The 72,089-nt window shown below is 40.7% G+C and overlaps 1 protein-coding gene and 2 pseudogenes across 1 annotated transcript; 2 read left to right on the forward strand and 1 right to left on the reverse strand.

Annotated features, from left to right (window-relative positions):
• Window positions 1-2,762: 2,762 nt before the first annotated feature.
• Window positions 2,763-4,982, forward strand: LOC114458577 (sperm-associated antigen 6 pseudogene; annotated as a pseudogene).
• Window positions 4,983-6,057: 1,075 nt separating this feature from the next.
• On the reverse strand, window positions 6,058-11,690 carry LOC114458578 (uncharacterized). Its single transcript, XM_028440991.1, has 6 exons — window positions 11,575-11,690; window positions 11,407-11,471; window positions 11,221-11,312; window positions 10,969-11,078; window positions 9,117-9,354; window positions 6,058-6,080 (listed from the first exon to the last, which is right to left on the reverse strand). Exons 1-6 carry the CDS (start codon window positions 11,647-11,649, stop codon window positions 6,058-6,060), a joined length of 603 nt encoding a protein of 200 aa, XP_028296792.1. The 5' UTR covers window positions 11,650-11,690.
• Window positions 11,691-60,181: 48,491 nt separating this feature from the next.
• LOC114458579 (sperm-associated antigen 6 pseudogene) lies at window positions 60,182-62,728 on the forward strand (annotated as a pseudogene).
• The last annotated feature ends 9,361 nt before the right edge of the window (window positions 62,729-72,089 follow it).

Genomic DNA, 72,089 nt, shown 5'->3' on the forward strand with positions numbered 1-72,089 from the left:
TACAGTTTTAGAGCCTGTGTTCCTCCATCTTGAAATCACATGATTGATGATGTCACATGGCCCCACTGCCTGTGAACATCTCATTGTTTTCTATTGGAGTAAAACATTCAGCCTGATTTTTAGATCATTTAACAGCTTTTTAGATCATTTAACAGCTTTTTAGGTCAAAATGACAACTTGTGCTGCATTTGGTTGCTCTAAAATACAAGGAAAAGTTAAAGATGTTGATTAAAGATGTTGATTTGAACCTCTTTTGTTTGAAGGATGACACTTTGTTAGTGGAAATTTCATCAAATTGAGGAAACGCTACAAATATGTAGAAACATTTGCACACATTATGTTTTCAAAAGCTCCAGAATTAATCTCAACCCAGCAGCAGTGATCATGCTCATACTGCAGCTAATAACCAACTAACCAACCAACCAACTAACCAACCAACCAAGGGACGGAGTGTGATTGGCTCAGAGGCTGCAGTACTCGCTCCAGTTCATGTCGTCTGTCTCTAGATTGTCCATTCACCGAGACAGGAAAGAGGAATATGATCAATCAGTGAGTCACAGATTAAGTTTGTGATCTAATCCACATGTTTGTTCTCCTGTTTTACAAACAAAAATCAATAAAGAACTGAATTGTTAAGCAGAATCGGAATTGTAAAAATCATATAATTTCCCATTTCTAGGCCATACTATTTAAAAAACTTCCAGACGGGGGAAGGCAACGTCATGCTTAAATAACACTAGAATACTTTTTCCGGTGAAAAACATAATGAAAATGCATAATATTGTATGAAAACATGTTGGTGATGGTTTTAGTCCATGTCATATGGAGCTGAAGTCCAGCATTTTCTAAGATTTGGCCCCAGATTTGACATTTATGTCTCTTTCTTATGCATTCCAACCAAACCACCCGTTTAGGTAAAAAATAACGTATCAATGGAATATTCTGTCATATTGCCCTTTCTGCCTGATTAGTCTCTTCAGTTGCGTTCAGTGTGAACACACCTTTAGAGTGATTGACGTCTGTAAACCATAGGTTGCAGTGTCTGAAATGTTGGCCATAGAAAGCTGATTACAGAGAGGCAGGTTTCTGACCTTCCTATGATTGTTTATGAATTTATTAATTGTTTATGAAGTTTTGTGAAAAAAACATCTCATGTTCACAAGTTGGTGGCGCTGTGTCTACAGTCAGTTATTGTTATTGGTATGTGTTAGTTGTCGTACAGTGATAATTTGTGTGAAGTTTCAGATCGATAAGATTTACTGTTTTAAGGGTTAAAATGGTGATCTTGACCAGAGTTGAAGGCTTGCCATGCCCACACTGTATGAGATATGGAAATTTGAGTTTTTAGTACCATTAACATACATCAAGGGTAGTGTCACTTGCAAAAAGTGAGGAAACCCGACTCTCCAGAGATGCCACGCCAAAAAGAGCCTGAGGAGAACCAAGAGGCCAGTCAGCAATGTCTCCATCCAGGAGGTCAGTGTGGACATTGTGGAGGAGTACAAATACCTGGGAGTGGTGATTGACAATAAACTGGACTGGAGGAGGAACACTGACTCCCTCTACAGAAGGGGCCAAAGCCGTCTCTATTTTCTTAGACGGCTGAGGTCCTTCAACATCTTCAGAAAAATGCTGAGGATGTTTTATTAGTCAGTGGTGGTGAGTGCGATCCTCTACGCTGTTGTTTGCTGGGGGAGCAGACTGAGGGTCACAGACACCAACAGACTCATCCACAAGGTCAGTGACGTTGTGGGGATTAAACTGGACTCTCTGACAGTGGTGACAGAGAGGAGGAGCCTGTCCAAGGATGAAGGCCATCTTGGTCAATAAGTCCCACCCACTCCATGATGTGCTGGTCAGTCACAGAAGCACCATCAGCACCTTTAGGACCTTTAGAACCTTCAGCACCAGGCTGATCCAACCACGGTGCTCCACACAACGCCACAGGAAATTATTCCTGCCTGTGGAGATCAAACTGTATAATTCATCACTGTAACCTCACAGCTTGATTGTTGTAAATATCTGTATCATATCATTTTCTACTATTGTAATGTGTGTGTATCTGATCCCTATTTTTTAACAGTGTTTTACTTAATTATACAATTATTTAAAGTTTATTCTTTCTTTTATCTTTGTTAAATGTTTTATTATTTTATTTGTGATTTTTTTTCTGTGGCTGTAACATAAGTAATTTCCATCTGGGATTAATAAAGGAATTCTGATTCTGAAAAAGCAGCATCTCCCACACCTGAGCACTCCAGGGAGCACAAACGCACACAGCCGCCACCTCATCCTGAGGGCCCCCGTGAGCACACACCCGCCCACGCCCAACGCCCTGGGTTTGGGTCCAGGGAACCCCCCCACCCGAGACCCCAGCAGATGGGCAGAGACCAAGGGGCAGCCAGCATCATCCTCGTGCGAACTAACGTATCTTATTCAGCAGCCAATCAGGAGTCAGCATTTTCCTCTGCTCTTGATGATGTCACAACTTGTCTTCTGCAGTCAATCAGGAGTCAGCATGTTTCTTTGCTGTTGATGATGTCACAGGTTCACTCAAAATCAAAGAAAGCTCCTTTTTCATAGGTTCCTTTAATGTCACAGGATCCTTTCGAGTAGCCACTCATCATCACACCAATAACAACGAAAGAAGAAAAAGTTCATTACTTCAACAAGGAATTACAGGAACAAATTTTGAGACAAAATGGAGAGGCACTCTCTTCAACCAAACACTTTATATGGAGTCATCTTCTGACAAACCCACCATGATTCAGCAACAGATGATTGAAGCCTATGATCAGTCCCAGACATTAAGGATGGAATTTAAGCAGATCGTTGCTGATTTGTCAATCAACTCTGACAACATGAAGGTCCACCAAAAGGAAAAAATGATTTCCCAGTTGCGTCTTTTCATGTTGGATGAGGATCCCAGCATCCAGCACAATGCAGTTTTGGCTCTGGGCCGTCTGGTACAACACAGTGAAGAGCTGGCTAGGATTGTGGTGAAGAAAGACATCCTGCATCAGTTGATCTGGTCTATTCCTTCACAGCCTCATCATTATAAGAAGGCTACAGTGTTTGTGCTGCATGCTGTGGCCAAACACTCCCCTGAGCTCTCCCAGGCTGTGGTTGACAGTGGTGGGTTGGATATTTTGGTCTCCTGTTTGGGAGCTGTTGACCCTGAGGTAAAAGAGGCTGCCGCCTGGGCCCTGGCCTACATCGCACAACAAAATACAATGCTTTCTCAGGCTGTGGTGGATGCAGGTGCAGCCTCTCTGCTGTTGTCCCTGCACACAAATGACCTGGATCGGGAGGAGGTCAACACTGGCACCATCGCACTCCTGAAACAGATGATCCGCAGCCCAGATGTCAAACTGAAAAGGCAGGTGCTGTTCACTCTCATTCAGATCAGTAAACACTCAGTAGAACTGGCTGAGATGGTGATCGCGGCGTACATTTTCCCAGATGTCATGATCTGCCTCCAGGACCCGGATGAATATGTAAAGAAAGATGTCATCACCTTGATGTGGGAGGTGGTCAAACACAGTGCACAGTTATCTCAGGTGATTGTGAACTGTGATGGTTTAGTGGAGGTGGTGGACTACCTGGATAAAAGCCGTGGAAGCATGAGACTTCCCGGGATCATGATGCTGGGATACATCGCTTCTCATAGTGAAAATCTCGCTATGGCCGTCATCCTCTCCAAGGGGTTGCAACAGCTGGCCATCTGTCTGTCCGAGGAGGATGATGATCACATAAAGGAGGCCACCGTATGGTCCATTGGTCAGATCGGACATCACACACCAGAGCACGCCAACGCTGTAGCCACTGCAGGCCTACTGCCTAAATTACTGCAGTTTTACACGGGAGCAAGCAGTTTGGAGGACCTGCGGCTCAAAAGTAAGAAGGCTCTGAAGAACATCCTGCTGAAGTGCACTCACCTGCCCAGTTTAGAGCCTCTCCTCAGCAATGCTCCCAGCAACATCTTAAATCATGTGCTTGGCCAGTTCAGCAAGGTTATGCATCATGACAGTGAAGCTTGCCAAGAGTTTGTGATGAGTGGTGGGTTAAGTAAAATACAGGAGATGGATGCTGAGCCTGGTTCAGCTCAGAGGAAACTGATCAATTCCATAAAAAGCTGCATCCAAGAGGCTTCAGCCAACCGCCTCAGAACGGCCAAGACCCAACACACCCCGCTGCCTCCCCGAACACCCGCCACTAGAACCCCTGCTTGCACCCAACTTCCCAAACCTTTTCATGACCCAACACCCAACCCCCGGGGAGGGACCAGCAGAAGAGCCAAAACCCAACACACCCCGCTGCCGCCCCGAACACCCGCTACGAAGAACCCTGTTAGCACCCGCCCTCTCAAACCTATTCATGCCCCAACATCCAACCCCCAGGGAGGGCCGAGGGAGCCCCCCATTCGAGACTCCAGCAGAAGGACCAAGACCCAACACACCCCGCTGCCGCCCCGAACACCCGCTACGAGAACCCCTGCTTGCAGCCAACCTTCCAAACCTATCCTTGCCCCAACACCCAACCCCCGAAGAGGGCCCAGGGAGCCCTCCATCCAAGGCCCCAGCAGAAGGGCCAAGATCCACGCCCAGGGAAAAACCAGCGAGCACCCTCCAGTGGCCAGGTCCAGAGCCAGCAGACGCAAGACCCTAGGCCCAGAAGCAACTGATCCCAAGGCAGCACCGGTGGCAAGCTCCCTCACCGGCACCCACGAATCCTGGCCAATCACTCCAGAAGCAACTGATCCTGAGGAAGCATTGGTGGCAAACCCCCCCACCGGCACCCAAGAACCTCGTCCAATCACCCCAGAAGCAACTGATCTTGAGGCAACACCGGTGGCAAGCCCCTCCACCGGTACCCAAGAACCCTGGCCAATCACTCCAGAAGCAACTGATCCTGAGGTAGCATTGGTGGCAACCCCCTTACCGGCACCCAAGAACCTCGTCCAATCACCCAGAAGCAACTGATGTTGAGGCAACACCGGTGGCAAGCCCCTCCACCGGTACCCAAGAACCCTGGCTAATCACTCCAGAAGCAACTGACCCTGAGGCAGCATTGATGGCAAGCCCCCCAACGGAACCCAAGACCCCCGTCCAATCACCCCAGATAGCACTAACCTAGGTTTAGAGTAATGAAAAAGAAAGATTTTTTTCGGTGCCTCGGAGAACTTAAAAGAGAGAACTGAAAGAGAGAACAGAATTTGAAATAATATGGATTATTGAGCCTATTGACATCTAACTTGTCAAAATTGTCTAAAAACTCTACTTGACAATAAAACTGATTTTGAATATTAAAACATACTGGTCCTTTGTGTAAACTTTCCAGCGTACAGTATTTTTAATTGGAAGAGTTGAAGAATTTCCATGCAGGACCTGAACATAACATTTATTGTCAGTGTGAGTGTGTGGGTGCGTGGCCCTTTAACTGCAAATGAATGCGCTGGTCGCTCGACCAGTGTGCAGAGTGAGGGAGTGTGTGTGACCTGAACAGAATAATTATAAGCTGTATGCCATTTTTGAGTGATTGGTCAAATAAACGTTGCAGCTTGTTGAATTAAACTGGAGTCCCATGTCATACTCAACGACTGCTGTGAAGCAACTACAAGACAGTTGAAGATGAAGCTGCAGAGGCAGACCACACTGGAACTACGTGAAGCCTCCATCAGCATGAGCGGAGCAAAGACATATTTCCTGACTGTGGCATTGCAAAACCTGCTGTTGCTTATAGCACAGGGTTTAAAGTTTTCCGCCCCTACGACGGATTTCCGTCAACACATCACCCTTCTCTGCAACACAATGTGTGCTCTGCGGGTGATTCACAGTTCCGGAGTGTTCAGCTCAGCCACAGTTAATTGTTTCACGCTCCCGGACAGAGAAAAGATTGAGCAAATTTGGCCAAATACGCTCCAAAGCAGCTCCTCTTCCTCATCGTCAGTATAGGACGCCATGACTAAAACAGTGCGCAAAGGATTGTGGGAACTGTAGGATTGTGGGGAAAGTGTCTGGGAAATGTAGGATTTTAAAGAAATTTCACAGGCAACCACTATGTGACGTTCCGCTCCAAGTCTGCTCGAGTATTTGAGGTCAGATGAGAGTCCGTTGAGCGCGGAGTCCGCCTGAGTATGTTTGAGCCTTAAGACAGAGGACTAAATAGTGGGTGCCTCATGTATGGAGCTTTTGAAGAGGATAATGAGAAAAGAAAGACAGAGGGAAGAGTGAAAGGAGCGGCCGGGAAGAAGCTGGTGGAGTAATTTCAATTCAATTCAACTTTATTTGTATAGCGCAATTTACAACAAAGTCATCTCAATGCGCTTATCAAAATATAAAATTCATAATAAGAAAGTAAAAACCCAACAAGATCCACATGAACAAGTATTTAGTGACAGTGGGAAGAAACAACTCCCTTTTAACAGGAAGAAATCTCCGTTAGAACCAGGTTCAGAGGTGGCAGCCATCTGCGTGGACTGGTTGAGGTTAGTGGACAGAAGGACCAACAGAACAGGATAAAGAGATAGAACATCAGAGTGTCTCAGACTAGTTGAGCCGTGAACCACAGATCAGGAACTGCTATCATCAGCTTCACAACACCTGTAACAGAGCAGAGAGAGAAGGACGAGGAGAAGACACTGACTGCAGAAAAACATGATACATTAATATCAAGTCAGCCTATCTTGGCCTTGGGCCTCACTCCTAGTGGCCTAGTCAGCACTTATTATAAAGGTAAGCTAACAACGACTCCAAGGTCTGTAAATGCGACTGTTTACAGACGAACCCATGTCTGCTCTAGCGATTAGATTATATTATGATTCAGTCCTGTTTATACGGACTGTAAATAACATAACCAGCTACATCAGAATTTTAATCTCTTCCTGTTTATTTGAAATCTAACAGCGACTCCAAGGACTGTAAAATGCAACGAGCCCATGTCCGCTCTATTGGTTAAGTTAATGCTATTATACGGTATACGCTTCAGCATATAAGTAGGTTTTGAGTTCAGCCTTAAAGGTGGAGAGAGTAGCAGCCTCCCGTACTAAGACTGGAAGCTGGGTCCAAAGGCGAGGAGCCTGGTAGCTGAATGCTCTGCCTCCTGTTCTACTTCTTGACACGTTAGGAACTTCCAGAAGACCAGCAAACTGAGAGCGGAGTGATCTGCCCGGACAATAGGGCACTAACAGGTCTCTATAGATATAGATATACAGGAGCTAGATCATGTAGAGCTTTGTATGCTAACAGGAGGATTTTAAACTCTATTCTAGATTTTACAGGAAGCCAATGAAGGGAAGCCAATACTGTAGAAATATGCTGTCTCCTGTTAGTACCTGTTAGTATTCTAGCTGCAGCATTCTGAATTAACTGGAGACTTTTTAGTGAGTTACTAGGACATCCTGACAGTAGAGAGTTACAATAATTTAGTCTAGATGTAACACATACATGCATAGTTTTTCAGCATCACTCTGGGCCAAGATATTCCTGATTTTAGAGATATTACGGAGGTGGAAGAAGGTTGTCCTTGAGATCTGTTTAAAGGTATGCTATTTAACACTGAACTAAACACAATGGATTTATATGATAAATAATATAACACCTTTATGCTTTAACAGTGTCAGCAGCTTCTTGTCTGGGTTTTTTCATTCCTGCCTTTTCTGTAACAACAGTGTTGTTTTTGTTCTGAATTATGGATTTTAATTATTCATAGTTTTAAACTTCAGCAACACTTAACCTGGTCAGGACCAAGTTATGAAGTGGATCAGATCTGAGGGAGTATAAAAGCTCCGCCTCCTGGTGCGTTCCACTGTTTAAATGCATTATATTTGTTTAAGATTATAAGCTGTTCCTCCACTGTAAAAAAGGTTGCTCTGCCAATTTTGGACTAATGTGTTCTGACCTCTTTGTTCTGGTTCAGACCTGAGCTGCAGCGTTCTGAACCAGCTGTAGATGTTTGATGAAGACCATTACAATAGTCCAGTCTGCTGGAGATAAAAGCATGGACCAGTTTCTCCTGATCTTTGAGTCATTAAACCTTTCACTCTGGAGATGTTCTTTAGGTGGTAGAAGATGTTTTGTGATAGATTTGATCTGATGCTGAATGTCAGATCTGAGTCAATCAGAACAGAGGTTTCAGACATAGCATAGCAGATGGTTTGATCCTTAAGACTCTTCAAGCTGCTCCTTTATGTGTCACCACTTTCACACCCAGATGTTTTTGAGCACATTACACACATCTGTTTGTCCCTCTTTGCCAGTTTAATGAAATCACACTTTGTCCTCCAATCTGTGAGATCAGCAGGTAAAAAAACTAATATATCGTTCATGTTGGATCAAATGTATCTGTGCAGGATGTGATGAACTACTCATTAATCACTGATGTTACACTGCGCAAAAAGCCCAAGAATCAAACCCCGAATATTCCAAGATATGAGTCAAATACGGTGATATCCACCTGGGATACTCTCCGAACAGCAGTTGAAGTCGATGTCATGTTCGGAGCATGTCAAACTCCGGATATGGGAACACTTTTATACTTGCCATATCCCGGAGTTCAATACTGCACCGATACTCTCCCCGGTCATATCTGAAGTCCGAACACCACTAGTATTTTGATTCCGAATACTGCACCGATACTCTCCCCGGTCATATCTGAAGTCCACAAATTATTTCAGCAGTCTGCATAATTCAGTATACAATTCATGGCCCATAGGGTGACTCACCATACCCAGGACAGTTAAGTGCAGTGTCCCTAACTATACTTGGTTCACTTGATCCTTTTTCTCTCTACACCAATTGTCTCATCATAAATGGCTGATCTACTTTGAAGATAGAGACTATCAAGATAAATATTAAAAACAAAAATCACTTAGTGCACATAACTTTTTATTCTATCAAAAAAATAAATTAGAAAGAGTTAGGAACAGTTTAAATAGGTCTCTAGAACAAAGTAAGAAAAGAAAAGAAGAAAAAACACACACACACCACACCACACAGAAACAATAAAAGTGTTAAACATCTCCATCTCAGTCTTCTTCCTCCTCACTCACATGCAGATAGATAGATTTTTGATCTGAAGTGGGGGGGGCCTTTTTGAAAAGTGTCCAGTGTCTTTACGTGTGCGATTGGATCTTGGCTCGATAGCCTTTTTTCTATTACTGTCCAGTGCTTTCTGGCAGGTTTTCATTATTCCTGAGAGCCGTGCTGCTCGCCACTTTGGTGAGGCAAATTTGTAACTAGTTTTGTCCTCGTCACTGTCCTCGTCGCTGATGAAGTTGGCATCGGCCCCACAGAGATACACCCAGTCCTCTGGAGAAAGGATCCTCTGCCCCACTTTGACCCGTTTCTTGAAGAGCTGTGTGACAGATTGGAAGAGGTTAGACTTTCAAAGCAATCAACAAAACATGTTGTATATGTCACCCTTTCTCCCTGAGTAGTCAGAGAACATCTAATTCTATATCCTTCCGTTCTCACAGAAGTACAAAATAGTCAAAATCTACAAAAGGTAGGGTTTAATTAACTTAGATTCTTAAAGGAGATTGGCAGGGACAACTCTGCATAGAGTGAAAATACACACGTGAGTGCACAGACACGCAAACTGAGATCTGATACTTTCAGTATTCGGTCCGTGCGTGTAAATGGGTTGATTTATACTAACTCCCCACAACAAACAGCATCTGTTCATGTAGATAAACAGGACTACTGAATAACAAGTGTCTGGAAGTCTACTTCAGATATTTATTTAATATTAAAGAAGATTTTTTTTAAATCAAAACCATATACAGTATGTAGCATTATTATCCGTGTACCCTTCGTTCTTTGGTTATTCCATTTTAAAACCAAATCAAAACAAGAAAACCATGTTGTTATTTTTGTTTCATATGCCCCTTAAAATTCATTTTTATACTTAGTTTTTTATACAGTGTGCTATCATTAACATGTCAATGTTAAAATGATAATATAATTAATAATAATGCCAGTGACACTTTTTCCCCATCTGGTTACAGTTTGTTACAGTGATCAACTGCCATATTTTTGTAATATTAAAAACGTATTGCACCGTAGTAATTTAAATAAAACTACTAGATACTTTTTACACACAATTCAAAGTCTAACACTAAACATTTTTTCATGGATTCCCTCAATCGTTAGTTAGAGGGTGATTTGCTCTTTTCTTACTGCAGGGCGAGCCCAAACACCTCGCTCCAATTTGATGATGCGTTCCTACTTTGATGACGAATTTAACGCAGCACTGAGCTGAAAATGCCGTGCCTCCAAGAAGCTCTCTGCTGTGATTGACATGTAAACAGACACGCCCACGAAGGTGAGCATTTCACCTATATATGTATTTTCTACAGTCTATGTATGTACCGGCGGACGCCGGTACATACATAGAATAAAATGGTCAAATCATATTTCAGTTGTTTTTTGGGAGTTGATATACATGTAAATGATTGTGTGAGATGGGCATATGATTTCACATATCGATCGCAGGCTTGTGAATCAAATCGAATCGTATCGTGGCAGACTCTGTGCTATCGACAAACATCGTATCCAAACATATCGACATCGCATTGTAATTTAATTTAATTTACGAAAGTAAAACACACATGAGCCGAAATTAAGAAATATTTTTTCCCCCAGAAAATATTAGTTTTAACTCCTGTGAGGAAACAAAATAAATACTTATCAATAAAAATAAAAAAAACCTAAATAAACAAAAATGTATGTCAAAAATAAAATAAGATACAATTAAAAGGAAGATATAAGTTGTACTGTGAGGAAACAAAATACATACTAATAAAACAGAAATCTATAATTAAACAAAAATGTATGTCAAAAAAAAAATTGTAATTTAAAATAATGAGTAAGATACAATTAAAAAGTAAATATAAGTTGACTAATCACTACATGTGCCTTGGTCGACCAACCATTTCCTTGGTTGACTACAGCCCTAGCAATAACTCACTCGATCTCTCCTGCTCGTAAGAGTCTTCCTCCTCTTTATATCCTCCTTTGTCCCCTTCAGGTCCTGCTTGTTGCTGGCCTTGTAGGACTCAAAAACTCTGTTGCAGGCTCCTAGTGAATGAAAATTACAACACAAATACTATGTCATGAACTCTAAATGTATTATTTTAAGGCATCTCAAAAGGATAGTGATCACTCGAACATTAGCAGACAAGTGCCAATTAGGTCCCCAGATTAACTAGATCAGACTTACTTCTAACTTGGCTTATGCCCCAGTGTGGCTCAGCATCTTTAATGGCCCCTATCACAGCCTGGGTAACCTTTTCATTTTGATTAGAACGGAATCTGTTGGGGAGGGGGGGGGGGTATTAATTAATTCAGCTAATTTTCACAAACAGTGGCAATTTCTGAGGAAAAGAGACAAAAACACAAAACATACTTGTTCTCTGGCTGGAACTGCCATTGCAGGTCTGTGAGGCTTCGATATGTATGACGGACCAATGCCTGTCGGGATATAAATACAGTGAAAATGAGCAAATTATAGGCCAGTCTCCATTGATGAAATCAATGGAAGTATTAGTATAATTGATGATAGAAAACTACATACCGTCAACCCTGGTGGGATTTTTGTTGTGGTGGTGGATGAGGTAGGATTAGCCTCCATTCTTTCCAGCCTCTCCATCACGTCATCAAACTTATTATTTATGTTGTCGACACTCTTCTGCAGTTGTACGATTGCGCTAAAAATGTGAGGGGGAAAAAAAAGTAAACATTCCACTGTGATGTAGGCTGGGGCAAACACAGATGTTCAAACATGTCACAAGACAGAATGATACATTGCTTCATAATGTCGACAAAAAATGGACAACTGTTCATTTTAAGTGTGAAGCTTACTGTTGGTTTTACATAATTCCATAATAAAAATACACCCTATTGGTATGTTGGCATTGGTGGATAAAGTTTTTTTTTTTTTTTACATTGCTAAACCAATAATGTGATGATAAATGGTAAATGGACTTGGTTTATATAGTTCATTATCCCTACACTGAAGTAGTCCGTAGGCGCTTTACATATCAGCTCATTCACACTCACATTCACACACCAATGGGACTGAGAGTCATATTTGCCTCCAGTGTTTCCCTATGGAGACAGAAAGGACTTTGGCCCACGTTTACATGGGACCTTTATTTCCCCTTTCATTCAGAATAAAAGTTAATTCCTCTTAAAAACTGAAAGTTATTACTATTTTATTACTTAACGTAATGCTAAAAAATCACTAAAATTACATTTTATACACGTTTTCCAAAGCCATGTGTTGTAGTTTGTATAGCATAGACATGTTATATGTTTTTTTTTTTTTTACTAACACACATACACACGTTTGTTTGGAAACGCACAACGCGTTGCTGTAGCAACAAGCCACGCTAGCGAGAGTTCGTCGCCAGTCAAAATGGTCGGCACTTAAACTACAACACCGGCCATGTAGGTACACAATATAGCAGAATGATACAGCGTCCACACACACATACTCATCATGACGAAAACACATTTCAGACAATAAAGCAAGGAATCACACTAAATATATTTACCTCCATATGTCATTCCGGGTTATCAATTCCAAGTGTCGGCGTGCTGGTGTCCCGTTCGAAGTCCCATTCAGTGTTCCATTTGGCGTCCGGAAAGACAATGTTTCTCCCCCGCCAGACGGAGGAGTCCTCCCCGGTCGTGAAAAGCTAGGAGGAGAACACGACCCAGACCTCGACCGAGACCTCGATCTGGAACGAGTCCGAGTCCTAGGCCTAGAACACTTCTTTGTTGTCTTGTGGCCCATATTTCCCTCCATGGTATCCATGCTTTTAAAATGCGAATGCAATTCCGACGATACGCGGGCTGTATTTTTTCACATTTGGCGCTTGTAATCTCAAGAGCCAATCACTGCCACCGATGTAGAACACACGGCCAATCACATTTAAACTTTGGACCGTTAAAGACCTGCAATGCATTGTGGGTCTTCCAGGTTGAAGTCACGCTTATCTACTGGGATAATGTATAGGTGACGCTCTCCATAGCAACCCACCATAGACTGTTAATGCTGTTTCTGTGAAACACCGAGAAAACGAAATGGATCAACGGAGGAAAAGAACCTGGGGGCTTCTGTTTTGCGACCACTGTGAAGAATACGTCTCCAAGTCAACGTTTTATCGTCATCGAGAAATGGTAAGATGATCAAACTTAGTGCACTTCGTATATGTTGTAATTAAAATCAGCTTTATTGGCCAGGTATGTTTAACACACAAGGGATTTGACTTTGGTTGACTGTGCTTTCACTGTACAGTTTAAACATTAATAACAGTCAACTAAAAATGAACAAGTCATTTAAAGACTAATATGTACAAGAAAAATTAAGATAATTTAATAGGATGATAGTAGATGATAATTTTAATAATGACTGTATGTGCATGAGTAAACTTTATTTGCGTGCTCATGACTAAATACTTTCTTTGTATTGTGACCTCTAGAATATGTGTGTGTGCGTGTGTGCGCGTGCGTGCGTGCGTGCGTGCGTGCGTGCGTGCGTGCGTGTGTGTGTGTGTGTGTGTGTGTGTGTGTGTGTGTGCAAAGATGACAGTAAAATACAAAAAAATAAAATAAACAAAAAAAACAGACCAAAATAATCAAAATCACTCCAAAAACACAGATGATGACAACAAAAAATAGAAACGATTAAGAAAAGCCATTAAGAAAAATTTTATTTAAAAAAAAATAATAATAATAATGTTGCCATTTATTTTGAAATGTGAGACTAATTACAATCATAAATGTATACTTATGTTAAAATGTAACACTTTTGAAACATTGATTTAAGACATTTTATTGACAATAAAGGGCTTATTTTTAGATTCATTAATTTAATGCCTTTTAAGACTTTTTATGGATTCGCGGGATTCACCCTGAAGATTATACATGTGTTTTCAACAGTTATTTTTGAAAAACTAAATTTGATTGGTTGAATTCAAAAAAAAAAAAAAAAAAAAAAAAAGTGGGTCGTGATTTGATGACAGTGGTAAAAAGTGGGTCCCAGGGTGAGACCAGTTGAGAACCCGTTTTTACAATTTAGGTGTTTAGAAAACACTCTTAATCCAGAATGATTTACGAATAGGGTAAGAATGCTAATCACAAGGAAATTCATGAAATGCACACAAGGAATTAGACTTTGGTAGACTGTGCTCTCTCTGTACAATGTAAACAATAATATTAACAGTACAGTCAACTAAAAATAAACAAGTCATTTAAAGACTAATATGTACAAGAAAAAACAAGATTATATATATATATATATACAATATTGCAGTGGTGAGTAGTGTGAAAGGATGATGAAGTGAACATGAGGTAGTTATATTTTCCAGTATTTATATTAAAGAGTGTGTAAAGATGATAATTTAAATTAAATAATATGTGTGTGTACATTCAATAATGACTGTATGTGCATGAGTAAACTGTATTTGCGTGCCAATGACTAAATATTATTTTCTTTGTATTGTGACCTCTAGAATATGAGCAGACCTTTTGCAAAACGATTTGTTGAGTCGTCATCAGAGGATGAACAACAGCATCAGCAACAGGTAACTGAAGGATTGTGTATGTCGGGGTTGGAGTCAATTAAAATTTTCAGTTACAATTACGTCTTCAATCATCCATATTCAATTACAATTCAATTATGATTACATTGACCAACATTTATTTGAATTACAATTAAATTACGATTATTTTTTCCCCCCTGAAAGTCAATTACAAGTACGCTCTCAATTATTAAATGCCTTAACCATGTCTTAAATGAACTGTAAAATACACTGAAACAATCGTCCGTCATCTAATTTGTTTCTCATCTTGTTAGGCTTAAATCAAGGCTGTCGCCCTTTATTTATTAATATTTTAAATAACAAATTATCCTCATAACAGCCAATCCATGTAAAAAAAAAAAAAAAGGAAATATAACTGCCCTTTACGAGGTACGGCAGACCATGATTCATGCTGAAAAACTGTAATACCTTCTACCTGTATGGGTGTGAAGATTCACAAGGTATCATTCACCATGGTAACCGAGGAATGGACACCTATAGAATGCAACAACCAACCCTGATTAACATGTTGGGATTAACCCACCTTTTGGGAAGTAGAGCAGACAAGGATGCCAGTTGAACAATTGCAGCCCAGGCCGGGCCAGGTCATGCATGTGTGAAACCATAGGGGGCCATTGTGAGGCTTGAGTAAGTGTTAAATTCCTTGTTAAGGAGACCTTTTTGGTCACACATGTATTTTGTAGTCAGGGACAAGGCTGGCCTAGAACAGTGAGTGTTATCTTATATGTGTAAGACAAAGTTTTTATTGCATTTTCATGCAAAGTCAATTATCTAAACTCAATTACAATTCAATTACAACAGCAACACATTTTTTCTTTTTTTTTTTTTTTTTTTTTTTTTTTACCTTGTTTGCACATGCTGTTGAAGGTTAACACTACAAGAAGTGCAATCTTTTAACAGCAATGCATATTTTATTATTGCAATTAAATAAATGAATTTATTTCATTGCATAATTGTGACCATCACCAGCCCTCCCTAGGGAAGGGTAAATACTTTATTAAAGGGAGGATGTAAAAGAGAGAGGGCAGTGTTACACCAGGGTGAGGGGGGTGGGGGGGGGAGTTAACAGGGAGGAAGGATACAAGATAGGAAAACGAATGGGTGGGGAATAATCAATAAGTTTCAAGTGATGTGATGTGAAATTGTGGTTGTGTATATTGTGCTTATTGTTGTGTTATCAAGCCAGTCTGGTGACCAGTGTGCGGCTTAGGAATAATGGTGGTGGCTGTGAGCAGAGGAGGAAGTGAGTGGAAGTTACATAAAACAGGTCTTTGGGAACAACGTGTCTATGGTTGAGCCCAGTATGAGTGTTATCCCACAGCCCGAGGCCAGTGCGTCCATGACAAATGTGATTCCAAGAGCCGCTACTGCAAAACCCATAAGCCGCCCCCGGGCCCGAAGAAGCAGTCGGGCCAGCAGAAAGAGCGAGAGATCTAGGGGCCCCCGGCGACCACCCCACGGCCAAGCAGCCTCCCGAACGCCCCCAAGGTCCCAAGCCGAGAGGCTGCCATTGCCCCCCCCATACACACCCGAAAAGCCCCCAAGGAGCCAAGGACCCAGCGCACCACGCCACCGACTCCAACCCCCAACCCCCAGGCCCCCCAGCCCCCCACCCCCCCACCACCACCCACACCCCCGCGCCCAGCCCCCCGAGGGGAGGGCCCACAGAGCCCCCCGCCCGAGACCCCAGCGGAGGAGCCAAAGCCCACGCCCAGCAGACGACCAGAGCCACGCCGAACGGGCAGCCGGCGGGCCCCCGCCGGTGAGCCCAGAGCCAGCAAGGACCCGACCCCAGGCCAGGAGGACCCGGAATGGATGCAGCACCAGGAGCAGCCCGCCCAGGGCGAACGACCACACCCCAAGCCGCATAAGGCACCAGGGGGCCGCTGGGAGTCCCCCCGCCGGCCCCCAGGCACCCCAACCTAGCCCCCCCGGGCGCCCCAGATGCTGATGCCGCCCGCGCCACGAGCTTCAGTTCTTTAAAGCCAGGGCCCCCTCCAGAGGCCAAGCCAGACCGCCCCGCCGGGATGTGGCCCCCTAATTTAACCCCGACACTCTGCCTCACGGGGGACTGCCCAAGCAGGGGCCGCACCAGAAGGTATGCAAGGGCGCGGCACGCGCCACCCGCCCCAGAAGACCCCCGCCAGGACTGGCCCGGCCAGCCGGCCAAGCACCCCGGGCCCCAGGAGCACCTCCAGGGACCAGGACCCCCCAAGGGCAAGCCCCCGGGCCAAGCCCCCCGGGACGCGCCCCCCACCCCAGCCCAGGTCCCGGCCACAGCCCAGCAGGACCGCACAGCCCCAGACGGCACAAGGCCAGCAGCCCAGGGCCCGCCGCCCCCCGGACAGCGCAAGCCACAGGGCAGCGCCCCCCGCCGGCCCGCGAGCAACCGGCGACCCCCACCGCGGGGACGGAGGCACCCCAACGGCACACATCCAGCGCGGGACAGCAGCCCCCAGCCAAAGATGCCCCGGACCCACCCACCAGTCCGCAGATGGCAGGACATACCCACCAGGCGGCCGAAAGCAACCTCAACCATCGGAACAGCTAACGCCGCCCCCCCAGTAAACAGCATCATCCCGAGGCGCCAAACAACCCTGCCCCAACCCCGGTGAGGACACCAGCACCCCCCCAGCACACCCACCCCCCAAACCGGCGAGGCAGGCCGCCCCGGGCCCGCACACCGCGGGGCCCGCTTCCAAGGCCACCAGGAGACAAAGCAAGCACCAAGCCACACCCAAGGGGGAGAGGCACCCCCGCGCCCCACCCGGCCGACACAGCCCGGAAAGACCCCGCAAGGAGAGACCCCGGCAAAGCCCCCCCGAGACCCACCGCCACGCCCGACCGCACCATCTTGATGTGCTTTTACTCTATGCAGTGGCCCAGCCACCAACAGAGGGGCCAGGCCCCCACCGGAGAGGCCCAAATATGTGTACCAACCCACCACCCTGTTATGGTGCCTCTCCATTCCCCAATGGAGAGGCACTTCCCGATCCCCTGTGTGAATGTGTGTGTTTGGTGAATGTATGGGGTGTAATTAAAAGAAGGGGGATGGAGGGGAGCGGTGCTCCCCCTCCAGCCTCTGTGGATTTATGTGTATGTGGTGTAATAGGCCGGAGGGTGTAAATGATGATACACCCTCCGGGGGGTGACATGTTGAGATGCGATTAAAATTGGAGGGATTAGTAGGGCAACTAGAGGTGGGAGGGCCGCCCCCATGCCACTACATAGTAACACAGGTGGCGGCCCCCTCCACCCCCAGCCCCACCATCCAGCCCCCCAAGGGTTGGGTATTGGTGTGTGGTGCATTTTCTGAGTGAGCCAGACCAGCTGGGAGTGGGGTGAAGTGAACATGTAGGAGGCCTGTCCAGTGTGAGCCGGGCCCGTCCGCGTGGCGGGCCACGCGAGAGGGTAGATGGCGCAGACGGGCAAGTGGCACTGCGGGCCCCGGAACAGCACAGCCGGAGAGCACCTCCCCGGACACGTAGCCCAAGGATCCGCCCCCGGGGCACCCCCGCCCCGGAATCGCGCCCACGGCGCCCGGTGCACCCAGCCAGCAGACCAGCCAATCCCAACGCGGATCCACCGGGCGAGGAACCACGCGCCGCGCCCCCGCACACCCGCCCAATACGACCCCCGGGGAGGCCCCATAGTACCCCTCACCCCACCCCCTAGACATAACGTCCACACCCCGGCCATTGCGGTCGTACAAAAAGCCCCCGAGGGGGCCCCGCCTGGCTCGTCGCGCAAGCGACATCCCTAGCAAAGGTGCGCCCCAGGGAGCCAAGCCAAGGACCCGCAAGGGCCGACGGAGCAACCCACCGCCCCCCCCCCCCCCCCCCCGCCCCAGGAGGCAATCGCCGACCCCGGGCAGCAGCCACCCCCAAAGCTACCCCCACCCCGGATCCCCCCGGACCGGAGCCAAGGACCCCACCACCCCAGGCCCCCCAACGAGACCACCCCCCAGCCAACCCACCCGGCACAGCACCGCCCGTCCCCCAGGCGGGAGCCACAGCCCCCCCACCAGTGCCCCAGGCCAACGGGAGCCCCCCAAACCCAACCCCACAGGATGGCGGGCGCAAGAGCAAAGGAGGAGGAGGGGGGGAGGACGAGACAGGGGGACAGGGAGCAAGGGGAAGGAGCGGCAGGGGAGCACGCAGGGCCCCAGCCCCAGAGACCAACCAGATGCGCATGCAAGGGGCAACGGCGCCAAATCAAACAGCCCCGGGACCCCGTGAACACCCAGAAGGAATGCACACCCGTGCTGAGGCAACAAGGCACCCCGGCAACCCACCCCAGCCATCCTGACCAAGACCACCCCAGAGGCCCAAGGCGGCCCCGGCCTACAGTTGGGCTAGTGCGTTAGTAAAGAGTGGTGCTGGCAACACATTTTTTCAAGTATAATTTCAGTTATGTTTACGCCATAATTGTAATTATTTATCAGTTACGCAATTACAATTATAATTGACCCCAACCCTGGTGTGTGTGGTCCTAATTTCTAAGTCATATTTTTCTTGATATTTTCACCTCCAGAAAATGAGAAGATTTCAACGGATTGAAGAATCCTCAGAAGATGAGCAGCAGCCACAGCAGCACAAGGTAACTGAGGTGATGAACAACTACACTGACACAGAAATGCTGGAAAAAAGGTCCAGGCACATGTACTTGATATTAATACCCCACAATCCAGTTATTAATAAAGTTTGTTTTTTGTGCTCCAGATGACCAGAAGCCTCCATTCTAGCTCAACTGAAATATCTTCTCAAGATGAGCAGGTAAATAAACTGAAAGTTAGTTGTTGGTTGCTAAACTTAAGAAATAGATTTGTTTTGCTAATCATCTATAAAAAACACACCAGAAGAAGCATGTGTAATGAGCATTATTGTAGAGAAGCTACTTATTCCCTGGTTTCATAGAATTTTTAAGATTGTTTTGAGTGACAATGACCTTTACTAAATAGTTAGAATGTGAAACATTCCACAATCCAGTTATTAATCCAGTTATTGTCTTAATGATTTGTGCTCTAGGTGACCAGAAGCCCCCCTTGTAGCTCCACTGAAAACTCCTCAGAAGATGAGCAGGTATGAAATGAATTGTTAAATATGCATTAACACTGTTCATCAGTCATTTGAATGATAACAGCCAATCCATAAGAGTGTTGCAAATCTTTGACTGTATCTTAATAGATTACCTCTGTTTGTCTTGCTGTCGAAGGTGCAGATGTAACTACAGCAAATCCTGGTTACCTATCCCTGTTGAAAAAATCCCCTTTCATTTTCATTTTGCTGATCATAATGTTTTCTGTGTGTCTTCTCATTTTAGTTTTCTGAGGACCAAGAAGTTTGGAGTGAAAATGAAGACAGAGAAAATCCTGAGGAAACTGGTGGTTGTGAACCACATGCCATAATCACATTCTTGCTTTTGCTACTGGCAAAGTGGAAGTTATTCTTTACAGTCTCTGACAGGGCATTTGAGTCAATTTTAAAAATTTTCAGAATTCTGTTTAATGTACTGAGTAGTACATTTATTTTCACGCCGGCTTTGCAAAATATTGCAGCACATTTCCCTGCAACTTTCTACATGTTCAAGAAGGCTATATCTGTAAATGGAAATGATTTTACAACATTGGTTGTATGTCCAAAGTGCCATTCTGTATATACCTTAGATGAAGCTGTAATGTTAAAACATGATGCAAGTGGGAAGGTCATCCAGAAAAAGGCAACAAAATGTTGCCATGTATCATTTCCCAGACATCCACAAAAAAGATTTCGTAAGAAATGTGACACTGTGCTAATGAAATCTGTTATCGGGAAAGATGAAAAAGAGTTTCTTTACCCCAAAATAAAATTCTGTTATCGTAGTTTGATCAAATCTATTAGTGATCTGTTAAAGAGGCCTGGCTTTAAAGAGTCCTGTGAAAAGTGGAGGCAGCGTAATGTTAAGGAGGGAATATATGCTGACATTTTTGATGGGCAGGTCTGGAAGAATTTTCAGGTTTATGAAGGCAAGCCATTTTTACAAGAGGTTGGGAATCTTGGTTTTATGCTCAACGTTGACTGGTTCCAGCCTTATAAATATATCAACGACTCTGTTGGTGTAATGTACTTAGCATTGATGAGCCTTCCAAGGGAAGAAAGGTTTAAGAAGGACAATATTATAGTTGTTGGTGTTATACCTAGTCCCCATGAGCCAAAGGAGCACATCAATGGGTTTTTGGAACCTTTGGTCAGTGATTTAAAACATCTTTGGGCGGGGTTAGATATTGATGGGCAATTTGTCCGTGGAGCGTTGTTGTCCTTAGCGAGTGACATTCCAGCTGCAAGGAAAACTGGTGGTTTTCTCGGCCATATGGCAAATATGTGTTGCAGTAAGTGCCTAAAAAACTTTCCAAGGACTGAAGACAATAAGGTTGATTACTCTGGGTTTGATGATACATGGCCTGTTAGAAGTAACACGGACCACTGTAGATATGCCAGAGATGCTAAGAGGGCAAAAAACAAAGCGAGCAAAAGCAAGATTGAGGGTAAATATGGAGCCAGATACAGCTGTTTACAAGAATTACCATATTTTGATGTTGTTCGAATGCATGTTATTGATCCAATGCATAACTTGCTGGAGGGCACAGCTAAAAGAGTGATGCAAGTTTGGAAAGAAAGAGGTTCAATCTCCAAGGAAGGATTTGCCACAATACAGGAAAGGGTAAACTTGTTGAAACTTCCAAGTAACATTGACTCTGGTATACCGGCAAAGATTGAGGCAGCTTTTGATGGTTTCACTGCAGCACAGTGGAAACTCTGGGTTTGTGTCTATTCCACCTTTGCCCTTAAAGGAGTCATAGGAGAAGAGGACTACTCTTTGTGGAGAGTTTTTGTTGCAGCAACACAATTACTATGCTCCAGAGTTATTAATGATGTGCAGATTGAGGATGCCCATAGATGTCTCCAAATGTTTTGTAGATCCTTTGAAAACCGATATGGTAAACAGTGGTGCACGATGAATATGCATTTACATCTACATTTGAAGTCCTGTGTTAAAGACTTTGGACCTGTTCATGGCTTCTGGTGCTTCTCATTTGAACGTGCCAATGGTACATTGGGAGATTACCACACTAATAACCAAGACACTGAAGTGATTATGATGTGAAAATGGTTAGCTGAATGGCAGGTGGCAGGCAAACAGTTAATGTGCCCAGGTATTTTGGATATATTTGATACAGAAGTCGAAACATTATTCCGTGAGACCCCCACTGCCACAGCTATCCAGGCAGAGAAGTTACATGTCCTACATGATCTCTCTCATGATCATATTTTCCACAGAAACTTTGAGCTTGATGATACTCTAGAAACTTTTCTTCCACCTGTTAAACAAAGCACAATGTCAATTTCAGACAATTTGGATCTGCTTTCAATGTTTAAGGTGATGTATCAGACTGAGAGAATTGAGAGAGTGTCTCTAAACTACATGTACAGCAACCGATATAGTTTAGCTGGTGATGTATTTTCAACATGTCGCTATAGGTCAGGATCATCATCATTTGTGACTGCAAAATGGTTGAGTGTTGATAGAGTCACAGGAGATCCCATGATCGACCCTAATGCACCATTGCGCCCGGGGGAGATATCAAATATATGGAAAGTGTTTGTGTTTTTGTGGATGGATGAATGTTTGACAAAGGTTGAACATGCAGTAGCAAAAGTGAAATGGTTCAAAGAGCATGGGGATGTGTGGCATTTTGGGCAAAAAAGCAACTGCACAGTCTGGGAAACTAATGAAGTACCATGGTCACATGCATCTTTCCTTCCACTGAAAAGAATTGCCAGCCAGTGATGCATGCTGTACTTTCAAAGTCGCCTTTTCTACTGCAAGGCAAGAAACTGTTAATGTGTTGGTAACACTGCCTTTAGCAAGATGTATTTAACCGACATGTCATTGTTGTTCAGCAGAAGGGCCCCCAACGACCTTTACATACTGTACATATATATAAATTGCTTTTGTGTCTGTTATTTTTTTGTTGTTTCTGTAATGCATCTTAAATGTACTGTGTTTTAAACGTTCAAATAAAAATTGAAACAAAATGAAAGACTCCCTTTTTACTATCTGACAGCCAGTCATTCACAACTGTATTAGCCCAACATTACGGGTGAAAAGGCTCGTTTTTTTGTTGTGTTTAAGAAGAGTCCAAAAATAAGTTGCATAAAGTGATGCATAGAAAGTGTAAATATGGATTATTATTCATAGTTTATTTTTTAACATACTATAATCAAATGTCCAATAGCTCTTATTTAACCATAATAAAATATATTCAGGTCAACTTTCTCAAAGCCTATTTTTTGGAACAAACTGTTTCAGAACATCTGATTTCAACTTAATCTAAAACAATAACATAAAGGTTTTACACAATCAGGATTTTTGGGCCGATCACGATCAGTGAGTTTTAAAAAAACTATATCCGATCCAATCCCAGACGCAAGCAATATGTCTCATTATATAACTTGTTGCTCATTTACTGTATGTACTTGTGTATTACAGAGTATCAAAAAATTTTTTTTCAAGCATTTTTGCCAATGTTTCACAATTTTTGCAAAGCCCCAAACTGACAGAGATAAGGGTAAAACATCAAAAAGCTCTATAGGCCAGACATGAGGCAGTAAAACATTCATAACTCAGAACTCCATAACATTTTAAGGCACACTAATGCAAGTTAAGGGTAGTAATATAGCCCATCAGAAAACGTGTCATTGACTGAAGACATGCAAAACTAGGGGAGACTAATGCATTGGGAACGTGTGTACAGGATCAACAGGAAAAACTGGTTAATTTTTAATATACTGAGCACAATATGCATGAAGTGGACTATGAACAAAATGACCCGGACAATAATTTATTTTCATCTATTAATAATTAATGTGAATTTATGCAGACTTTCAATTGTAATGAAGCCTTATCTATTGTGTACTTCAACTGTAGAAGTTGAAATGCAGACTTCAATAACATTAAGGATTATTTACAGCAACCATTTAACATTGTTGCTTTAACAGAAACATGGATTAATAAAGATAAAATGTTGAACTTTGAGTAGAAGGCTATGAATTTATGTGTGTAAATAGACAGAATAAGGGGGGAGGAGGAGTAGCACTATTTGTGGATAACCCACTGAAATTCAAAATTATGGATAACATGACAGCGGTTATTGAGGATGTACTGAAGTGTATAACAATTGAGATTATTAAAGAAAAACATAAACATGTAATAGTTAGTAGTTTATATAGAACACCAGGGTTTAATCTTGAACAATTTACAAAATGGATGGAGGAAACCTCTCAAAAGAGACAAAAATATGTTCATATGTGGTAATATAGATCTGCTAAATTCAATCTAAATCTACTGAAGACTTCATAAATACAAAGTATAGCATAGGTTTATTTCCTCAAATCACCAGACCTGTGTGACGTAGAATTACATCACACAGTGCTACTCTGATCAATAACATTTTTACTAATGGTATTAATAACCACAATCAAAGTGGAATACTGGTTACTGATGTTTCAGATCACTTACTATTTTTTACAGTTTTTCACAAGAATTATAAAAATATAGCTTTAGTTAAACAAATTACACATAGGAAAATTAAAGCAGAAGAAGCGCTGAATTCGTTTCAAAACGCCTACTCAATCAAAACTTTGCAGATCTATGTTGTAAATCACATACAAACACTGCATACAATGAGTTTTTAAAAATGTTTTTGTTACTGTATGATTAGTTTTGCCCACTAATCCCATGTAAGAGCAATAGAAAAGCAAAAGAGTGTCCTTGGATAACATTGTGGACTGGCCAATTCCTGTAAAAAGAATAATAAATTATATATAGAGTTCATAGGGAAAATAACAGAATAAGCAGAAAGAAATATAAAATGTATACAAATAAATTGACCAATATTCTAAGAATGGCTAGGAAAGACTACTATAAGGAATTGATGGAAATAAATAAAAACAATACAAAGGAAGCCAAGAAGGCTGTCTCCAACCCCCAAAGCAGTTAACAATACTTAAACATAGCACACAATGGGCTCCCAATGGTTTTACACATGCATACCCTGGCCCGGTCTGCGTTGCCATTGGTAACATGGTATCCCTGTCTGCTCTACCTCCTAAAGGTGGGTTAATCCCAACATGTTAATCAGGGTTGGTTGTTGGATTCTATAAGTGTGCATTCCTCGGATGCCATCATGCATAATACCTTGTGAATCTTCACACCCATACATCCATCAATCCATCCATCTTCTTCCGCTTTTATCCGCCGCGGCGCTTTTATCCGGCGCCGCGGAGGCAGCAGTCTCAGCAGAGATGCCCAGACCTCCCGATCCACGCACACCTCCTCCAGCTCTTTCTGGGGGGACCCCGAGGCGACACCAGGCCAGATCAGAGACAAAGTCCCTCCAGCGTGTTCTGGGCATTCCACGAGGCCTCTTCCCCATAGGACATGCCTGAAACACCTCCCGAGGGAGGTGACCAGGAGGCATTCGAAACAGATGCCCGAGCCACCTTAGCTGGCTCCTTTAGACGTGAAGGAGCAGCGACTCTACTCCGAGCTCCTCCTGAGTGGCTGAGCTTCTCACCCTATCTCGAAGGGTGCGTTCAGCCACCCTGCGAAGGAAACTCATTTTGGCCGCCTGTATCTGCGATCTTGTCCTTTTGGTCATTACCCAAATCTCATGACCATAGGTGAGGGTAGGAACGTAGATCGATTGGTAAAATGAGAGCTTTGTCCCCCGACTCAGCTCCCTCTTCACCACAACAGTCTGATACACCGACCTCATCATGCCGCACCGATCCGTCTATCGATCTCAGGCTCCATCCTACCCTCACTCGTGAACAAGATGCCGAGATACTTGAACTCCTCCACTTGAGGTAAGGACTCTCCACCGACCCAGAGAGAGGAAGCCACCTTTTTCCGGTGGAGAACCATGGCCTCAGATTTGGAGGTGCTGATCCTCATCTCGGCCGCTTCACACTCGGCTGCAAACCGCCCCAGTGCACGCTGAAGGTCTTGATCTGAGGAAGCCAACAGAACAACATCATTTGCAAACAGCAGAGATGAAATCCTGAGGTTCCCAAATCGGACCCCCTCCGGTCCCTGGCTGCGTCTAGAAATTCTGTCCATAAAAGTAATGAACAGAACCGGTGACAAAAGGCAGCCCTGGCGGAGACCAACATGCACTGGGAACAGGTCTGACTTACTGCTGGCAATGCTGCTGCTGCGGTCATACAGGGAACGGACAGTCCTTAGCAAAGGGCCCCGGACCCCGTACTCCCGCAGCACCCCCTACAGGGCACCACGAGGGACACGGTCGAACGCCTTCTCCAGATCCACAAAGCACATGTGGACTGGTTGGGCAAACTCCCACGAACCCTCGAGCACCCAATGAAGGTAGCTGGTCCAGTGTGCCGCGACCGGGACGAAAACCGCATTGTTCCTCCTGAATCCGAGGTTCGACTATCGGCCGGATCCTCCTCTCCAGCACCCTGGAGTAGACCCTGCCGGGGAGGCTGAGGAGTGTGATCCCTCTGTAGTTGGAGCACACCCTCCGATCCCCCTTTTTAACGAGAGGGACCACCACCCCCGTCTGCCAATCCAGAGGCACTGTCCCCAACTGCCACGCGATGTTGCAGAGAGGTGTCAACCAAGACAGTCCTACAACATCCAGAGACTTAAGGTACTCAGGACGATACACCCATACAGATAGTAATTATTACAGTTGTTCAGCATGAATCATTGTCTGTTGTACCTTGTAAAAGGCTGATTTGTTGATCATGTTAATCAGGATTGGCTGTTATGAGCTATGTTATGAAGACTGTTAGAGTTTTAAGATACTCTTGTGTTCAGTACCTGAGATTGCATACAAAGACATAGTCAGGGGTTTTGCTTTGCTGAATCAATACATTTGGGCCTGGTTAGTAGTAGGATGGAGACCACTGAAAATTCCAGGGGCCACAATGGGGGACAGTTGCTTATCTGTCATTGTGTTCTTTGGCAAGGCACTTCACCTACATTGCCTAGTATGAATGTAGTGTGTGAGTGAGTGTTGGTGGTGGTGGGAGGGGCCGATGGCGCACTATGGCTGCCTCATTTCCGTCAGTCTGCTCCATGGTAGCTGTGGCTACAATTGTAGCTTACCACCACTAAGTGTGGATTGAAATACTAATACCTTAATTCTGTTAAGTGCTTTGACTGTCTATGATAAAGTGCTATATAAAATCCTATGTTATTATTATTATTATTATTATTATTATTATTATTATTATTATTAACAGAACACAAACATGACAAAATCTAAATAATGTTAGTATTTTAACAAAATATACTGTCTTCATGAAGAATATTGGGTCCGTATTTGACCAGATTTGGGGCATATCAAAAAACTCCGGATATGCATCAGAAATGTCCGTATTCTCGACAGAATCAAAAACCGGATATTCTCGATTCTTGATCTTTTTGCGCAGTGTTTGTAAAGAGAACTGATTTATTTACTCAAGTAGACGCAGTGTTGGGAGCGTTACTTTAAAAAAGTAATTAGTTATAATTAATCACTATTTGTTCTAAAAAGTAACTGAGTTAGTAACTAATTTACTCTATAATAAAAGTAACTCATTACCAATGAAAGTAACTATTTGTGTTACTGTTAAAAAAAAAGTTGATATTTGTCAAATAATTCATATTATTTAGATGTGTGTCGTGAGGTGCTTCATTAAATTAGAGTTGTTTACAACAGATGTGGACAAAGTCTTCACTCCTGGATATAATGAACACTTCACATGTACGTTCTTGTCTTTGACCATAATTAATATAAAGTAGTGTTTGTATCGTCACCTTAAAAATGACAACTTTTCATCAGATTGTTCCACGCTCACCATCTCTGCTGATTCATCAAATCTGTGTGTGTGTGTGTGTGTGTGTGTGTGTGTGTGTGTGTGTGACTGTGTGTGTGTGTGTGTGTGTGTGTGTGTGTGTGTGTGTGTGTGTGTGTGTGTGACTGTGTGTGTGACTGTGTGTGTGTGTGTGTGTGTGTGTGCTGGCACATGTGTAAAAACACTGGCTCTGATTGGCTACCATGACCAATGACACCGCCTTAGCCAATCATAATCTCTCACCTTGTTTCTAACCCACCTCCTCACTACAGCTGTGTATGAATCCAGAGGTGTTTTCAGATCACAGTTTATTTAATCAATGCATGTAACGCACCACATGTAATGTTCAGTAACGTTAACGACTATGTAACGGTGTAAAAAGTAATTAGTTAGATTACCCCGTTACTGAAAAAAAAAAACGACCTTACTTAACGCCATTATTTTAAACGCTGTTATTTTAAACACTGATAATCTCTGTGATAAAACACAAATGATTAGTTTTCTCGTCAGTGGAACTGAGCGTTTGGATATGAAATGATAAATTATCTCATCAATGACACTGAGTGTGTTAATATTTATTACATGCACACATTTTTTTTCTCCTCCATCAATAATTTGTGGCACAACTCTTTAAAATACGCCAAAAGGTGAAGTTCAAATTCTAAAAATAGTAAAACATCAGAAATAAATGAATAAAAAAGGGCCTAAATTCAAGGTTGATGTTGGACGAGACACAGAAAAGAGTTTAGACGAGCCTGCAGACACAAATAAATCATGTATAACATGAACTCAGTGGTACTTGTGATAATAAAGGTTAAGGGGTACATGGGGCAATAAAGTTTACATACAAAGTTTACTGTATATAATATCAGTCATTTGGATGAATTCTTACATTTTTTCTAATCCTATCCACTTGTATTATTCATTTAATAGTTAAGTAAAAAAAAAAAAAAAGACCCCCCCCTCAAAAAACAATACTCAGGTAAAGTACAGATACTCAATAATACTACTTAATTACAGTACTTAAGTATATTTACTTCATTTGTTCACACTGAATGTATACATGTAAAATACAGTTTGATGTCAGCTTTCAAGTATGGTTGCCATGGCAGCAAGATGAAAGAGAACCAAACAAAGCCATAACTCCAGTAGCTTGTCTGAGTGGTTGTGGTTCAGTTGGACAAACATTCTCTCTTGATCTAAGTATTGAGAAGATAAATAAGCAATATTTGTGTATTTTTAAAGCTTAAATAGTGAAGACCTGATTGAGAAATGGCTGCTGTAGGTAAGAGACTTTACAGACAAAATATGAGGATAAACTTTGATCTGCTAAGATGAAATCAGTAGATTTAATTAAAAATGTTACAAATTATCATTAGAAAATGACTTTAATCTGGTTTTAATATATTGAACATATTATTTCTTTAAAAAAACTTATTGATATTTTATGTAGATAATAGTGTTTAGAGTGTACCAACAGAAAATGCAACACATGCAATAAATGCAGAGACAGGACTTCACATATGAAGTGGATTTTCAGACTGTTTTTAAAAACTCAAACTTCCAAATGACAGGACAGGACAAAATGTCCTTGTTTATGTGAGTCTTAGTGTTGAAATAGTGAATACTAACCTTGTGTCCTGTCTATCCACTTTGACAGAGTCTCAACTCATTTTAGGACAGGTTCTGCAGAGCAGCTCAACTCAATACAGAATCATTGAGTTCATCGGAGAAGGTTCCTTTGGTAAAGTGGCCAAGTGCCAGGTTAATTCCACCAGTGAATTAGTGGCAGTAAAAATACTGAAGGACACGTTTGTGAAAGACGTGGAGGAGGAGGTGAGTGTTTGGATCTCTCCTAGTTTTGGGGCCTCCAACAGGTCTTTTAACTGTTTAGGGAATAGTGATATAAAGATGATCTAATTGTGCTTTTATTCCCCTCCAGCTGTCTATGTTGAGTAAAATCAGCGTATTGGATCCAGACCAGTTTAACTTGGTCAAATTCCACGAGAGGTTTGAGTACTCTAGCTATACCTGCCTCGTCTTTGAGTTGCTTGGGATGGACTTACTCCAGTTCCTCAAAGCTGAAGTGGGTTCTTCAATGTATGTGAACCAAATCCGCCCCATTGCCAAGCAGGTATGATCCTGTTTTATTGTTTGACTAAAATCCTATCTATGATGATGCTTGCTAATGGATTAAGAAAGCCTTGAGCTAAAACCTGAGCTTAAACAGCTCCATAAGAGGAACTCCATTATAATTCTGTCTTTTCTCATCGTGTCCCTGCAGATGTTGGTAGCATTACAGGGACTCCAATCTCTGGGGATCATGCATACTGACATCAAGCCTGACAATGTGATGCTGGTAAACACTGAGGAGGATTCATTACAAGTCAAGCTCATTGACTTTGGACTGGCTCTTCCATCCTCCTCCGCCAAGTACGGGATGCTGCTTCAGCCCATCGGCTACAGGTATGAGGGTGTCAGCCTGAATGACTTCTGTGTTTTTGTAACAAACCTGTGTCATTATTAGGGGTGTAACCATTCGTTTTAGAAACAATTTGATTCATTGTTGGCGATTCCATTCAAAGACGATATTACTTCATTTAGAACGATTCAATCAGAAAAGTCTCAGTGACTTAAATTTGATTCTTTTCTCTTCCTATTTTCAATAGTCAACATATTTTCATTAAAAACTAGATACTGTATTAGGTTCATCAGACTCTTCTGGTTGTTTTTTTATGTAAAAATAACACAACATTAATCTAAAAAATGAAGTGCAACCAACATCTGTTCAGGTTAAATGAGCTGTGGTTGAATCTGATACTTTTCATTTTAACTTGATGGTGAGCTTGAGGCGTTCTGCTGAGCTAATGCTAACAAGCTAATGCAAAGTTTTGATTGATTACCTTTTAGAGCGATTTTATATCGGTTGATGTCATCCAGAAGGCGGAGCACAGATCGATGTAGTTGGATTGTATGAAAAATGGATTAATGGATGGAATGGATGAAGCCTTAGTCATTATAGTGTTGGTACTTAGCGCTAAGCAACAGATTTCTAAAGCGTATTTTATTCATTTTGCTTCACAGGGCCCCAGAGGTGTGTCTTGGCCTTCCATACACAGAGGCCATTGACATGTGGGGACTGGGCTGTACGCTGGCCAAACTGTACCTGAATGACAACCTCTTCCCCGTCAGATGTAAATATCTCATGGTAGGTCATCTTTTTTTATACACCATACCTCCATCCATTTAATGACCCACGTGCTCTTTCTTAGGGTTGTGGCTGTTTTCTACACATGTATATAAAGTCTTGAAGAACTGCCCCTAATGTGTGTAATTGTGTGTTCTTTCTGCAGATGAAAGCCATGGTGGAGTATCTTGGTATGCCGTCAGAAGACCCGCTCCTATTTGGCATGCATACCAAGAGATTCTTCTGTCTGGAGGAGGAGGAGCTTGGCTTAAGATGGAGGCTCCTGGTAAAACATAGTTTTTATTGTTGTTGAACCTTGACTGTTGCCTTAAACTTATCCTAAACCCTTATTATTGTCATTGTGTTTCCTCAGACACCAGAAGAATACTTACGTATTAACGGTGTGAAAGCTCAGGAATGGCCCGCATGGCGCCCTCATTTCTCCTCATTGGATGAACTGCTCTATGTAAGTGTTCTCTACGATATTTGAGTTCAAATACTTAGCAGCGGTCTGTTCTTTAAAATGTAACCTACTTTATACATGTGTTTATAAGCTGAAATGACTCACTTATCATATGAGCGAGAGAGGTTTGAACTTGTTCTAGAACCTACAGTAACTCTTTATTTTCTTTTGTTAATCCAGATCTATGAAGAAGAGGATGCTGAGGAGTTTAAGGACAGGAAGGCGTTCATAGACTTCCTCAAGCACCTGTTGACTCTGGATGAGGAGAAGAGATTCTCTCCGACTGAGGCTCTTCAGCATCCATTCATTACGATGTCCCACCTGAGCCAGGATCCAGACATCAGTGACTAGTGAGTATCTGCACTGAGGAGACAATCACTCACATGGAGATCAACTTGTTGTTCTATTGACTTTTGTACTAATCTTTTTGATTTATTTTTCCTCCAGTCTTACCACTGCACAGGCATTAATGCCAACGGAGGCCTCACTAAGTGTTACTCCTGTGAAGGATGGTGAGGCACATGTGGCTGAAGAGGCTGACGAGGTCCTGCTGACTCCTGCATCCAGCCAAATCACACACAATGAGACAGATGTCCCCAAGGTCCCTCTTTCTCATGGTAAAGATGACAATGGAAGCGTTCAGGAACCTTGCCAAGATTGGGGAAAAGAACTCCATCTTCCTGCAACTGATTCAGGAATCTGTTCCTTTCCAGAACAGTTTCCTAATCATTGTGATGAGAGTCTGGAATCAGGTTCCTCAAAGAACGGACCTGTGGTGGAAGACGTCCCCTTCCCCATCCCCAAGAGGCTTAAAAATGTTCGGAGGTTTTTCTCCCGAATTCGAAAAATGTTTTTCAGCTGCTGCTGTTCCTCCGTGCAGGAGTAATTTCTTTATACGTAAACTTGTATTATATTCTATTGTTTTTAATATTGTTTATTATTTGATTTGTTTCAATGTAAGGTGACCTTTAGAGGTTTTAAAAGGTGCCTGAGAAACAAAATGTATTTTTATTGTATTGAATTTCTATGTATATTTGTAAATAAATACACTTCATAATTTACCTGCTTTGTTCATGTTTTCATAGTTTTGACTCTTTTTCCCAAATATGTTGAAGCTTTTCAGGGAAGTCCCTGACATTGTCGTGTGCTAAAAGTGGTGCAGAGCTGCTGAATGTCCTGATCAAAATGAAAAGAAGCTGTGTTCATTTTTCATAAGTCAGTAGTGGTGATGGCATTGCCCAATAATGTCAGCCCTAAAACCAATTCTAAAGTGCAGCATGATCTCAGCTTCCTCCTATGGTTATAAATAACAATAATAATTATAATAATAATGCCAGTCATAAAATACTAGATCATATATTTTATATACTTAGAATTGGTAAAACATTTATGATGATGATAATACGACACAAATAATAATAATTTAATAAAAGTAATAATAATAATTTTGACTCTCTCCATAATCATTTTCTTAAGGAAAAGCAGAAAACAAAATTTCAAATGCTCATAAAATGTTATCAAGGAGTGGAATAAGTTCACCATTGATCTGATAATATTTTAACTTCTGTTGTTTTGTAAAAAGTGTCTAAGAATCACCCAATCAGGGGCGGATCTACCGGGGTGGCATAGGGTGGCAGGGGGCGCTAGTGCTTCCTATCAGGTTCGGTTTTCCCCAGAAGGATCTCCAATTATCAATGAAGCCCACCTCGTTTTCTGGACACCACCTCGATAGCCAGCGGTTAAATGATGACATGCTATAGGCTATACATGTCATCACTGGTCAGATTTGGTAAAGGACCAGAGAAAATTACGGAGTCCGACATTGTTTTAGCATAAGCACAAACTGATTCAATGTTCACTTTGGTTGCTTCCGACTGACGACGTCGGGAGTCATTAGTGCCGACATGGAGGACTATCCTATCAAACTTACGATTGCTCTTTGCCAGCAACTTTAGATTTGATTCTATGTCGCCCGCTCTGGCCCCTGGGATGCACCTCACGATGCCCGCTGACTTCGCTAGCTTCACGTTTCTCACTATGGAGTCGCCAATTATCAGAGTTTGTTCCCCGGTGAGTGTGTTGTCCTCACAGAGGGGGGAGAACCTGTTTGAGACGTGAACATGGTGGTGTCCCGAGCGGCTTTTTGACCTTCGACTATGCTTACCACGGACAGTAACCCACTCATTGCTGGCCGGGGGGGAGGCTAAGCTAGAGCTAGCACGGTCCGCACCGGCTAGGTCCTGCTTGCTAGCTTCGGTTTTGGTATCAGGGGTGCGGAACCGCTTCTCCAGATTGTTGATCCTCGCCTCCATATCTAACAGTACGCTACACTTTATGCAACTACCATTGTCCCTAAAGGAGGAGGAGGAGTAACTAAACATCTGACACACCGGGCAGGAGAGCGGAGGGGAGGAGAGAGAAGCCATAGGTGCTAAATTTAAGCTAAGCTAAGCTAAGGACAAAAGGAAGTTTAAAGGAGATTACACTGCCTATAAGAGGCGAGATTGCTTTTTACTTAACCTTCGTACGTTTAACTGTACGGTAAAAAATTAAAACAAGTGTTTTCAAGGCTAAAATATCAATGACAACAAGTTTGATTAGAGTTAGCAGAACACAGTAGTAGAGCGCTGCAAGCAGCGGTAGAGCGTAAACAGGAAATGATCGATACGTCAGCACGTCACCAGCACGTCACCAGCACGTCACCAGCACGTCACCAGCACGTCACCCATGTAGTGTCAACAACAAAAATGAGTCATGTCAGTCATTATGGGTAAAAGCGGCCTGGGTTGAATCCTGCACTAAATCATCTCCACACATCAAATATAACCACTCACATGATTTCATTCAGAGTTTAGATTTGACTGAAACAGACTTAGGAGCTCTATGATAAATATGTCATTTATTTTTATGTAATACTATATTTTATATTTAGATGTTGATGGGATTATTTCTGTGCTGATTCAGAGGTTGGATAGAGAGCTGCTGGTGTTTATCTATTTGAATACTATATTATATACTATAATACAGTATCTCCCAAGCTTCATATACCTCAGTGTGCTGTAAGTTCCCTGGTTTCAGGTTTGTTTGGTACATCCAGTCCATGCTCATCCTGGACCAGTGCACGAGCACATGTTGGACTAATCCAGTTAAAGTGTCCTTCACGCTACCTCCAACTTATCAGCAGACCTTCTGACTCCACAATGTTGTAAACCTTCTCAATATCAAAGAATTTGGGGCTGATGTGTTTTCCTCATTAAGGTTTAATTCAACATGTCACCATGGTTACCGCTACACAATGATGGTGAAAACAGGTACAGAGAAACCTGTGACAGAATAACACAACGTTAAATATTGACACGAGCCATGAACACAACCAACACAAGCATTTGATAAAACCCAAGTACTAAAGGAACTAAGTAAGAACGTGACAGATAATACTGAACACTTTTGGAAAGTCTTAATAAAATATATTTTCACATGTGACTCATTAAATATGCCATTCTGCTGTTAGGTTTTGGAACATAAATCCCCAGATTGTTGGATGACCGAAGACTTAGTGAGGCCACATGGTGGACAAACGGACCCAGAGCAGCACCAGAACCACGTGTTGCTCCTCACTCTGAAGGCGGAGCTCTGAGGGTGTTTAGTGTTGACAGATGGATGAGATGAAGCTAAGCTCTGCTCCTAGAATCACTCACACATAGATGGATGGATGTGGATGGATGTCTGTGGAACATGAAGGCTGTTAGTGAAACAACTGTGTGAATCCTGTCCAGCACACACAACCCCAGGCTACACAACTACACAACACTATCTCTGGAACAATACAAAGCATTCTTCTCATTCACCACTAAAAGCTCTAACATCTTCTAAATGAGCTCTGCTAAGGTATTTACTCACCTAATGAACTTTACACTGAAGCTGCTAATGGGTCATTCCACATCATCAACACATTTTCAGGACGTCTCACACACTTTGGTCTCAGAAAGTAGTTTTATATCCCAACTAGTAAAGCACAGAGAGCGCAGACCTCCACCAAGTGATTTATTAAAGCACATTTTATTGAAATGATACACTATGGTTTTTTTAGTCAATGCAGCTCCAGAAGGTGATAAGATTTGATAAGATTACTACCAACAGTGAGGTAGTTTTGATTAGTGGAGGTGACTGGAACTCAGTATTAAATCAGGCTCAGGATTCAACCAGCAAAAACAATATATAAGTTATAAATCAAAAGAGCTTAAACATGAATAAAGGAGGCAGATCTGTGTGACGTGTGGAGAGTTCTCCACCCTCTAGAAAGAGACTAACTCATTATTCAGCAGCTCATAAGCTCCACTCTCAGATTGACTTTTTCCTGATCAATACTATTGATGACACCGTGTCACTGATTGCAGCGTAGGTACAGCAGACATCTCAGATCACAATGCTGTTCATCTAACCATCCATCTAAGTCATCTAATAAGGAAAACAACATGGAGGATGAACATCAGCATTCTCAACAATGAAAAGGTTCTGCAGGAAATAAAAAAAACATATTCAAGAATGCATCTCTGATAACAAGGATGACCAAATAGAATCAATAACTATATGGGACACTTTAAAAGCTGTGATGAGAGGCAAATTAATATCAACAACAGCACATATGCATAAAATGAAAAGATGAAATTAGAAGAACAATTGAGAAATAAAACTCAGCTAAAAGTCAATCGTTGGCTAAATGTATCAAGGATATAAGAAATCAACTGTCAGACTTTACAAAAGAAGAGATTGAAAAGAAAATGAGGTTTACAAAACAAACCTTTTATAATTCAGGCCCGAAGGCGACAAAAATATTGGCAAGACTAATAATAAATGAAATGAACACAATCAGGGACCTTTTTACTGGAGAATTAAACTATGATCCAGTAAAAATATAAGACTTTTTAACTTATTATAAAACCTTATATGATCATTCAAAACAAAATAGAAGATGATTTAACTAGACTTCCCCTCCATGGGAACTATTCAGAACGAGACGTTAACTAGACCCTTAATCATAAATAATAACTCTGCTTCATTTGATCTACTTTACTTTCTCCTTCTCTAATAACTTACAGGAGATGCTGAACATTTCAGACTGTATTTGGATTTATTTTGGTAGGTCCATAATTCAGCTTTCATAACTGAAGTTACAGAAATGATGATTCCATTGGTACATTTGTTTTCACTCCTTATTTGTGAAGCAAAACTCGAGACATTCTATATATTTAATTCTTTTTTTGTTTTTTTTTGGCTCCCAATTTTTGTTAAAAATAAACAAAAATGGGTTCACATAGTTAAAAAAATATTTCTAGTTTCATAATGGCATCTCTCGACCCCCTCCCAGTGTCTCACAAACCCAAATAGGGTCCCGACCCTAAGGTTGAGAAGCCCTTTAATAGCCAAGCATTAAAAAGAACCAAAGTGATTACACATGTGTACTTTTAGAATGAAATCAATGCTAACATCCTTTAATGTTTTCACACAGCTTTGCTAACATGTAGCTTTACGTCTGAATGAATCTGTTTCTGTAATGTAACGATGCTAGCTACTGCTTTAGTTCTCTCACATCTTATCTATTCTTTTTATTCTCAATCGCTGGTTCCTTTTGCCTTAGTTAGCTTCATGTAAAGAATGAGTGAGAGGGAATTAATAATGACGTGTAGCAGTAGCTACAGAGCTGATGGAAATCTGATGCTGATTCACAGGAACATCCACAGGATGAGCTTTAAAGAACTGAGCTCATTAAATCATGTACATTTCTGCTTTCACGTTAAGTTTCCCTCATTAAATAGATAGGGTGGCGTAGCTAGCTAAAGCTAAAGCATTAGCTGTGTCCTTATGTACATAAACATGTTCTGTTCAATTATTTGATCAACACACTGTGTTTAAGATAAATATTATCTTTAAATGAATGCATATCTCCGGTGTGATGGTGTTTAATCAATGCTAACGTTAGCCTCAGAAGATCAATAGAGACAATCCAAGCCTGGGTGACAGTGTGAATAAGAATAAGTGAATAAATCTCAACGTGCTGCATGAATTACTGAAGCCAATTTCAACTGGTCCTCGTGTGCTTTAAAGAGGTTCATCAGCATTCAGTGTAGCACACAGCGCTAACACTGTGCTAACCAGGTGCTAACACTGTGCTAACATGGCGCTAACACTGTGCTAACCAGGTGCAACCACGGCACTAACCAGGTGCTAACATGGCACTAACACGCTGCTAACCAGATGCTAACACGGTGCTAACACGCTGCTAACCAGGTGCTAACACAGCGCTAACCAGGTTCTAACATGGTGCTAACACAGTGCTAACCAGGTGCTAACACAGCGCTAGCCAGGTGCTAACATGGTGCTAACACAGCGCTAACCAGGTTCTAACATGGTGCTAACACAGTGCTAATCAGGTGCAAACACGGTGGTAACACAGCGCTAACCAGGTGCTAACACGGTGCTAACACGCTGCTAACCAGGTGCTAACACAGCGCTAACCAGGTTCTAACATGGTGCTAACACAGTGCTAACCAGGTGGTAACACAGCGCTAACCAGGTGCTAACACGGTGCTAACACAGCGCTAACCAGGCTACTGAGACATTAGCTTAAAGTGAAATCACGTAGGAGTCAGACTCATTAAAGTGATGATGATGAACATGAAACACTTTCCTAAAGATTCATCATTGGATGTTTTATGGCCACTTTAGATTCAGAAGAAGAAGAAGAAGTAATTTGTCCCTGGGATAAATAAAGTTCTTCTGTTTCTTTCTTTAACATTCTTGTTCTTTAAATGTTACATTGGGGATGTTTACTAATATAGAGTGATCATACTGTACATCTTTTACGCTGGATTTTATGAATATATGAAAATGTCCAGATTTCCCAGGGACCCTGAACGCATCTAGGAGAACATGTTAATTCAAAAGACCATAAATCTGCTAATATTTTTTCTATCTGAGAAATTCCACTTTGTTTTGACTAAATGGTCACATGCAGCAGAGAGACGAGAAAGACTGAAAGACCTGTGGATTTATTAAAAATATCAGCGTAAAACCCTCCTGGATGATAAAACCTCCATGGAGGCTCAGATAAACTTATCCTATAGGAAGTTAAGGTCAGAGTTATTTATTAAAGTGTATATTTAATGTTATACTAGCCTAGGTTTACATCACATTAAATAATCATAGTTTTAGTTTCTAAGAGGAAATGTTTCTCATTGTTTTAATGATTGAGAGTTTTTAAGAAGATTTTTATGAGATTTTTCAAGGACAGATTGTTGGAATCATAATAAAGGTTCAGTCACCACTGATTTCAGATTGTTTTTAAGTCTTTGTTTGAAAGAAATAAATACATTTTTAAACCTTATGGACAAAAACAACTTATTTATCTACTGTATTATATTTAGGTTGATTCAAGAAAATGTTGAATACTGTTGGTTTTGGCTCAAGTGAAAATATGGTCACCATAGCTAATAGTGATGCTGCTAGCCATGCTGCTAGCTAAACTAGCTAGCCATGCTGCTAGTCAACTAAAGAGAGGTTTGTTTGCTCGTATTCTTTCTGTTCACATGTTTACATCTACTAAAATAAAATAAATGACCTTTTTAAAGTGCTAGTTTTCCTGTGCTTACAACCATTATAGTATGAAGTAGCTTCCACTGTGTGTGTTAGCATTAGCGTAGCCTCTTCTCAGTACAGTTACTGTTCCATCTGTAACTCACCACCATCTGAGCTCATGTTTAAATATAGATTTGATTGGACTGAAAACATGTTTTTTCTTTGGCTTCAAGTTGTTTGGAATGATTTCTAAAAGTTCTGGTTAGCTTAGTAAGAACTTTGGTACATGTGCTAATTGGCCTGTCAAAGCTCTGGCTCCACATTTCTATTTCCAAAAGTACATTTCAATGAATGATTTATCAGTGATCGCTGATGATTAGCATTAGCATTAGCATGTCTGATCGTTATCAAACACCAACACACCATCTGCACTAGCGCTCCGTCCACATGTAAAAGGCCTTCACAACATGACAAACTCACATTATCAGTGTGTGTGTGTGTGTGTGTATAAATCTGCCACACAGGAAGTGTCTGTGGAGCTAGTTTCATATTTATCATGTGTCAAAGCTTTTTAAATAAAGCTGTGCAGTAATCACAGCCTGTTCTAAGCAGGCGTTTATCAGGACACACGCAATGTGAAATAGTTATTGTTTCAGTTTCAGTCAAACAAAACATATTCAAACATAAATCACAATTTAAAAACATATAACAACACTAAAACAGGACGAAGCAAAAATTCATATATGGCCAAAATAAGTCATTACATTCACTTTGTAAATAATACACACTTAACGTCTCTGTGACTGCACACGATGCAAAGTGTAGAAACACTTCAGTATTTAATAATTCATGTTTCTATCAGTGAGTAAATCAAGCAGACACAGCTTCTGTTTAATTATAGCTTCATTTATTCTATGACCAAACTATGTATGTACGCCAGCTGAACATTGTGTTTCAACCCAAACATGGAACATCATAGGATCACATCAGACTCAGAGAGGACGTTTAAACGTGTGTGTAGTGATTTAACTTGTGTTAAAGCTACTGCTAACCTCTCCTTTAAAGACGTAACATGTGACATGCTAATGACTGATGACATTCTCCTGTCCAATCAAATGTAGACGTTTAATGACAGTCCACCCTCAGGCCATCAGCTCGTCTTTATCTTTATCTACACACATCGTACGTCACAAAGATCAAGATCAAGTCAGTCGTCATCATCATGTTGAAGTTTAGATAAAGACATGTTTCTCTACAGGGAGTTTAAAGTTCTTTAGACTCTGAACATCACATCAATCAGCCTCAAACAACAGGAACATCAACCATGAGAAGAGAGGAAATCACTTTAAGTGCTTTTTAAAATCCTATTTCACCACCTTTTTTACCACTTTGAACCCATTTTATTAGTGATTAAAACCAGGATTTCCATATTTAAGATGACTATAATAATAATAAACGTTCATGGATGAATATTTTTCAGATAAATAAATAAATGTGGTTATCACAGATTCATAGAACAATAGACCATCATGGCCCATTTTTGCTTATTTTTACCCTTTTTCTGTAACTGCACCAAACTCACCATATTTTAACCCTTTTTTTAATCACTTGTTATTGCCAAACTTTTGCTCCTTTTAATGCATTTTTGCTACATTACTCACATTTCTGACACTTCTCCATTAAATTTAAATGCCTTTCCTGCACACATTTTCCACTTTTAAGAAATTTTGGGCACTTATAAACCTTTTTTTGCACCACTTTTCAACATAATGTCACATATGTTGACCCATCATTGTCGTAGTTTTAATCCTCTTTTCATTGTATTTCATGCTTATTTATGCCAATTTAACCACATTCTTGATTATTTGTCAGTTTAAACTAATTGTTCTATCATTGACACTTTGAACCTTTTTTTTACCACTTTTCCATCCATTTTTGCCCACTCTAACTTGCAACTTTTAACCAATTTCTGTGGTTTTCAAAATCCCATTTCCAGAGCTGCCAAGCCTCACCCTTTGAGTGTTACAGTCACGCAATTTGACTCATTCTCACACCACACGACATTTCTCACGCTTATACTTCACTATTCAATGCTCTTTTTATTTTTTCATGATAATAAACTTTGGTCCTCATGACTTGCCGTAGTTCGAGTAACTGACCGAGATAATCAATCCCAGACCAATCCATGTCTCCTTGTGCCTAAATCTAACCAACCACGGAAGGCATCACACAATAATAAACCAATCAGAAGCAACGTAAGGCGGGTCTTTACGAGCTGGTCTCTAATGACATCTCACACAACACGCACCGACTCATCAACATGTTTTCAAAAAGAAAGTGTTTCTAGACATCAGAGCCGTCTGAAATGGTATGTAACTACCCATTTATGTTCACTGTTTATATTGGTGTGTGTGTGTGTGTGTCTCTCTGTCACTTACATGTGTAAAAGCGTGTGCAATCTGATGATATTAGATCATTAAGGATTACAACATAACGATGATCTTCCAAATCACAGAGATCGTAGAACCGTCTGTAGTTCACATTTGAACCCTCGAGGAGCTCCAAACAGCGCAGCTACTCACATCGCCATCTTCCCAGAAGTCCCGTCTCTACCTTGTTTAAAGCCAAAATAGTTCTAAATGTGACTTTTGGAGTTTGTTTTTTTGAGCAAAATTAGTGATGTCACTGACGATCGACGCTGAGGCAAACTCTCCGTTCAGGTCTGGTGCTTCAGCCATGGTGTGTGTGTTGTCTAGTGTTTGTGACGGTGTGTGTGTCTGTGTGAGTCACAACTTTAGCTTGTTAAATGTGAGGATCCGTCACATTTCTATTAGTGACTGTGCTAACTTTATTTAATGTTGCACTGCTGTGTAAATATGCTAAAAACAGTTGAATTTATCTAATATATAATCTGTTAGCAGTTCTAAATGTTTGTTACATAGACATTATAGGACACAAACAGAGGCTAAGGTTGGGAGTATGTCCTGTGCTGTTTCATAGAGAGGCTATACATTAAAAGCTTTAAATAACTGAAATAATAGGCTGTAAAAGCCTCAGCTGAATGTTAAACTTATCATAAAAAAGTTAGAGAAGAAGTTTCTTTTTCTTTTGCTGAGTCAGCAGATGAAGATATCACTACAGTCAGCAGTTCCCAACACGTTCTCCTTTAAAATACCGATAAACTAAATACACTTCTGTGTTTTTCCAACCACTCATTTCAGAGGTGTTGTTTATACGCTACAAAGTTCAAAGTTCAAAGTTTTAATTCTGCTCATAATGAGATAAAAACCTTTATTACCAGTGATCAGACGACAAACACCAGAGGTTTATTCCATAAAGCAGGTTATGTTCAAACTCTGAGTATGTTTAGGCTTAAATGATGAAACTCTGAGTATCTCATTCATAAACGTGAGGTATGTTCTTCTCTGAGTATGTTACCATGGCAACATTGTCCATGAACTAAACCTGGTCACTGACAGATTTTATCAAAGAAACCCTGGGTTTCTACCTGGCTCCGCCCACCTGAACACTTTAATAAACCTTAACACTTTTCTCTGAAACACATTAGTGACATCACACACCACAGACGTGTTCACATCATTACTAATGTTGTGTTGATTTATGTTAGTTTTTTTTTGTGATAACGGTAGTTTTCTTTATAACATTGTAGATGTAGATCATTAAGTGAAACACACTGAGAGGTTGATCTACATTAAAACATCTACTGACGTCTATAGTAAAGTTCACTGGATACAAACCAGTGATGGGTTGTGGGTTCGCATCCTGCTCCAGTCTTTTCTCATGACATATTTTTTAGGACGTAGAGATGACTCTGGTGACAATATTACATTAAAAATCAATATAAATGATTAGATATGAAGCATCAGTCACTGTGTTTATATCCAGTGTAACAGGAGGACTCTCTATACAGACATCCTATGATGCTGACACGTCTCCTCAGACACATTTTATTATTATTATTCACCACTCGTCACGTCACTGAAGAGATAAAGTGATGAAGTGATCATAAAGTGTGACTAATTACAGGTGATTTAAGCCACTATAATCACTGAAGGTGTGTTCAGTGTGAACGCACCATTAGAACTTTCAGGTTCTGTTGAGTTTGTTATTTAGCCCTTAAGGATCCTCTTTCAATTATTCTGTCTTTGTTTATTCTGTTTGAGTTCGGCCTCCTGTGTTTAACTCTTGTCTGTGTTTCAGGTATTCCTGCTTGTGGCTCCACCCCCCAGTGATCCATGTGTGCTTGGTTGGTGACTGATTAGCTCCCTCATGTTTCCACCCAGGTGTGGCCTGTTCCTAATTAGGCCTCCTCCACTATTTAGCTGAGTGCTTGGACACAGTGTGGTTGCTGGTTCATTGTGTGTTGTCAACCCTCCTTGTGTCCTGCTGTGTTTTGGTCCTTGTTCCCTGTACATCCTGTTTTGTAGGCTTTAAGTTACGTTTTTGAATTAAACATGAACTGGTTCCAAGAACGCTACTCCTGCATTCCATCTCTCCTTGTATTTGGGTCCACACCATCCACAAACTGTGACAAAGACAGGCTCATATTCCTCAAACACCAGCTTATTTCACCCATTAGGGTGAATAAATCACTCTCTTCAGGGTGCTTGTCATGGCAGCTCGAGTAATTACTGATCATTTGATGATGGCTTTTCATCACGCGGGTGCATGAAAGTAAGCCAAGGTTTACATACTCAGGGTTGATTAACCCACTTCATACCAGCTGTAATGGAATCAGATAAACAGAGTTTCCCATCACTGAGTATGTTGACCCAGAGTTTATGGATAAACTCAGAGTTTGTTAATCCTCCTTTATGGAACACACCTCTGATAACTGACACACTGATCAATAAACTGATCAATCAAACAATCATAACACACTGTCCTTGTCTTTAAAGAGATCCTACACTTTTTGGCCTAAAATCTCTGAAACGTACTTATTAGTCTATGTTCAACAAAACACATTATTATGCACCATATTCATTTTATGAACTTTTAAAAATGGGACTACAACATACAAACATAAGAAGTTTACATCAACATCTTTAACTTTTCCTGTTTATTTTTGAAGAAACCAAAAGCAGCACAAGTTGTTATTTTGACTGAAAAAGCAACTAAATGATGTAAAAAGCTACTAAATGTTGTAAAAAGCTACTAAATGTTGTAAAAAGCTACTAAATGATGTAAAAAGCTACTAAATGATGTAAAAAGCTGTTAAATGATCTAAAAATCAGGCTGAATGTTTCACTCCAATAGAAAACAATGGGATGTTTACAGGCAGTGGGGCCTTGTGACATCATCAATCACATGATTTCAAGATGGAGGAACACAGGCTCTAAACCTGTAAAGTAGTCCTATTTTTAAAAGGTAATTAAAGGAATGTGGTGGAGAAAGTTTAATGTATTATATGTTGTTCATTTTTCACATTTATTTTCTCAACAAAATATCACATATTAAATTTTAAGTGTAACCCTCTAAATAAATCATTATTCTGCTGAAATGTAAAATGTCACAGTGACTGCCCTCTATGGGTTGAAACCAGGATATTAGAGGGAAAAAACGCACAAAATGGCTCCTAAAATACACAAAAGAATTCTAGGTGGAATGAGCCGAAGGAGGAAAAATTGATCCTGACGCCCCAGGGTGACGTGTGCACGCCTACAAATACAGTTTTTTATCAATAATGATGATTGTAATTAAAATCACATGATCATTGCACAAAACTGCTGATCAATTGGCTACAACACCTGTAGCTGTTACAAAAAGAAACGTACACACAATGAATAAAGACACACAGTGGCTGATCAGGCACTGCTGGAGGACGAGGTGCACGGGAGACCAGAGTCAGCATCAGGCAGTATTAAATGGGGGCCATTAAGAAAACTTTATTTTATTCTGTAACAAAATCTATTTCAAATTGTAATGAAGTACTGTTACTTCAAACAAACTTTACTGAAGTTAAAGTAAAATTACAGAATTTAAAAAGTACTCAAAAAAGTAGAAGTACACAAAAAAGGTCCTCAATTACAGTAACGAGAGTAAATGTAATTCGTTACTTTCCACCCCTGATGGTGAGTATTGAGTAGCTAGTTAGCATAGCATAGATCGTCCTTAGTATGGACTGGGCGTGACTTAACTGCTCCAGGAGCCCCGCCCACAGTGCTTCTCAAAGTGTGGAGCGCACACCCTGGTGGTGAATGGAGGTATGACATGAGGACATCTTTGATTTCATGGCAGTCTTCTTAAAAACGTTTAATAGCTGACTAGCTTTTTGTCACAGATTGTAAACAATGTTTGCTTATTTCCTGTATTTTTGACTGCTGCATTTTTACATTTGTTTTATTGTAGGTGATTGGTTTACATTAGTTTTGGATTTATTATGAAATAAGATGTAAGATGTTTCCTGTTAGTGTAATAAATCTGAAAATGTGTTCTTTGTCAGAGTTATTTGGGGGCAATGGGTGCAGGGGGGGCTTGAAAGTTCACATTCGTTCAAAGTGGGGAACACCTAAAAAAGTTTGAGAACCACAAGTTTAGAATAATATAAGATGAGCTTCTACAGTTTTATTCTTTTGTCTTTTTCACAAGGCAGAGCTTTGATTGACAGCTAATTATTTTATGGGTTAAAAAGTCACTCACACACTGGCTGTGTCCGTAATGGTGCACTACGCACTACAAGCCCTTCTCACTCATAGGGTCTACTTCCTATCGAAGTATACTTCCCAGTATCCCATGATGCATTGCGAAGGTACAACAACAAGCGGAAGCACATGGAGTCTAAAATATCTCCGTCATTTCGCCACCTTTGAAAGTTCTGAAAACAGTAAAACAGTAAAAAATTAACATGTGCTCATTTGATCCATAAATCTTTCGGAAACGCATTTCATGCTGACATTCCAGAGACCTATCTAACTGATCAACTTTCAGTGATGAAATGTGTGTGTTGCCTAGCAACAGCCTCATCTTTTTCCAATTGTGAAAATGTGTTTTCAAGAAGATAAATAAATGATTAAAGAAGTAAACTGTTGTTAATACTGTTAACTGAAATCACACTGGCTGTTGTGCTGAATAACAACTAGACCTCTTGTATGATTTGCTCTGTTAAAGGCAGGCTCGGTAACTTTCTAAACCTAGCTTGATTTCGATGTAGCATGCTCCGACAGCTCCGCCTTCCGACTCCCCCTCCCCCCTGTGCTTCCTCTGAAGCCACCCCCCCTCACTCACATGAACGCGCACGCAGAAGCAGACCTCAGCCAAGCGTATGATGTCGCATTCAGCGGTAAGATATACTTTATCATTTTATATGTTAAAAAAGTGACTAATTTACTATCAACGGTGGTGGCCAAGCTAGCATGTTAGCATTAGGTTACCCGGTAGTAAAGCGTTTAGAAGGAGTGCGACATTCGTCTCCAAGTTGTCGTCCTCCTGAAAACAAAGGTTTATTATAATGAGTTTTTCTTTACCACTACTCAGAGTATCGATCAGCTGGTCTGCCACTGTCCTAGAACATAAGTAATACATCTTTTACCTCATTTATTTTATTATAATCATTATTTTCATTTATTTGGCACCTTATTCATTTTCACCTTGTTATTCAGTTTCCCTTACAACATCTTACTTTTCTGCGTGTCTATAATTATTATTTTTAGTGTTGTTTTCATTTCTTATTGTTTTATTTTAGTGCCACTTTTTGCCTAATTACCAGTCAGGGATAATATAACAGACAGAGAGAGGAGTATAGCTGTAGTCTGTAGAAACCTTTTTATTATTATTTATTTCTGTACATTCTGGTTTCTTTTTTATATTTAATATTCTGTATTTATATATTATTTCACCCAAGTGCTGCTTTTCTTTACTTTCTGTAATACAACTGGAATTGTAATTTTCCTGCCCGAAATAAAATAAAGCATATCTAATCTAATATTGTTTTTTTTTAATTCAATAGATGTAATAGAGCTGGGAAAAATAAAGTCATGTCTACAGCAATTACAGATACATTTTTTGTTCAGTTGTAATCATTGACGAAAAGCCTAAATGTTTGATATCATTTCTTATTTCTGTTTTAGAGTTCAGAAGGTGAGAGGTTTTATGTCTCTGACCCTGATTACAGTCTGGAGCCAAGTACATCGTGGAGTCAGAGGAGACGTGGCCGAAGTCAAAGGAGGATTGCCACAAATCAGAGATTGCTTTCCAGATCTACTGGGACATTATACGGGTTACATCCCTGGAAGAGTGCAATAATGTTTCCATTATGACAAGTGTAAATAAATGTGTAAATATGACAGCCCTGCACTGAGCAAGGTGTTGTTTTTTTTGTTTTATCTATTATCATTACAGAAGAAGTAGCTGTATTTACACATTTTTATATAGTATTTTGGCATTTGCTTGAACAAAAAGCATCTACAATCAAGCTCTAACATTTTGAATCTCCTTACTAGTAATGATAACAAATGTGTACACGTACAATTTTTATTATAAAAAAGAAACGTCACATACACTTCATACAACTTTCATCCTGCAAAAACAATGGAATTAACAAAGGCAATACACATGAAGTGTTGGTCGGCAGGTGAGGCTCTGTATGTGGCAGCGTCGTCCACTGTGGGAACTTATTGTTTCTGTGGTTCACCTTTAGAAAGAACATCAGAATTACATATCTGACAGTTACTGCATTTGATAGACAAACCACACCATTTCTATTGTATTTCACTCCATAACAAAAAGTCATTACAGTTTCAGTTGTTCATCAGATATGTTTATACAAATTCTTTAGTTTATTAGAGCTGTAAAATATGTACAAGTAGACCTGGTATAAATATTATAATATTATGTGAAGTAGATTTTTAATTAGCTTTCGCACATAAGCATATTAGTACTTTATAATCAACTTACAAAATAAGTCAACTCACCTCTGCTCAGTTGCATCTGCAACAGGTCCTGGGTGGCTGGAGCAGGGACACCTGACAGAACCCCATATTGACGGGGATCGTCAGGCCTCCTTGTTATGGTCCGTGGCAACCCTCCCACAGCAGACAACCTTTTCCTAAGGATTGCACTCTGGAGGTCTGGGATGGAGCCAGTCTTTGTCTTCTTTTACTGTGTAGAGGCTCCACTTCTTGGATTTTTTATTAAACAACCTGCAATATCTGGAAAAACAGAAAGTATAACAATCTTAGGAATACATCTAAATAACCTAACCGTGAACAATAGGATGAGTTTTCAATGATGTTATTAACAACCTTCACCTTGACCATGTATTTTGTCATTACATAACCACACCTCAAAAATGTAAACAACTTTGGTGCATTTATTTATCAGATCTGTCTCCACTTATGGCCAAATGTCATTAAATTCATCAGCTCCAACCTCAACGTTTAGGTCCTGGGACGGCATACTGAATACACAGGCAAAGAACAATAATTGAGGGATATTATGACATGTTACTGTGATGCAAGTAAAGCAGCGTGCATTTTTTTAAATAAATGGAAAAAAATTATAATTATAATTACCATACCTTGAATCCAATTGCTGAAGAGCTGTCTCTATGGGACCACTAATGTCTAACTCCTGGACTCCAGCAACGGAGAAATGATCATCTCTGTGAAAATGACAGAATTACAGAAAGTAATCAGCATATGTTAAACTTGATATGAAATGCATTATTTTTTAATGCAGCAGAATGCCTGCAGGAAATAAAACGAGTTCAAAGGAGAGCCTGGAAGACAATCAAGGGCTCTCTCATCTGGATGACACAGAGTACAACATAAGATCCCCCCTCCCCCCCCTTGCCTTACGTACAGATCTCCCCCAACCCCCCACCCCCCCACACACACACACACCACACACTATCGGCATATACATTTAGTAATAGCGTAACAAACGACAAGTTAGGAAGAATGTTGGATAGCATGGTAATACAACACATGTTCATATCAGCCTAAAGTTACACGCACCTCTCAGACAGTGACTCGGGAGCAACAGTTGACACAGCGGGGTTAGGTAGTCTCACAAGTGAGTCCTTCCACGGCGTTGAAGTCGACGGAGCACAGTTATAGCTAAAAAGAATCACAAATATCCTACATTACAGCTGTTGAGTGCCCTGCTGAAAGCAAACACAACACACACGCTCAAACACACACACATGTATACTGTACACACTGTAGCTGCTAAACTAGCTCGCACTAACAGAGAATCAACAGTAGCATCGGGCTAATCCAACAACAGAAATACTTTGCGACATGTAGCGCTAACGTTAACATCTGGCTAATATGACAAATAGCTTGAATTGCTTCCACTATTTTAAAAGATAACACAATCACCCAGGCAACAAAACAACCTTACCTGTCCAAAAGTAATTCAGCAACCATAGCATCAGTTTTCAGGCCCTTGTCCTCCTTCAATTGTCGCCATCGTTCAAAAGATGTTCCGATGCAGATTTTTATCTTTCCTCTCGCTAAATCCAAAGACCTCTTTTTTGCAGCTTTTTCTAAAAACGTCTTTCTTTTCTTGCCCTTCTTAGCAGGGCAAGACGTTACCAGTAAACGTGGAATAGCTACTTTCTCCGCCATTCTGTTGTCTACTTCCAGGCTTCCTCTAACAACGGTGACGCGCTTTGCAATGTACGCTCGTGCACGCACGGGACCGTGAACGAGCAGGAAGACCAGGAGACGTGATTGGTTGAAAAAAAACGAACCATGAAAATCCCATTGGTCGCAGTTATTGCAGATTTACAGACGCTACAGTTGACAGATTTTCTTCGTTCCTTTTTCAGAATACATAAGATCTTCACATCTGTCCGGACATAATGAACATTTCTACCAAAAACTTGAAAAGTGTATCTGGAGATAGTTACCAACCCTACCTTTAAATGGACAATCACAACATTATTAATGATAAAACTATAGGCAAGACACATTTAAAACAGTTTACCACTTAATAAAATCCCATCAAAGGTAAATGAACTGTAATCACAAAACAATGTCTATACTTATGAATCAACACTTCTGCTTGTTTATCAACAGTATCTAACTTTCCAGAGCAAAAGTAAAAAGCAAATTATATTTTAAATCACTTGTCTCAACAAACTACAGATCAAATAAAATAAAGCAACAAATGATTAAAATCATGTAACAATCACAAAGCTAAAGAGTAAACTGTGATGTTACACTGAGCGTTACGTCATGTCTCTGAACTATTTTACAACAATAACCACATTGTACAACGTGACTTTCTTACTTACTGTAAACCGTTCAGCGCCGCGTTTCGACGACCCATGAAAAGGTCATCGTTGTCGGACCACCATGTGGTTGCTGGTGTCCTCATCAGTCCCTTTAGAAAACAAAACTCATGTTTAGTATAGTTATGTGGCTATAGGCATGCTTCTATATCATTATCACAGCAGGACACACGAGTGTTACAGAAACACACATAATTAATATATGTTCCTTACAGATCCTGGTCGGAAAATATGCTTGATGACTAACCATAATATCATTTAAAAAGACCCCTCCATCTCCGCCTTGAATTGACGCTCGCGAGTCGCAATGCATCATGGGGCGGTTGAGTGCGTGTGTAGTGTGCTCCTCATGTACACTTAAAAAATGTCCTGAAGTAATGTACATGCAGGTATTCCTGAAGTCTGTGCAAACAGGTCAAAAAGGACACACTTTACACACCATACTGAGTGTGAATAGTGCGTAACTTCAGACACAGCCATAGTGTACGTCCGGTTATTTCTGACGGCCATATTCTGTGCACACTATTGAAGTGGGACCACTACGCACTAAATATGAATGGGAATAGTGCGTAGTGCACCATTTGGGACACAGCCACTGTGTCCATGTGCTAAAGAGAACACAATCAGCTGCACATATTTAAACTTATTTATACAGAAGTGTTTTAATGTATTGAACATTCTCTCCCTCTGTGCTGCTCTGTGTGTGCTGTTCAATCCAAAACCCTCCAAAGCTCCTCATGAGCCATATTTCAACAAGTTTTTCTTTAAAATGAAGTAATAAAATGATTTTGTGTGAATTAAAGGACAAAGTACAGCATGAGTCATTGAAGTTTTACTGTTTTATAAAACACTGTGTGAGCGTGAGCAGAGGAAACGATTCCCTTAAGTGCAAATGTCTCTTAGTGATGGTGGAGTTGATGCAGCGTAACACTTTACTGGATTATTTCCCTCTCAATCACTACGTTCCATTTTAGGAAATATTTCACAATTAATGGGACTTTTCTCCTCAAATATTTACTTTAAACACTGTGAAAATGTTCACTTTAGATAAGATTCTGTGTGTGTGTGTGTGTGTGTGTGTGTGTGTGTGTGTGTGTGTGTGTGTGTGTGTGCGTGTGCGTGTGCGTGTGCGTGTGCGTGTGCGTGTGTGTGTGTGTGTGTGTGTGTGTGTGTGTGCTGTCACCCTTAGAGTCCAGATAATCGATCACTTCTGAACAAACCTAACGTGGTGTAATTGTTTAGTTTGGTCTTTATTTAAAGGGACAAATGCAGAGACATTAAGATCATAAAAGACAAAGATGTTCTACACCAGAGTAGAGCTAAACAGCTAGTTTCCATCTGTAGTCCCTGGTTACCTGTATAGAACATACAGTAACATGCAATAGATTACAATGAAAAAATGTACAAGAACAATGAATTAGGAACACTGAGAATATAAGCTCTCACTGACACTGACACACACACAGACATGAACAGCATCACACCTGTACATTACATCCACACCTCTCATTTACAGCAACACACCAGAGGTTTATTCCATAAAGCAGGTTATGTTCAAACTCTGAGTATGTTCAGGCTTAAATGATGAAACTCTGAGTATCTCATTCCTAAAAGCAAGGTATGTTCTTCTCTGAGTATGTTACCATGGCAACATTGTCCATGAAGTAATCAAAGAAACCCTGGGTTTCTACCTGGCTCCGCCCACCTGAACACCGTTTCTGAACACTTTAATAAACCTTAACACTTTTTCTCTGAAACACATTAATAACATCACACACCACAGACGTGTTCACATCATTACTAATGTTGTGTTGATTTATGTTTTTTTTTTTGTGATAATGGTAGTTTTCTTTCTAACATTGTAGATGTAGATCATTAAGTGAAACACACTGAGAGGTTGATCTACATTAAAACATCTACTGACGTCTGTAGTAAAGTTCACTGAATACAAACCTGTAGATAATATAAAGGAGGAGATGATCATTTAAATTAATCTACTTTTAAGGCTTGATTGTTGTTTTATATTGTTATACAGTAAAATCTGCTGCTTTGAAGTTATGATGGTGCAGTGAATTGTGACGCTGCGCTTAGAAGTGACGGGACGTGGGTTCGTGTCCTGCTTCAGTGTTTTTTTATGACATTTTTTCGGACGTAGAGATGACTCTGGTGACAATATTACATTAAAAATCAATAAAAATGATTAGATATGAAGCATCAGTCACTGTGTTTATATCCAGTGTAACAGGAGGACTCTCTATGCAGACATCCTATGATGCTGACACGTCTCCTCAGACACATTTTATTCATATTATTCACCACTCGTCACTTCACTGAAGCAATAAAGTGATGAAGTGACCATAAAGTGTGACTAATTACAGGTGATTTAAGCCACTATAGTCACTGAAGACTGAACACACCTTTAGAACAGGATCATATTCATCAAACAACGGCTTATTTCACCATCAGGGTGAATAAATCACTATCTTCCGTTTGGTTGTCATGGCAGTTTGAGTATTCTTTGATACTCTACTTTTTAGAGTCCGCAAACTTATATTTACACCGTGTAAACTTGACATCAGGTCGACAATCACATCGTATGAGTGACCCTCCGTGAAATACCACACACAATGACTGAATATACTATCTTCCTCCGTCTGCTCCGCGTTGTTTAAAAACTCCAGTGATCGTCCACAAAAAGTGCAAAAGCGGTGTAACCTCACAGCTTGCTGTACCTACTTCCGGTATCTCGGAGCAGAAACGTACATTGATGATGGCTTTTTATCGCGCGTGTACGTAAGTAACCCAAGGTTTACATACTCAGGGTTGATTGGCACACTTCATACCAGCTGTAATGGAATCAGATACACAGAGTTTCCCATCGCGGGGTATGTTGACCCAGAGTTTATGGATAGACTCAGAGTTTGTTTACCCGCCTTTATGGAACACACCTCTGGACAAATACATTCTCTCATTCTGTCATTATTTATAAACTAACCACAAGTTCAATACAGTACATTTATAAAATACACGTTTATCTTGTTCATGAATATATACACATTACTGGTAAGTTGTCATGTGGTTGAAACATAGTGTCCACCTCAGTGTCCGTGTGAGCAGCTTTGATTGATCCACAGACACGTTTTTAAGTTAAAATCAGTAGCAGTAATAGTGGATGTAGTGTTATTGATACAGACACATTGGGTCCAACCAGACAGATAGGAATGAACCCAAGCCAGAGTGTTTGTCCACAGTTTAAATTGAGTTCATTTTAAAAGTAACGTTGGGTGACTGACGGTATCCAATGCCTTGTGAAGGTCTAAGAATATTGCTCCTCCTACTCCTCCATTATCAAGATTTAGTTTTATTGTTTCTGTGAGAAGATAACATGCTGTTTGCCTGAAACCCAAACTGCATTTGATGTAAAAGTCCTTCATCCTCCAGATGTTCTGTGAGTTGCTCAATGACCACTTTTTCTATTGCTTTTGATATAACGGTGAGAATGCTAATTGGTCTGTAGTTGTTGATATCTTGTTTATTTCCTGCTTTATGGATTAGAATGATAATGGCTGTTTTTAATGTGGTAGAGAAGGTGTTTTCACTTATTGATTGATTTATCAGTGTTGTTATTGGAGCAGTGAGAGTATCTTTATAAGTTTTTAGGAATAGTGTCCAACCCATGCATATCCCTAGAAATGATAATGTGGAGATGATTTTGTTTCATTTGTTAATTCTAAACCTAGTCCATCCTGAGTAAATGACTGCATGATTATTGTTAGTGGGTCCACATTCAAGCCAGAGTACTTTACGTGAAAATACATCAATGCTTCCTGATATAGCTAAAACAAATGGTTTCAGTTTATCGTACCCATCAGCATGCCACATGTAATTAGGTCCATTGAGTGGTACGTTCTTCTGATGAACCTCCTCCGTGTTCTCCTCCCACACCCCCGAGGACTCAGAGTCATTACATCATCTCTCTTCACTCTGAGATTGTACTTCTGTTGAAGTACCTGCCACATAGTCCTGTAGACAAACAGTTCCCCTGGTCCACAAAGTTCTTGCCTGATGGCGTTAGAGATGGCATCATGTGATCAATAATCCTTCCTGCGGTAAAAACCGGCCTCGTTAAGTTTACTTTTTAGAATCCACAGACTTATATTTACACCGTGTAAACTTGACATCATGTCGACAATCACATCGTATGAGTGACCCTCTGTGAAATACCACACACAATGACTGAATATACTATCTTCCTCCGTCTGCTCCGCGTTGTTTAAAAACTCCAGTGATCGTCCACAAAAAGTGCAAAAGCGGTGTAACTGCCCTTGTTGGCTTCCACAAAACGGGCAAAACATTATACATTTAAGAAATGTGATCATAACTCACCATGTAAACATGCTTAGCAGTGACTTTACAGCCTTACAGCTTGCTGTACCTACTTCCGGGATCTCGGAGCAGAAACGCACAATTTCTGGCCCAAAAAAAGTGTTAATTTTGTGTAAAATGTGGTATGAACAGAAAGGTTTTATTCTCCTGAGTCCGAATATGTGCTCGACTTTTGGATATAGTCTGAAATGGGCCCACTGGAGGCTCTGGAAGGTCGGTTTGCCAGAGTAACCTCCGTCAATCTGCATTGAAGACGAAGTATTTTATTTTGAAAATAATCCCCACCATTTCCGTTGTGATTTCACACAACACACGTACAACAGCAACACTTTTACAAATGGCAACAACACTTTTACAAATGGCAACAACACTTTTACAAATGGCAACAACACTTTTACAAATGGCAACAACACTTTTACAAATGGCAACAACACTTTTACAAATAGCAACAACACTTTTACAAATAGCAACAACACTTTTACAAATAGCAACAACACTTTTACAAATGGCAACAACACTTTTACAAATAGAAACAACACTTTTACAAATAGCAACAACACTTTTACAAATAGCAACAACACTTTTACAAATGACAACAACACTTTTACAAATAGCAACAACACTTTTACAAATGACAACAACACTTTTACAAATAGCAACAACACTTACAAATAGCAACAACACTTACAAATAGCAACAACACTTTTACAAATGACAACAACACTTTTACAAATAGCAACAACACTTTTACAAATAGCAACAACACTTACAAATAGCAACAACACTTTTACAAATGGCAACAACACTTTTACAAATGGCAACAACACTTTTACAAATGGCAACAACACTTTTACAAATGGCAACAACACTTTTACAAATAGCAACAACACTTTTACAAATGGCAACAACACTTTTACAAATGGCAACAACACTTTTACAAATGGCAACAACACTTTTACAAATAGCAACAACACTTTTACAAATAGCAACAACACTTACAAATAGAAACAACACTTTTACAAATAGCAACAACACTTTTACAAATGACAACAACACTTTTACAAATGGCAACAACACTTTTACAAATAGCAACAACACTTACAAATAGCAACAACACTTTTACAAATAGCAACAACACTTTTACAAATGACAACAACACTTTTACAAATAGCAACAACACTTTTACAAATAGCAACAACACTTTTACAAATAGCAACAACACTTTTACAAATAGCAACAACACTTTTACAAATGGCAACAACACTTTTACAAATGACAACAACACTTTTACAAATGACAACAACACTTTTACAAATGACAACAACACTTTTACAAATGACAACAACACTTTTACAAATAGCAACAACACTTTTACAAATAGAAACAACACTTTTACAAATAGCAACAACACTTTTACAAATAGCAACAACACTTTTACAAATAGCAACAACACTTTTACAAATAGCAACAACACTTTTACAAATGGCAACAACACTTTTACAAATGACAACAACACTTTTACAAATGACAACAACACTTTTACAAATGACAACAACACTTTTACAAATAGCAACAACACTTTTACAAATAGAAACAACACTTTTACAAATAGCAACAACACTTTTACAAATAGCAACAACACTTTTACAAATGACAACAACACTTTTACAAATAGCAACAACACTTTTACAAATGACAACAACACTTTTACAAATAGCAACAACACTTACAAATAGCAACAACACTTACAAATAGCAACAACACTTTTACAAATGACAACAACACTTTTACAAATAGCAACAACACTTTTACAAATAGCAACAACACTTTTACAAATGGCAACAACACTTTTACAAATAGCAACAACACTTTTACAAATAGCAACAACACTTACAAATAGCAACAACACTTTTACAAATAGCAACAACACTTTTACAAATGACAACAACACTTTTACAAATGGCAACAACACTTTTACAAATAGCAACAACACTTACAAATAGCAACAACACTTTTACAAATAGCAACAACACTTTTACAAATGACAACAACACTTTTACAAATAGCAACAACACTTTTACAAATAGCAACAACACTTTTACAAATAGCAACAACACTTTTACAAATGGCAACAACACTTTTACAAATACCAACAACACTTACAAATAGCAACAACACTTTTACAAATAGCAACAACACTTTTACAAATGACAACAACACTTTTACAAATAGCAACAACACTTTTACAAATGACAACAACACTTTTACAAATAGCAACAACACTTTTACAAATGACAACAACACTTTTACAAATGACAACAACACTTTTACAAATAGCAACAACACTTTTACAAATGACAACAACACTTTTACAAATGACAACAACACTTTTACAAATAGCAACAACACTTTTACAAATAGCAACAACACTTTTACAAATGCCTCAACACATTTACAAATGGCCATAACACTTTTACACTATTACTACTACTGTTACCAATACTACTACTGCTATTACTACTGTTACTACAACTACTACTACTACTACTACTACTACTACTACTACTACTACTACTGTTACCAATACTACTACTGCTATTACTACTGTTACTACTACTACTACTACTACTATCACTACTACTACTGTTACCAATACTACTACTACTGTTACCAATACTACTACTGCTATTACTACTGTTACTACTACTACTACTACTGCTACTATTGCGACTACTAGTTCTTCGGCTGCCACGTCAAACCGTTTAATCACCTACAATCTAAGATATTTCACAAGCAACAGGTCAATGATTATTGTTTTTTAATGTTTTTTTGGAAGTTCACTTAGGTGAGCATTAATGTTGGAAAAGGTATTTTCATACTTTATCCTGGTATAAACATGGAGAGCTGAAAGTAGTGAAGCATTTACATTTAATAGGCATTATCTCTCTCTCTTTCTTTATTTGCAGTCGGTCAATAACAACAAGGACTGTGCTATGATATGGGTTTGGGTTTAATGATATTTCTTCATCCAGCCTTATTTATTGAAGTTTTGTTGCCAACTTTTTAAGTCTATTTCTTGTGTTTCCGTGTTGCTTTTTTCCACATCTTTGTATCTAAGATCAGGTCTCCCTATTGTGTTTTCTTTGACAGAGCTGAGAATTCAACAATTGTCTTGGAACATTTTAAAAATGAAACTACTTTACAGTTTTAGAGCCTGTGTTCCTCCATCTTGAAATCACATGATTGATGATGTCACATGGCCCCACTGCCTGTGAACATCTCATTGTTTTCTATTGGAGTAAAACATTCAGCCTGATTTTTAGATCATTTAACAGCTTTTTAGTTCATTTAACAGCTTTTTAGGTCAAAATGACAACTTGTGCTGCATTTGGTTGCTCTAAAATACAAGGAAAAGTTAAAGATGTTGATTAAAGATGTTGATTTGAACCTCTTTCGTTTGAAGGATGACACTTTGTTAGTGGAAATTTCATCAAATTGAGGAAACGCTACAAATATGTAGAAACATTTGCACACATTATGTTTTCAAAAGCTCCAGAATTAATCTCAACCCAGCAGCAGTTATCATGCTCATACTGCAGCTAATAACCAACTAACCAACCAACCAACTAACCAACCAACCAAGGGACGGAGTGTGATTGGCTCAGAGGCTGCAGTACTCGCTCCAGTTCATGTCGTCTGTCTCTAGATTGTCCATTCACCGAGACAGGAAAGAGGAATATGATCAATCAGTGAGTCACAGATTAAGTTTGTGATTTAATCCACATGTTTGTTCTCCTGTTTTACGAACAAAAATCAATAAAGAACTGAATTGTTAAGCAGAATCGGAATTGTAAAAATCATATAATTTCCCATTTCTAGGCCATACTATTTAAAAAACTTCCAGACGGGGGAAGGCAACGACATGCTTAAATAACACTAGAATACTTTTTCCAGTGAAAAACATAATGAAAATGCATAATATTGTATGAAAACATGTTGGTGATGGTTTTAGTCCATGTCATATGGAGCTGAAGTCCAGCATTTTCTAAGATTTGGCCCCAGATTTGACATTTTTGTCTCTTTCTTATGCATTCCAACCAAACCACCCGTTTAGGTAAAAAATAACGTATCAATGGAATATTCTGTCATATTGCCCTTTCTGCCTGATTAGTCTCTTCAGTTGCGTTCAGTGTGAACACACCTTTAGAGTGATTGACGTCTGTAAATAGGTTGCAGTGTCTGAAATGTTGGCCATAGAAAGCTGATTACAGTAAGGCAGGTTTCTGACCTTCCTATGATTGTTTATGAATTTATTAATTGTTTATGAAGTTTTGTGAAAAAAACATCTCATGTTCACAAGTAGGTGGCGCTGTGTCTACAGTCAGTTATTGTTATTGGTATGTGTTAGTTGTCGTACAGTGATAATTTGTGTGAAGTTTCAGATCGATAAGATTTACTGTTTTAAGGGTTAAAATGGTGATCTTGACCAGAGTTGAAGGCTTGCCATGCCCACACTGTATGAGATATGGAAATTTGAGTTTTTAGTACCATTAACATACATCAAGGGTAGTGTCACTTGCAAAAAGTGAGGAAACCCGACTCTCCAGAGATGCCACGCCAAAAAAGAGCCTGAGGAGAACCAAGAGGCCAGTCAGCAATGTCTCCATCCAGGAGGTCAGTGTGGACATTGTGGAGGAGTACAAATACCTGGGAGTGGTGATTGACAATAAACTGGACTGGAGGAGGAACACTGACTCCCTCTACAGAAGGGGCCAAAGCCGTCTCTATTTTCTGAGACGACTGAGGTCCTTCAACATCTTCAGGAAAATGCTGAGGATGTTTTATGAGTCAGTGGTGGTGAGTGTGATCCTCTACGCTGTTGTTTGCTGGGGGAGCAGACTGAGGGTCACAGACACCAACAGACTCATCCACAAGGTCAGTGACGTTGTGGGGATTAAACCGGACTCTCTGACAGTGGTGACAGAGAGGAGGAGCCTGTCCAAGGATGAAGGCCATCTTGGTCAATAAGTCCCACCCACTCCATGATGTGCTGGTCAGTCACAGAAGCACCATCAGCACCTTTAGGACCTTTAGAACCTTCAGCACCAGGCTGATCCAACCACGGTGCTCCACACAACGCCACAGGAAATTATTCCTGCCTGTGGAGATCAAACTGTATAATTCATCACTGTAACCTCACAGCTTGATTGTTGTAAATATCTGTATCATATCATTTTCTACTATTGTAATGTGTGTGTATCTGATCCCTATTTTTTAACAGTGTTTTACTTAATTATACAATTATTTAAAGTTTATTCTTTCTTTTATCTTTGTTAAATGTTTTATTCTTTTATTTGTGATTTTTTTTCTGTGGCTGTAACATAAGTAATTTCCATCTGGGATTAATAAAGGAATTCTGATTCTGAAAAAGCAGCATCTCCCACACCTGAGCACTCCAGGGAGCACAAACACACACAGCCGCCACCTCATCCTGAGGGCCCCCGTGAGCACACACCCGCCCACGCCCAACGCCCTGGGTTTGGGTCCAGGGAACCCCCCCACCCGAGACCCCAGCAGATGGGCAGAGACCAAGGGGCAGCCAGCATCATCCTCGTGCGAACTAACGTATCTTATTCAGCAGCCAATCAGGAGTCAGCATTTTCCTCTGCTCTTGATGATGTCACAACTTGTCTTCTGCAGCCAATCAGGAGTCAGCATGTTTCTTTGCTGTTGATGATGTCACAGGTTCTCTCAAAATCAAAGAAAGCTCCTTTTTCATAGGTTCCTTTAATGTCACAGGATCCTTTCGAGTAGCCACTCATCATCACACCAATAACAACGAAAGAAGAAAAAGTTCATTACTTCAACAAGGAATTACAGGAACAAATTTTGAGACAAAATGGAGAGCACTCTCTTCAACCAAACACTTGATATGGAGTCATCTTCTGACAAACCCACCATGATTCAGCAACAGATGATTGAAGCCTATGATCAGTCCCAGACATTAAGGATGGAATTTAAGCAGATCGTTGCTGATTTGTCAATCAACTCTGACAACATGAAGGTCCACCAAAAGGAAAAAATGATTTCCCAGTTGCGTCTTTTCATGTTGGATGAGGATCGCAGCATCCAGCACAATGCAGTTTTGGCTCTGGGCCGTCTGGTAGAACACAGTGAAGAGCTGGCTAGGATTGTGGTGAAGAAAGACATCCTGCATCAGTTGATCTGGTCTATTCCTTCACAGCCTCATCATTATAAGAAGGCTACAGTGTTTGTGCTGCATGCTGTGGCCAAACACTCCCCTGAGCTCTCCCAGGCTGTGGTTGACAGTGGTGGGTTGGATATTTTGGTCTCCTGTTTGGGAGCTGTTGACCCTGAGGTAAAAGAGGCTGCCGCCTGGGCCCTGGCCTACATCGCACAACAAAATACAATGCTTTCTCAGGCTGTGGTGGATGCAGGTGCAGCCTCTCTGCTGTTGTCCCTGCACACAAATGACCTGGATCGGGAGGAGGTCAACACTGGCACCATCGCACTCCTGAAACAGATGATCCGCAGCCCAGATGTCAAACTGAAAAGGCAGGTGCTGTTCACTCTCATTCAGATCAGTAAACACTCAGTAGAACTGGCTGAGATGGTGATCGCGGCGTACATTTTCCCAGATGTCATGATCTGCCTCCAGGACCCGGATGAATATGTAAAGAAAGATGTCATCACCTTGATGTGGGAGGTGGTCAAACACAGTGCACAGTTATCTCAGGTGATTGTGAACTGTGATGGTTTAGTGGAGGTGGTGGACTACCTGGATAAAAGCCGTGGAAGCATGAGACTTCCCGGGATCATGATGCTGGGATACGTCGCTTCTCATAGTGAAAATCTCGCTATGGCCGTCATCCTCTCCAAGGGGTTGCAACAGCTGGCCATCTGTCTGTCCGAGGAGGATGATGATCACATAAAGGAGGCCACCGTATGGTCCATTGGTCAGATCGGACATCACACACCAGAGCACGCCAACGCTGTAGCCACTGCAGGCCTACTGCCTAAATTACTGCAGTTTTACACGGGAGCAAGCAGTTTGGAGGACCTGCGGCTCAAAAGTAAGAAGGCTCTGAAGAACATCCTGCTGAAGTGCACTCACCTGCCCAGTTTAGAGCCTCTCCTCAGCAATGCTCCCAGCAACATCTTAAATCATGTGCTTGGCCAGTTCAGCAAGGTTATGCATCATGACAGTGAAGCTTGCCAAGAGTTTGTGATGAGTGGTGGGTTAAGTAAAATACAGGAGATGGATGCTGAGCCTGGTTCAGCTCAGAGGAACCTGATCAATTCCATAAAAAGCTGCATCCAAGAGGCTTCAGCCAACCGCCTCAGAACGGCCAAGACCCAACACACCCCGCTGCCTCCCCGAACACCCGCCACTAGAACCCCTGCTTGCACCCAACTTCCCAAACCTTTTCATGACCCAACACCCAACCCCCGGGGAGGGACCAGCAGAAGAGCCAAAACCCAACACACCCCGCTGCCGCCCCGAACACCCGCTACGAAGAACCCTGTTAGCACCCGCCCTCTCAAACCTATTCATGCCCCAACATCCAACCCCCAGGGAGGGCCGAGGGAGCCCCCCATTCGAGACTCCAGCAGAAGGACCAAGACCCAACACACCCCGCTGCCGCCCCGAACACCCGCTACGAGAACCCCTGCTTGCAGCCAACCTTCCAAACCTATCCTTGCCCCAACACCCAACCCCCGAAGAGGGCCCAGGGAGCCCTCCATCCAAGGCCCCAGCAGAAGGGCCAAGATCCACGCCCAGGGAAATACCAGCGAGCACCCTCCAGTGGCCAGGTCCAGAGCCAGCAGACGCAAGACCCTAGGCCCAGAAGCAACTGATCCCAAGGCAGCACCGGTGGCAAGCTCCCTCACCGGCACCCACGAATCCTGGCCAATCACTCCAGAAGCAACTGATCCTGAGGAAGCATTGGTGGCAAACCCCCCCACCGGCACCCAAGAACCTCGTCCAATCACCCCAGAAGCAACTGATCTTGAGGCAACACCGGTGGCAAGCCCCTCCACCGGTACCCAAGAACCCTGGCCAATCACTCCAGAAGCAACTGATCCTGAGGTAGCATTGGTGGCAAACCCCCTTACCGGCACCCAAGAACCTCGTCCAATCACCCCAGAAGCAACTGATGTTGAGGCAACACCGGTGGCAAGCCCCTCCACCGGTACCCAAGAACCCTGGCTAATCACTCCAGAAGCAACTGACCCTGAGGCAGCATTGATGGCAAGCCCCCCCAACGGAACCCAAGACCCCCGTCCAATCACCCCAGATAGCACTAACCTAGGTTTAGAGTAATGAAAAAGAAAGATTTTTTTCGGTGCCTCGGAGAACTTGAAAGAGAGAACTGAAAGAGAGAACAGAATTTGAAATAATATGGATTATTGAGCCTATTGACATCAAACTTGTCAAAATTGTCTAAAAACTCTACTTGACAATAAAACTGATTTTGAATATTAAAACATACTGGTCCTTTGTGTAAACTTTCCAGCGTACAGTATTTTTAATTGGAAGAGTTGAAGAATTTCCATGCAGGACCTGAACATAACATTTATTGTCAGTGTGAGTGTGTGGGTGCGTGGCCCTTTAACTGCGAATGAATGCGCTGGTCGCTCGACCAGTGTGCAGAGTGAGGGAGTGTGTGTGACCTGAACAGAATAATTATAAGCTGTATGCCATTTTTGAGTGATTGGTCAAATAAACGTTGCAGCTTGTTGAATTAAACTGGAGTCCCATGTCATACTCAACGACTGCTGTGAAGCAACTACAAGACAGTTGAAGATGAAGCTGCAGAGGCAGACCACACTGGAACTACGTGAAGCCTCCATCAGCATGAGCGGAGCAAAGACATATTTCCTGACTGTGGCATTGCAAAACCTGCTGTTGCTTATAGCACAGGGTTTAAAGTTTTCCGCCCCTACGACAGATTTCCGTCAACACATCACCCTTCTCTGCAACACAATGTGTGCTCTGCGGGTGATTCACAGTTCCGGAGTGTTCAGCTCAGCCACAGTTAATTGTTTCACGCTCCCGGACAGAGAAAAGATTGAGCAAATTTGGCCAAATACGCTCCAAAGCAGCTCCTCTTCCTCATCGTAAGTATAGGACGCCATGACTAAAAAGGTAAACAGTGCGCAAAGGATTGTGGGAACTGTAGGATTGTGGGGAAAGCGTCTGGGAAATGTAGGATTTTAAAGAAATTTCACAGGCAACCACTATGTGACGTTCCGCTCCAAGTCTGCTCGAGTATTTGAGGTCAGATGAGAGTCCGTTGAGCGCGGAGTCCGCCTGAGTATGTTTGAGCCTTAAGACAGAGGACTAAATAGTGGGTGCCTCATGTATGGAGCTTTTGAAGAGGATAATGAGAAAAGAAAGACAGAGGGAAGAGTGAAAGGAGCGGCCGGGAAGAAGCTGGTGGAGTAATTTCAATTCAATTCAACTTTATTTGTATAGCGCAATTTACAACAAAGTCATCTCAATGCGCTTATCAAAATATAAAATTCATAATAAGAAAGTAAAAACCCAACAAGATCCACATGAACAAGTATTTAGTGACAGTGGGAAGAAACAACTCCCTTTTAACAGGAAGAAATCTCCGTTAGAACCAGGTTCAGAGGTGGCAGCCATCTGCGTGGACTGGTTGAGGTTAGTGGACAGAAGGACCAACAGAACAGGATAGAGAGATAGAACATCAGAGTGTCTCAGACTAGTTGAGCCGTGAACCACAGATCAGGAACTGACATCATCAGCTTCACAACACCTGTAACAGAGCAGAGAGAGAAGGACGAGGAGAAGACACTGACTGCAGAAAAACATGATACATTAATATCAAGTCAGCCTATCTTGGCCTTGGGCCTCACTCCTAGTGGCCTAGTCAGCACTTATTATAAAGGTAAGCTAACAACGACTCCAAGGTCTGTAAATGCGACTGTTTACAGACGAACCCATGTCTGCTCTAGTGATTAGATTATATTATGATTCAGTCCTGTTTATACGGACTGTAAATAACATAACCAGCTACATCAGAATTTTTAATCTATTTGAAATCTAACAGCGACTCCAAGGACTGTAAAATGCAACGAGCCCATGTCCGCTCTATTGGTTAAGTTAATGCTATTGTACGGTATACGCTTCAGCATATAAGTAGGTTTTGAGTTCAGCCCTAAAGGTGGAGAGAGTAGCAGCCTCCCATACTAAGACTGGAAGTTGGGTCCAAAGGTGAGGAGCCCGGTAGCTGAATGCTCTGCCTCCTGTTCTACTTCTTGACACGTTAGGAACTTCCAGAAGACCAGCAAACTGAGAGCGGAGTGATCTGCCCGGACAATAGGGCACTAACAGGTCTCTATAGATATACAGGAGCTAGATCATGTAGAGCTTTGTATGCTAACAGGAGGATTTTAAACTCTATTCTAGATTTTACAGGAAGCCAATGAAGGGAAGCCAATACTGTAGAAATATGCTGTCTCCTGTTAGTACCTGTTAGTATTCTAGCTGCAGCATTCTGAATTAACTGGAGACTTTTTAGTGAGTTACTAGGACATCCTGACAGTAGAGAGTTACAATAATTTAGTCTAGATGTAACACATACATGCATAGTTTTTCAGCATCACTCTGGGCCAAGATATTCCTGATTTTAGAGATATTACGGAGGTGGAAGAAGGTTGTCCTTGAGATCTGTTTAAAGGTATGCTATTTAACACTGAACTAAACACAATGGATTTATATGATAAATAATATAACACCTTTATGCTTTAACAGTGTCAGCAGCTTCTTGTCTGGGTTTTTTCATTCCTGCCTTTTCTGTAACAACAGTGTTGTTTTTGGTCTGAATTATGGATTTTAATTATTCATAGTTTTAAACTTCAGCAACACTTAACCTGGTCAGGACCAAGTTATGAAGTGGATCAGATCTGAGGGAGTATAAAAGCTCCGCCTCCTGGTGCGTTACACTGTTTAAATGCATTATATTTGTTTAAGATTATAAGCTGTTCCTCCACTGTAAAAAAGGTTGCTCTGCCAATTTTGGACTAATGTGTTCTGACCTCTTTGTTCTGGTTCAGACCTGAGCTGCAGCGTTCTGAACCAGCTGTAGATGTTTGATGAAGACCATTACAATAGTCCAGTCTGCTGGAGATAAAAGCATGGACCAGTTTCTCCTGATCTTTCTGAGTCATTAAACCTTTCACTCTGGAGATGTTCTTTAGGTGGTAGAAGATGTTTTTGTGATAGATTTGATCTGATGCTGAATGTCAGATCTGAGTCAATCAGAACACCAAGGTTTTTGACTTGGTCTTTATCTTCTAAAGATCCAGACTCAGATACTTGCTGACAGCAGTCCTCTTTTCCTTGTTACCAAAGACAATCACCTCCATCTTGTCATGGTTTAGTCGAATGTGCTGCATTATTTTTTCATTTAGTCCAACCCATGTTTACAATCTGTGCAACAAAATTGTATGATCTACAGAACTTTTTACACTTTGTTCCTCTGAATGATGTTTATCACTGTAGATAAACCATTAGAAAGTGATTTATTTCATCATACCTCCACTTTAATGCACTTTAGTTTTTTTGGAATGCATATTTTGTTTTATTTGAAGGGATAATATAAATAAAAAACTTTGTTGTGTTTTTTTGAAAAGCAAAGGCTACTGGAATATTTAAAAAATGTCAGAATATTCAATAAACATTTACTTTGTAAAAAACACATCTAAAAAATTATTCTAGGGTATTCATGCACTATTAAAAAAATAGTGAAAATCTTAACAACCGCATTAAATATTTGGTATTATGCCAAGCGTTTATATTATATTTGGCTTCGGCCACAAATTTTCATTTTGGTGCATCCCTAGTTTTTATGTTGAAGAAATAAATGTTGTAAAAATACAAACCGTATTAAGTAAATAAATTGGTAAATATTGAGATTTTATTATTTACCATTTATTACCATAGAAACACACATTGTAGAGTCTTAAACATTGTAGGTTAATGATAACTATATCTTCAAATACATTGTAGGTTAATGATAACTATATCTTCAAATACTGTCAATTATTACATACACTAGTGGTGAAATAACTGATGCATCCTTTAGTCCATTTGTTTTTCTTTAATCATTATGGTCTGGAATGATGTCATCATAGGGCTGGGAAAAAAATCATTTTTAATCAAATGTGTAAATAAAAACATTTTTTATTTTGCAAATTTGAGTTAAAGAATAATAAAATATATCATTAATCTACAATGTTTCTGACTCTACACTCCCTGGTATCGATGGTCTAGTCCACAACAACAAACAACTTCATCCACAGATCTTCTGTAGCTCTGATGAGATGTTGACAGGAAGGTGGAGAGCGGTGCACCTAATGAGCGCTCCCCGGAACATTTCCCCATAAAAACTCCTCACGGTGACGGCGTTTCATGTTGATTCTGTATATTTCTGTTTTCATTGGTCGAATCCGTGATTCTGTACGTGATTCTGTTAAAGCTGATTTTATAGGGCCCCACATACCATCGCAAATACCACGTGACAACAAAGCCTTGCAACCCCTGCTGCCACCCCAATTTGTACACAGCACTATGTAGCCACTGACCAGTAATGCCCCACTGCCACTTCCTGAATGTGGAGCCAACTATGAAGGTAGATATGTTGTAAAATGTGAGAGCTTGTAGAATGTGATGTGAGCTTGTGTATAAAAAACCCACACAAGTGAAATAAATTTAATAGAGGTGGGAGAAAAAATCGTTTCTTAGATGCATCGAGATTCAGAGGTGGACGATTCTGAATCGATTCTTTAATTTCCAGTAATCAAAAATCTATATTTTAGAGGCCGTTTAAAAGTCTGAACAAAAAGGCGGAGCAAAAAGGCCAAGGATCTGTGGCGTGAAGCGCGTTTCCAGAGGGATACTTTAAAGAGAGCACCACAACAAGGAAGCATGGATGTGAAGGAGTTAAGACCAGCCCCGTGCAGCTTAAAATCTGATTTTTCTTCAATGTCCATGGTGGAAATGAACTGGACAAGAGCAACGCTGCATGTAAGCTCTGTTACACTAAAATGAAGTACTTTGGGAACACAACACACATGAGAAGCCCTATAGCACGCTTTCACCCGGAGGAGGAGTCAAAGTCAGCTGCTGCTGTGGCTCACCAGAGAACAATCGAACAAGTCACAACAAAGCTTCCACCCTCTTCAGAAAAGGTAAAGTGGATTAACAAGTCCATTGCAACATTTATTGCTAAGGATTTACGTCCTTACTCGGTCGTGGAAAACCAGGGCTTTCGTTCGTTCGCATACTTTGGAGCCTCGATATACCATCTCTTCTCTACGGTACGTTACTGATACGACCATCCCGAAGCTTTACAACCAACCAAAACAGAAGTCATAGCATCGCTGCAGAAAGTGGGTAGGACATGTGATGCGTGGACATCTTATAACCACGCACTTTATCTCTAACGACTGGAAGCTAATGTCATACGTTATTTTTAGTTATGTTACAAGGAAGGCTGCTACTACCTTTGCTTCAAAAACTTGTACATTTTCAGTTCATACTTCTTCCATTAGTGTAATAAAGGTTAATGAATGGTAATGTATCTCTTTTTTTCTAACTACAAATGATATATATTTTTATACAGTGCGTGGACACAGTGAATACAACAAATATTTTGTGAATAAAACATGCATCAAAATACATTAATAATCGATTTAGAATCGAATCGAAGCCCCTTGAATCGTAAGCAAATCGTGAGGTGTCTAAAGATTCCCACCCCTAAAATTTAATGTCACAAATTATGGAAAAAATTTAGAGACTGATATTTACACATAAAATTACAGCTGCAAACTTGTAATCCAACATTTATTCACATGTTTTTTTAATTACTTGCATAAATGATGGTTTACAACCACAACTCTCCAGTTATAACTTCTCCAATCTACTGATACACAAACACAAACTACTTTTCTCGTGTGAATCTGAGCTGCTTGAGTTTTGCAACACATTCTGCGAGACGTCTGTTGCAAAACTGATTCAGGCTCGTAGAAATGGCCCCTCCCCTTCCCGCTCCCCCAGGTGTGTGATTGACCAATCAGAAGAGAGGATTTGGAGACAGAGGGCTGTGTCTTTTTAGCACAGCAGCCAGTGATATAACTGAAACAGTCATTTTTCTTCACTGTAAAGGAAGGATGCTGAGTTTACCTCCACAGATTGTTTAAAAACGGTTAAGAGTCATTTATGAACAAAAATAGTCATGGAGAGTGATTCTTCAAGTTTATATTTAGGTTAAAGCTATGTGGAGTAGGAATGTTTTATTGTTTATGATTTATCATCAAAAATATTCTCACCGGTAAGAATATGTCATCCCACGATATAAATGATAAATTCCCATGTCAGAAATAAGCGAGGGCCACAGACCATTTGTCCCTCAATTTAGGAAAGAATGACCATAAACTCTTGTTCCACAGAATAAAACTGCTCCTGTTTGTTGTCAACTTATTATTCTCTGGAGCAGAACTCTGTTTACAGGAGCTACGCAGCAAAGCCTCCACGGCCGCGGTGTGCACCACTCCTCCGGCCCCCAGCTCTCACACACACACAGACGCGTGATCGTCACGGCTAACTGAAACTGCCGTGCTGTGATACATCATGAACCACTACTTGGTTAAAACCAGATAAACATCAACAAAGTGAACCAATCCTAGTTCCTCCATCAGATCCACCCTAAGTTCTACAAACACAGGGACAGAGATGAACCTGTAGCAACGATTATGAACTGGAAACTCAACTAAAGCTAACTATGCTAAGCTAACCCACCGACACATAGACTGGGCTAAAAGCTAATGCTAACCACTCCATATACTGTAAGTAGGGCCCTATAAAATCTGTTTTATTTTTTTCAAAAATTCCTTTTTATTATTTTCAAAAATTCCTTTTTATTTTTTTCAAAATCCGTTTTATCCACTTTAATTTTCAGTTTTTTTAGAAATATTTTTCATTTTTTAAAGAAAATATTAGTTTTTAACTCCTGTGAGGAAAAAAACTCACAATTAAACAAAAACATATGTCAAAAATAAAATACACACAATTAAAAGGCAGATATAAGTTATAGTGTCATGTATTATTCTGACTTCTTTTTAATTATTTATATTTCATATAAAGATGAACAGCATTAATGTCACCTGATTTACTCTCAGGGATCAATGGTTTACTGAATCTGATCAGGTTTATTGATTAAGTTCTGATCAGCTTAACGTTGACATAAATGTTATCATAATATTAATGTCACTATTAATTCGTCCCAATTTGTGAAACGCCATATTTTTAAATGATATTTCGCATGTTCACAGACAAAGCTGGTCCCATTAGACTAATGTTACTATTGAGATTATTACACATAAATATACTGAATGATTACATCATCAGCTTGATCTGGTTTAATTATAGGAAATCAGAGTTATTTATCAATCATAACTTTATGTAACTCATAAAATAAATGAAACAAGATTCAGCAGCAGTGAAAACACTGATGGAGTTATTTGTGCTTTTCATGTGTTTTTTTTAGAAAATCATTTTATTTTAAGTGAGGAAATAAATGAATTACATACAATAACACTAATAGAGTGATCCACATGCACTGATATATTCCATAAAATATCATCTCATGAGCTCGATGAGTCAGCAGATATTGTATTTGTGTTTGTAAGGAACCTGTTTACACTTTAAGTTGGGAATTGTTTTATTTATTCATAGTTTTTTATTTATCTTGATGTTTATCGTCATCATGATTAATACCAGAAATTATTGTGATAATTTTTTTAGTCCATAACGCCCATCCCTATTTGAAAGGCTACAAAAAGTAACTTGAATTTGATAACACATGATCATGTGATCAACACATGCTAAATACTCATTTCTTGCCACACAAAGCATTTCAATAGTAATTTTTAAAGCTATAGGGAGCCATTGCATAAGAGTCAAAGGGCCACATAAGGCTCCAGAACCACAGGTTGCAGACCTCTGCTCTGGGAGAACCACAGCTGAACATCTGTCCTGGTATCATAGTCCATCAGTTCTGGACCCTCCATGCTGGTTCTGATGAGCGTGTACGCTCTATCGCTGAGCGCGCTCAGTGAACGACTCATTATGTCTGGCTCTGTTCATAGCGGACCACGTGCTCTCCAAAGGAGCACATTGGTGTTTATACTCTACACATTCACCGTTGCATTAGGGATGTAAATATGTGGGTGTCTCACGATTCCATTCAAAAATTGATACGATGCATAGTGTGTTAAGACACATGACATCAAAACAATACAGTTTGTATAAGATCATTTTAAATAAACTGATTCCAATGATGTAATCACATACAGTATATATACATATACGATATGATATGATATAAAAGTACCTAAAATTTGCAAAATATTAAGTACAATATTAAAAAAAAATATTTTATTGCCATTTCTGAATTTAAAATTCTGTTGTGATTCTCCAAATGCACTCAATCGCTTAATACATTTGACATAATTGTAGGTGCGTTTCCTAATTAATACAACATGTACTAGCGCAGATATAGCCAACTGGCAGCTCGGGGGCCAAATGCGGCCCCCGGTCTAATGTAATGCGGCCCCTAAAGTAGGTGTACAAAATGACACAAAACAAGAGCAAGATAACATAAAAAAATTGTAGAGAAAAACAGAAAATACTCCAAAAACTAGGGATGCACCAAAATGAATATTTGAGGCCGAAACCGAATAAAATAAAAATGCTTGGCCGAATACCGAATGTGGTTAAGTGCATAAATAGCCTAGAATACATTTTTAGACTTTTTTTTTTTTTTTTTAAAGTAAATGTTTATTGAATATTCTGATTTTTTTTTTTTTTTTTTTTAAATATTCCAGTAGCCATTGCTTTTCATAAAAAGCACAACAAAGTTTTTCATTTATATTAGGCCTTCAAATAAAACAAAACATGCATTCCAAAGAAGCTAAAGTGCATTAAAGGGGAGGTATGATGAAAAAAATCACTTTATAATGGTTTAGCTACAGTGATAAACATCACTTTAGCCTCATTCAGAGGCCGACGGAGAGCGGTAAGTGGAGAGGAGAGAGTCTGGCTGTGGTTGTGTATGGAATGGAGGAGCTGCTGCTCTGGATCTGCAGCAACGAGCACACACTAATCAGACTCAAAATTAGTGATTGACCGATTCATCGGCCGGCCAATTTAATCAGCCGATTTTTGCATGTTTTACATATAATGGCATTGGCCGATGCGCGCTGCCGCGTTCGCCAATCTACTGTATTAACAGAGCGGCTGCTCGTGTTGCTGGAGCAGAGGCTGCAGAGAGCAGAGCCCCTCCCCCCACTAGCAGAGCGTGAAGCAAGCTCTTCAATCCCAGGCAGCGTTTAAACTTTCAAAGCATCTTTTAACTGTTTAACTTAGCATTGTTCTGTGGGTCCACGTGTTGTGTTGCAGCTGTAGTTAACGAGCAGCTGGCTGGAGGTTTGGTGTGTGTGTTTCTTTCTCTCTCTGCTTCTCCCTCAGCGCTGAGAAGTTTTTAACTTTTAGAAGCAGTTTACTACTTGTTTGAATATGTATTCTTGTTAATGTAATTTAGAACAGGAACTAGAACAGTTTGTTGCTTAATGCACATCTGACATCACGTTAC

Source organism: Gouania willdenowi, unplaced genomic scaffold, assembly GCF_900634775.1.
Source record: "Gouania willdenowi unplaced genomic scaffold, fGouWil2.1 scaffold_135_arrow_ctg1, whole genome shotgun sequence".
Classification (NCBI taxonomy): Eukaryota; Metazoa; Chordata; class Actinopteri; order Blenniiformes; family Gobiesocidae; genus Gouania; species Gouania willdenowi.

Coding starts and splice junctions, on each gene's coding strand:
- LOC114458578 (XM_028440991.1), bottom strand. CDS start 11,649: ATGGAGAGGCTGGAAAGAATGGAGGCTAATCCTACCTCATCCACCACC. Junction 11,313..11,406: donor CAGTTCCAGCCAGAGAACAA/GTATGTTTTGTG, acceptor CCTCCCCAACAG/ATTCCGTTCTAATCAAAATG. Junction 11,079..11,220: donor GGGCATAAGCCAAGTTAGAA/GTAAGTCTGATC, acceptor TTCATTCACTAG/GAGCCTGCAACAGAGTTTTT.